General features: G+C 44.1%; 2 protein-coding genes across 2 annotated transcripts; one reads left to right on the top strand and one right to left on the bottom strand.

The window, feature by feature from the left end:
- Positions 1-35,143: 35,143 nt before the first annotated feature.
- On the bottom strand, positions 35,144-38,437 carry LOC123398100 (26S proteasome non-ATPase regulatory subunit 9). The gene is made up of 5 exons (XM_045092603.1): positions 38,232-38,437; positions 38,046-38,106; positions 37,283-37,390; positions 36,195-36,504; positions 35,144-35,473 (listed from the first exon to the last, which is right to left on the bottom strand). Exons 1-5 carry the CDS (start codon positions 38,370-38,372, stop codon positions 35,452-35,454), a joined length of 642 nt encoding a protein of 213 aa, XP_044948538.1. The 5' UTR covers positions 38,373-38,437; the 3' UTR covers positions 35,144-35,451.
- A 24,908-nt stretch (positions 38,438-63,345) lies between these two features.
- On the top strand, positions 63,346-65,361 carry LOC123398099 (ubiquitin-NEDD8-like protein RUB1). Its single transcript, XM_045092602.1, has 3 exons — positions 63,346-63,593; positions 64,608-64,867; positions 65,041-65,361. The coding sequence occupies exons 1-3, from the start codon at positions 63,501-63,503 to the stop codon at positions 65,147-65,149; spliced, it is 462 nt and encodes a 153-aa protein (XP_044948537.1). The 5' UTR covers positions 63,346-63,500; the 3' UTR covers positions 65,150-65,361.
- The last annotated feature ends 6,728 nt before the right edge of the window (positions 65,362-72,089 follow it).

Raw genomic sequence — 72,089 nt, 5'->3', positions numbered from 1 at the left:
AACTCCGCAAAAGGCAGACAATCCTCCCACTTCATGCCAAAAGAGATAACATAGGCTCTCAGCATATCCTCAAGAACTTGATTGACTCGCTCCACCTGACCACTAGTCTGAGGATGAAAGGTTGTGCTGAAGTGGATCTTCGTGCCCATCACGGACTGAAAAGAGTCCCAGAACTTGGAAGTGAAGATACTTCCGCGATCCGAAGAAATCATCATAGGCACGCCGTGCAAAGACACAATCCTGGAGGTGTACAATTCTGCAAGCTGAGCTGCCGAAATGGATTCCTTGACTAGAAGAAAATGAGCCACTTTACTCAACTTGTCGATGACGACGAACATGGCATCATTACCCTTCTTGGACTTCGGAAACTTGGTGACGAAATCCATCTCTTGAACTTCCACTCGGGAATGGGCAAAGGATGCAAAAGACCTGCTGGACATTGATGCTCTGCTTTCACCCTTCGACATACATCCCATTCATTTACGAACTGAGCAATCTCATGCTTCATACGAGTCCACCAGAAGGTCTGTTTCAAGTCCTGACACATCTTGAAGCTTCCTGGATGAATAGAGAGCAGAGAGTTATGAGCTTCTTCCATGATTACCTTTCTGAGATCACCTTTCGGGACGACAAGACGATCCTCGAAGAACAACGTGTCTCTGGCATCAACACTGAAGCACTTATACTTGGGAAGACTCTTTGCCACGCCAATCTTGACTTTCTTCACCATCGCATCAAGAAGTTGTGCTGCTCGGACCTGATCTTCCAAGGTAGGAGAGATCTGAAGGTTTGCAAGAAAACCCTGAGGTACAAACTGAAGGTTGAGCTTCCTGAAAGACTCACAAAGGCCAGGCTGGAGAGGTTGCAGAATGAGACTGTTGCAGTACGCCTTTCTGCTCAAGGCATCTGCCACGACATTAGCTTTGCCTGGCGTGTACTCAACACTCGGATTAAAATCTTGGAGCATTTCCACCCAACGTGTTTGCCTAAGATTCAGGTTAGGCAGAGTGAAGATGTACTTGAGACTCTTGTGATCGGTGAAAACTTCAACCTTTCGTTCCAACAAGATGTGTCTCCAAGTCATCAGAGCATGTACCATAGCTGCTAGCTCAAGATCATGCACAGGATAGTTCTTCTCCGCTGGCTTCAACTGCTTGGAGCTATAAGCAACCACCTTCTTCTCTTGCATCAGAACTGCACCAAGACCCTTGAGAGAAGCGTCGCAGAACACCTGGTAAGGCTTGGAATCATCCGGAGGAACCACGACTGGAGTGGAGGTGAGCTTCTCTTTGAGTGTGTCGAAGGCCAACTGACACTCTCGAGACCAAGCATACTTAACACCTTTCTGAAGAAGACTTGAGAGCGGCTTAGCAATCTTGGAGAAGTTCTCAACGAACCTTCTGCAATAGCCTGCAAGCCCGAGAAAGCTTCGAAGCTGCTTCACATTCCGCGGAGGCTCCCATTCAACAATGGCCTGAACCTTGGACGGATCAACTTTGATGCCGTCGGCAGAGATAATGTGCCCAAGATAGACGACTTATTTCAGCCAGAACTCACACTTGGAAAACTTGGCATACAATTTGTACTCCCTCGGCTTATCAAGCACCAATCTGAGATGTTCTTCATGTTCTTCCTCAGTTTCAGAAAAGACCAGAATGTCATCGAGATAGAGCAAGACAAAGTCATTCTTGAACGGAGATAATATGTAGTTCATCAATCGACAGAATGTTGGAGGAGCATTTCCCAGACCAAAAGACATGACCGTATATTCATACGAGCCAAAACTAGTCCTGAAGGCAGTCTTCAGAATATCTTCTTCGCGAATGCGAATTTGATGATAGCCCATTCTGAGATCGAGCTTCGAGAAGACCTTAGCACCTTTCAACTGTTCAAACAACTCAGTTATGTTCAGAAGTGGATATTTGTTCCTGATTGTCTTCTTGTTCAATGGACGGTAATCGACACACAACCGGTCCGTGCCATCCTTCTTCTTGACAAATAGAACTCCACAGCCCCACGGAGACGAGCTCGGTCTGATCAAACCCAAACGCTCCTGCTCATCGAGTTGCCTCTTAAGTTCCTTCAACTCTTTTGGACCCAATTTGTACGGTCGTTTGCACACCAGCTCGGTACCTCGCTCAAGCTCAATCACAAATTCAACTTCTCGGTGCGGAGGCATGCCTGGGAGCTCTTCTGGAAACACATCTTCATATTCGCAGACCACTGGGACTTGCGAAATAGGATTAATCTCACCCTTTTCATTCAAAGAAAACAGAAGGATTGTATCATCGCGCGCCGCGAATATAATCACGTCCTCCGAAGAGTGGGTATGTTTCACTTCTTTAGCTTCACAATCAATCGATGCCTTGTTCATGGCCGGCCAATCCATACCAAGGATCAAGTCAATGTCGGAATTGCCCAAGACATACGGAGAAGCCAAAAAAGAATAACTTCCTATCTTGACATTGACATCAGGAACTCTAGAATTTGACCTCATTTGAGCACCCGGAGAAACAACACCCAAAGGTCTATGCAAACTTGTCGAGGGAAAATCATGCTTGATGAAAAATGACTTTGACATAAAGCAATGCGAAGCACCAGAATCGAACAAGACTTTAGCAGGAAAATCATTGACTAAAAGGTTACCCATGATCACATCAGAGGAGTTGTCTGCTTCAGCTGCGTTTACCATGTTGACTCGAGCTGATCTGGGGTTGAACTTAACAAGAGCATTACTTGGAGGTTTGCCTAGAGGAGGAGGCGGCAGACGGAGCTGAGAAGTGCACTTGTTGGCATAATGACCCTTCTGCCCACACTTGTGACAAGTAACCTCTACTGGCTGCCGGTACTGAGTCTGAGGAGGCCCCTGCTTCTGATGTTGGAATCTCTGCTGAAAGACAGGGTTGGGTGGGTGGGAAGAACCACGGCCACCAGAATGCTTGAGCTGCTGCGAGTGCCGAGGAGGAGACACCCAAAACTTCTGTTGCTTCTGAACCACCTGAGTAGAGGAAGAGCTGGAATCTCTGAAGCGCTTCTTAGAATTCTCCACCCTGAGCAAGGCTGCCTCTGCTCTGAGAGCTAAGTTGTAGAACTTGTCGAACTCCTCAGGATCGTGCAAAGCAAGAGATAACTGCAAATCTTCTTTCAAGCCACCTTGGAACTGATAAATCTTGCTCTTTTGATCAGGGATATCCTGCAAGGCGTAACGGGCTAGCTCGTGGAACTCAACATTGTACTTGTACACGGAATTACCACCCTACTTCAAGCGCCTGAACTTCTCACACATTTCCTCCACGAAGCTGGAAGGAATGTAGTGGGATTTGAAGTGACGGCAGAACTCATCCCAAGTGATCACTCTAGCGCCTCTGGAATCCTTCAACTGTTGCCACCAGATAGATGCTTGCCCCTTCAACTGGAATGTTGCAAATTTGACGAAATCCTCAGGACGAACATTGTTACACTCGAAATGCTTGTTCATATCACGGATCCAATCCTTGGCATCAAACGGTTGGTCACAGGAAGTGAAAGTCTTTGGCTGATTCGACAGGAAATGACTGAGATTAGCAAACTGATTGCCACCATGTTGTAAATTGCCTTGCTGCTGATTAGCCCTCTCTTGCAACAACTGTAGCAACATCTGAGTGTTTGCATTAGTAGCAGCCATCACCGCTTGCCAGGCCTCTGTAGGAGGAGGCGGCGGCGGAGGATTCTTCGGAGGAGGAGGTGGTGGCGGCACATCCTCACGCCCTGGGTTCTGATGAGTTGGTGGAGTCATCCTGAAGAAGAACAACACATTAGTCCATAGAATAAATGAAGATATAGCTGAATCAAAATGATAGGAATATCTGAACAGGAATATAGCAATTGCACTCGAACAAAATAGTAAGAATGCTTCCTCAAAGAGAGGGTCGACCAAATTCTGATTAAGACCACTTCAAACAAGTATGAGCTAGAACTGCTTGGAACAAACATATGATCGAGATTTCATCCGATATCTTCGTGGATAAGATCGCACGGGCTCGAATTTACAGTAGCCATCCTGTGCAAGGTAGTGCACACGACATACGAAGTATCCCCGAGTCGTAGCGAGCTACAAGGACTCTTTAAGACACAACGAGAACCGTTGTAAGACGACCGTGAACAAACACACCCACTGAACATCGAATCCCAACCTCCATCATGCATCTGTAGGAAGATAGTCCTATAAGATACTACTTGATATACCACCTATGAATTCCCGAAATAACTGGTGATGCAATCTGGTACACGGATACAAGGAGTAATATCACACAACTCCTATACTAACCCATCACCTGTATCACATCCGTCAACACACAACCAGAATCTCGGAGCTTCATCTACAACACACCCTCGTGATCACAACGATACCAAGTACGGCAGTACTCCCAAACAATATGCACCAGTACTGGGGACATCGGGATTATCTCGCCACTACTAGTATTGAAGCAATAACGAACATCCTTCGTTCTTAGATACTCAGAAATCTGAATGATGGCGATGTGCGCAAGAATCCCCTGGAGCTCAACTCCTCGGAAGAAATCGAGGCAGGCAGGAGGCACCAAGACAGAACTCCGTCACATCGAAATCATATAGATTTCACAAATACCGGCGTGATCCTAAAAAAATTGAGCGAGAAAAGGAGTAGAATTAAGATTTCCTAAGTCAGGAACCTCACCAGAGCATGGAAGAGGAGAAAAAAGAATCCTACTCTCCGATATAACTAAGACTCAAAACATTTTGCTAGACTCGACTCGACCAAGTACGATCACACAAAGGCTCCTATGGTCGTAAGGCTCTGATTACCAACTTATAACGACTAAGATGCGGTCCTTTCCGATTTGGGGAACGAGGCCCCGAATTGGAAAGAAGCGCATCTAAGCGTTTCGCAAACATGGTAACATAGCACATACATATAAATAGAGGAATGATAATAAGGGATTTAACTTTCATCTCATGAATATATCAGAGTTACATCACGCATCCAAAAAAGGTAGTTCCGCTACGGACTACAAAACATGAGAAATGACTATGCTACCCTGCATGCTTGCCCACGATCACGACCATGCCTCAATCTTCTGGATAGTTCACATAGAGGCGGTCATTCTCCTCATCGTACTGCCACGCTAGTTGCGTGCCGTCGGGATCACCTGCCTCGGGGGTAACTGAACCTGTTGGTGTTGTGAAGGAATGTGTGAGCCACGGGGACTCAGCAATATATGACCTCGGTGCCAGAACTAGTCAAGTTATTAGGTTGGAAGATGGAGTGTTTAGGTTGCAGCATCCTAAGCTTTATATGGTGGCTAACTCACGTAGAACATGTATTGAAGGTGGTCTATTCTAGCGGTCGATAATAGATGATCACTAAGTGATCCTGAACACCTACCTATGTCAATCATAACCCCACCGTGTTCCCGATCGAAGAGAGATCTTCGAAGGGGACAGTCACGGTTACTCACACAGTTGGCAATTTTATTAGCTTATGTTTAGGTTATCTATTACTAGATGTTAACAAATATTCCAAGTTGCCACATAACCGCGGGCACGGCTTTCCGAAAGATTAAACCCTGCAGGGGTGCTCCAACTAGTCCATCACAAACGTACACGGGCCGCAAAGTAATCCTCTATCACGAATCTCGTGATCTCGTCGGATTCCTTAGAGGAAAACCTCAACTCTGGGGAGAACCAAAGCTTCACCGGGATTCCTATACGCAAGATATATCGCTAAGGTACGACAAGACTAGCAGGACCTCCCGACGTGTCGACGACCATGATAAGAGCCGTGTATCTCAGTCGCAGGACACGCCGGATAAGCGAAGCGTACACTAGCCAGAGAAATCTCCCGAGTTGCCCCGGGATTGCCCCGCACGGTGCTCTAGTTTGGACCAACACTCATGAGGAGCACTGGCCCGGGTTGTTCATTAAATTCCTCGGGGAGGCCATTCCCTATGTAGATTATTATCAAGTGATTAGGAGATTAAAACCAAGGTTGGGTCCTGCCGAACAAGTCTTAACACTACGCGATTTATCGAGGGGGTCCCCATAACAACCCCTAACGTGTTAGGAGCGATCAATATGGAATGAAACACCGGTAGCCGGTAACTAGGGCGGCAATAACATAACAAAACACCCGGCAAAAGGCTAGGCCTTTCGTTATTTACCAAGTATATAGGTGCATTAATTAAATAACAGATTTAACATAATGATATCAACTCATGTTATCACATGAGACAAGCACCTGCAACTAGCAACGCTAACATTAGAAGCTTAGCAAAGCCTACTTAGCCATTCAAGATTTGCTAGGAAGGGATAAGTGTTTGGGTTTCATGGCAATTCAGGAGGCAATTATTTCAGTGGTAAGCAGCGAGCATAAGATGGAAGAAACGTAATCTAGCATAACAAGTCTAGAGATGGAATCAAGGTCATATCATCTTGCCTGTGATATCCTCAGCTTAGAACTGCTCTTGTTCGTCCTGTACGTACTCTCCCGAATCCACGTACTCGTTCTCCGATCCCGGTGCTACCCAACATAAAAATAGCATCCAATGAACAACAGCACCTCAAGATGCAACAAGCACATGATGCATGAGATGAATATGAGCATGCACCTCTATGCTACTCACTAACACAAGCATGAGAAGTAAATACATGTTCCTGGACAGGAATGCACTCTAAGTTATCTAGACATGCATGAGAATGACATGATAAGATGCGTCTCGTGAAAATGATGCAAAAGCATATAAAGAACATTACAAACGGAGCTACGGGTCAACAGGAAACAACGAAACAAGATATGAAGTGCTACGTGTCAAATTCATCACAACACACTCCAATGGCACAACTTTGGTATTTCCAGGTTGCCAAGACATAAAACAAACCAACATGGATGGGATGGTGCAAAGAATATCACCACACCATTAACTATGCACTCACAAACATCAAAATACCAAAACTACACAATCTGCCATAAACAGCATCATAGCACTTTGTGAGCTACATGCAAAGCACCTATAGCCACCCAAACATGCCAAATAAGATATGTGGCAGTAGCTATCCAAGAGTACTACAAGCACAAGAAAAAATATCACACAAAAGAGTTACACACAGAAAGTTACACAGCTGCAAACTTGCCCAAAAATATCAGATTTCAGGGGACATTGTGAAAATTCCAGATTCTCACTATCTGTTTATGCTCTGAAGCATTTTGACAGCAGACAAAACAATATCTAAAGGACTCCAAATGGAATGAAAATTTACAGGGATCTAGACAAACACATAAGATTCAACTTTCCAGTTGAAAGCTAAGGCTGAATCACAACACATTGACCTGCACAAGCTCATCATCAGGAGAAGAAAATATAAACACATTCTCAGACTTAGTGAAAATCTCAGATTTTCACTAATCTGGAATTTCAGCCACATGCCTACTTTGATTGGGCACAACTTGCACATATGGATTCCTAAGCATGAAATGAAACCAACATGTGGTAGAGGGGGTCACCCTTAACTACCACAACCAAGAATCAAACCCTTGTGCACACCACAACTCATGAGACCAAGCTCCAAACATAGAACAAATCTGAAATATGTCATTTCCAGGAAGTGTTCCAATGGAAAAACTGATCTGACCAATGGATTCCTGGGATGATTCTACCCCAAAAACATATATAAAACATATGCACTTGTATAGAACAAATTAGCACAAACTAGAAAAGAAAAACTACATAGAATCATATGTAGTGAATAGTGCATCATCACATGTGCAAATCACTAGAACAACTCCTGCACAAGCACTTGCACATGACGACAACATCAATGGTGCACATGAGGGGTTGACCTCATGCCCATGTGCCTTGGCACACCATCACACCATCACATGAGACAAGCACAACATAAATAAAACACCTACACATGGAATCTAGCAACCCTATATATACATGCACCCAATCTTTTAGATGCACTCCTACATATGATAACTCTACAATGCACTCCTAGTACAAACACCACACACTCACACACACACATCAACTACCTACACCACATATAAACAAGGTGTGTGGGGAGGGGGAAACCCATCCACACACACACTCACTTGTGCACCAAAGGCACAAGCACAACAACACCACAACAACTACCCATGCCTACACTTGCATGAAAGGGCTAGGGCACACCCTCAAGCTAGATCACTAGCACACTTAGAACCTAGAACACAAATGCACAAGCACATCTTCTACACATGCAAATAAATCTACAAGCACAAGCACAACAACACAAGCTGTTTAAGGGCAAGAAAAATGCCACAAAATTATCCTAGTAGCTACAGCTAATATACACACATGCTTATGCAAACAAGAAGTAAAACAAAAGAAAGAACAAACAAAAAATAAAATATATGGGTGAGGGTTCGAACCCTGCACCTCTAGATGTAACAAACTGCAACACACCACTCTGCTAGGCACCCAGTGTTTGACAGAACAGGGCATCTAAACAGATAAAATTGTTCTGTTGTGCTACTACTGCCCGAAAAACAACCAAAAAAAGGGGGGCATCCCCTGGGACTCGAACCCACGAGCTCACGGGAACACACACAGGTACACACCACTGCGCTATGATACGGGAGTCTGACAGAGCAGGGATCTAAAACAAGGTAAAATAGCACAAGCACCTCGTGCTCTACTCGGCACGCAGAGTCGCCGGCGACAGGGAGGACGCCGGGGCTGATCTGCTACTGCTGCTGCCCACGAGGGGGAACCACTACCCTACCGCTGCTACCACGATGGGGAGGAAGCCCCTGCTCTGCTTCAACACCTACCGAACACACCACCAAACAGACACACACACATGCACGCAAGATCTCTTCTCTCGGGACAGAGAAGCTCTGGCGACCTCTACTCCGATCCAAGCAAGGAGGAAGGAGGGAGGAGAGGTTCCTCACCTAGGGAAGGAAGAGGGGACGCCGATATTCTTGGAGGAGACGCTGGAGGGGAAGAAGACGCGCCGAAGGGGTTAAGCTGTCGGCCAACGTAGAACCGAGGAAGAAGAAGGAGAACACCGGGGCCGAGCTGTGGACGTCAAGCTGGTCGTCGGTGAGGTCGCTCCCCGGCCTCACCAAGGACGGGAATGGGGCGCGGGCACCTCTCCCGTGCTCCTGGACATGACGGCGGCGGCGGACGCCGACGGGAGTGGGGTAGACGTCGGCGATGACCTTCTCTCCCTCTCTACACCTAGCTACAGAGACTCACCTTTGGGGCAGAAATACAGATGGGGAATGGAATGGCGGCGGCGGATGGGAGAGAGGGGAACCCTAGGGAAGAGGGGCATGGACGCCCATGCTTATATGGGGGGACATCGACGTTTGTGCCTCACGGCGGCTCGCGCGCTCTCTGTGCAAGCTGGCGGAAAGGAGGCAAAGGGGTAAAACGGCGTGAGGAGGGAGGCGGTCGTGGAAGCTGGGCTTAGCGCGGGGAGAAGGTAACTGGGCCGCAAGGGGGGAGGAAGCCCACCTGCGGCACCACATAAAATAAAAATAAAACTCTGGGGCCTTTCTATTAACAGGAAAAGCCAGAGAAGAAAAATAAAGCACAGTAGAAACTATTGTGGATAAAAACAAAACAAAAATACCCCTGGACATGATAAATCATGACCTATTTGAATAAAATGCAAAAATAATATTTGGGGCAACTAAATATTTACAAAACAGATTTATTGGAGTCTGTTTTGTGAATATTTGCACCTTTAAAACACACATCCAAATCAGCAAATTCACATCTCCACATACATCTCAAAACAACCTAAACCATGGGCATTTTTAAATGAGGAAAGGAACAAGTGGAAAAAAAAGAGCTAGAGACAAATGAGAGAGAGAGGGAAAAGATGGTTTTGAAACCTATGCAACTCACAAGGTTGTTCCTACTATCACATGCATTCTCCACACATCCATCATCACACCAACACAAACATGAAATCACAAGGCACAAACACAAGTCATGGATGCATGCAAAGGGAAAACAACACAAGGACGTGGACATCACACGAAATCATACATGCATAGATAGCTCTCATCTCATGACAAGTTGGACCCACATGAAGAAGGTTCCAAAAATGGAAGGTTACACACTTGGGGCATTACAGCGGTCCTACATGATCAAGGCATCTATGTAATTTTCTTCCTATTGCTATGCTTAGTTTGTTGGGATCCGATGGATTATGATATGATGTTCAGATTGTTATGAGTTATCTATTTGATTATCCTTTTATATTATGTTCCTTAGTGATTCATGAATGTTCTCCGTTGCTATTTATTGGTTTGGCCGAGTAGTAGATTGTAAGTCCAAGAGGGAGCGTTATGCATGATTGTGGGTTCATGCCCCTCAATGTCTAGCTTGAGAGACAGAAACATGTGACTCGGGGATGTGTTGTTGCCACCAGGGAGAAAACAACGGTGCTTGTGACCATGGTGTTGGGGAACGTCGCATGGGAAACAAAAATTTTCCTACGCGCACGAAGACCTATCATGGTGATGTCCATCTACGAGAGGGGATGAGTGATCTACGTACCCTTGTAGATCGTACAGCAGAAGCGTTAGTGAACGCGGTTGATGTAGTGGAACGTCCTCACGTCCCTCGATCCGCCCCGCGAACAATCCGGCGATCAGTCCCACGATCTAGTACCGAACGGACGGCACCTCCGCGTTCAGCACACGTACAGCTCGACGATGATCTCGGCCTTCTTGATCCAGCAAGAGAGACGGAGAGGTAGAAGAGTTCTCCGGCAGCGTGACGGCGCTCCGGAGGTTGGTGATGACCTTGTCTCAGCAGGGCTCCGCCCGAGCTCCGTAGAAACGCGATCTAGAGGAAAAACCGTGGAGGTATGTGGTCGGACTGCCGTGGAAAAGTCGTCTCAAATCAGCCCTAAAACCTCCGTATATATAGGTGGGAGGGAGGGGGCCTTGCCTTGGGGCTCAAGGAGCCCCAAGGGGGTCGGCCGAGTCCAAGGGGGAGGACTCTCCCCCCCAAACCGAGTTGGACTAGGTTTGGTGGGAGGGAGTCCCCCTTCCTTCCCACCTCCTCCTTTTTTTTCTTTCTCTCTTGATTTTCTTCTCCTTGGCGCATAGGGCACTTGTGGGCTGTCCCACCAGCCCACTAAGGGCTGGTGTGTCTCCCCCAAGGCCTATGGGCTTCCCCGGGGTGGGTTGCCCCCCCCCCCCGGTGAACTCCCGAAACCCATTCGTCATTCCCGGTAACTCCGAAAACCTTTCGGTAATCAAATGAGGTCATCCTATATATCAATCTTCGTTTCCGGACCATTCCGGAAACCCTCGTGACGTCCGTGATCTCATCCGGGACTCCGAACAACATTCGGTAACCAACCATATAACTCAAATACGCATAAAACAACGTCGAACCTTAAGTGTGCAGACCCTGCGGGTTCGAGAACTATGTAGACATGACCCGAGAGACTCCTCGGTCAATATCCAATAGCGGGACCTGGATGCCCATATTGGATCCTACATATTCTACGAAGATCTTATCGTTTGAACCTCAGTGCCAAGGATTCGTATAATCCCGTGGTGCCCAATACTGTGTCATCTCAACGGAAATACGTGGTGCCCTATTTAAAGTGAGTGCGGTTGTCTCTAATGCATAACCCATAAACGATAGTGGTAATTCGATAAGAGACATCATAGTATGCACCATACCAAATAGTGCGTGGCTATGGCGTTCAGACACATCATCACACTATGATGTTCCAGGTGGCATGAACTGCGAAACAATTTCCACATTGTCTTAACTGCGTACCAAAACTCGTAACTCAGATATTCATTTCCATGATCATATCGTAGACGGTTTATCCTCTTGTTACGACGAACTTCACTCTGAAACGGAATTGAACTTTTTCAACATTTCAGACTTGTGATTCATTAAGTAAATACTCCTGTATCTACTCAAATCGTCAGTGAAGTAAGAACATAATGATATCCACTACGTGCCTCAGCACCCACTGGACTGCATACATCAAAATGTATCACTTCCAACAAGTTACTATCTTATTTCATCTCAATGAAAACAAGGCCTTGCTCATGTGGTATGATTTGCATGTCACTAGTGATTCGAAATCAGGTGAGTACAAAGATCCATCAGCATGGAGCCTCTTCATGCAATTTATACTAACATGACTCAAGTGGCAGTGCCACAAGTAAGTGGTACTATCATCATTAACTCGTATCTTTTGGCACCAATATCATGAACATGTGTAACACTACGATCGAGATTCAATAAACCATTGAAGGTGAATATTCAGGAAAATAGAGTAACCATTATTCTCCTTAAATGAATAATCGTATTGCAATAAACACGATCCAATCATGTTCATGCTTAACGCAAGCACCAAATAACAATTATTTAGGTTTAACACCAATCCCGATGGTAGAGGGAGCGTGCGACGTTTGATCATATCAACCTTGGAAACACTTCCAACACGTATCGTCACCTCGCCTTTAGCTAGTCTCTGTTTATGCCGTAGCTTTCATTTCGTGTTACTAATCACTTAGCAACCGAACCGGTATCCAATACCCTCATGCTACTAGGAGTACTAGTAAAGTACACATCAACATCATGTATATCAAATACACTTCTTTCGACTTTTGCCAGCCTTCTTATCTACCAAGTATCTAGAGTTGCTCCGCCTCAGTGACTGTTCCCCTCATTACAGAAGCACATAGTCTCGGGTTTGGGTTTAATCTTGGGTCTCTTCATTAGTGTAGCAACTGTTTTGCCATTTCACGAAGTATCCCTTCTAGCCCTTGCCTTTCTTGAAACTTAGTGGTTTTACAAACCATCAACTATTGACGCTCCTTCTTGATTTCCACTTTCGCAGTGTCAAACATCGTGAATCGCTCAAGGATCATTGTATCTATCCTTGATATGTTATAGTTCATCACGAAGCTCTCACAGCTTGGTGGCAGTGACTTTGGAGAACCATCACTATCTCATCTGGAAGATTAACTCCCACTTGATTCAAGTGATTGTCGTACTCAGACAATCTGAGCACACGCTCAACGATTGAGCTTTTCTCCTTTACTTTGTGGACAAAGAACCTTGTTGGAGGTCTCGTACCTCTTAACAAGGGCACAAGCATGAAATCACAATTTCATCTCTTTAGAACATCACTTATGTTCCGTGACGTTTTACAACGTTTTCGGCGCCTTGCTTCTAAGCCATTAAGTATTTTGCACTGAACTATCGTGTAGTCATCAGAAACGTGTATGTCGGATGTTCATAGCATCCACAGACGATGCTCCAGGTGCAGCACACCGAGTGGTGCATTAAGGACATAAGCCTTCTGCGTAGCAACGAGGACAATCCTCGGTTTTACAGACTCAGTCTGCAAAATTTGCTACTATCAATTTTCAACTAAATTTTCTCTAGGAACATATAAAAACAGTAGAGCTATAGCGCAAGCTACATCATAATTCGCAAAGACCATTAGACTATGTTCATGACAATTAGTTCAATTAATCATATTACTTAAGAACTCCCACTCAAAAAGTACATCTCTCTAGTCATTTGAGTGGTACATGATCCAAATCCGCTATCTCAAGTCCGATCATCACGTGAGTCGAGAATAGTTTCAGTGGTAAGCATCTCTATGCTAATCATATCAACTATACGATTCATGCTCGACCTTTCGGTCTCATGTGTTCCGAGGCCATGTCTGCAGATGCTAGGCTCGTCAAGCTTAACCCGAGTGTTCCGCGTGCGCAACTGTTTTGCACCCGTTGTATGTGAACGTTGAGTCTATCACACCCGATCATCACGTGGTGTCTCGAAACGATGAACTGTAGCAACGGTGCACAGTCGGGGAGAACACAATTTCGTCTTGAAATTTTAGTGAGAGATCACCTCATAATGCTACCGTCATTCTAAGCAAAATAAGGTGCATAATAGGATTAACATCACATGCAATTCATAAGTGACATGATATGGCCATCATCACGTGCTTCTTGATCTCCATCACCAAAGCACCGGCACGATCTTCTTGTCACCGGCGCCACACCATGATCATCCATCAACGTGTTGCCATCGGGGTTGTCGTGCTACTCATGCTATTACTACCAAAGCTACATCTTAGCAAAATAGTAAACGCATCTGCAAGCACAAACGTTAGTATAAAGACAACCCTATGGCTCCTGCCGGTTGCCGTACCATCGACGTGCAAGTCGATATTTCTATTACAACATGATCATCTCATACATCCAATATATCACATCACATCGTTGGCCATATCACATCACAAGCATACCCTGCAAAAACAAGTTAGACGTCCTCTAATTTTGTTGTTGCATGTTTTACGTGGTGACCAAGGGCATCTAGTAGGATCGCATCTTACTTACGCAAACACCACAACGGAGATATATGAGTTGCTATTTAACCTCATCCAAGGACCTCCTCGGTCAAATCCGATTCAACTAAAGTTGGAGAAACCGTCACTTGCCAGTCATCTTTGAGCAAAGGGGGTTACTCGTAACGATGAAACCAGTCTCTCGTAAGCGTACGAGTAATGTCGGTCCAAGCCGCTTCAATCCAACAATACCGCGGAACCAAGAAAAGACTAAGGAGGGCAGCAAAACGCACATCACCGCCCACAAAACCTTTTGTGTTCTACTCGAGAAGACATTTACGCATGAACCTAGCTCATGATGCCACTGTTGGGGAACGTCGCATGGGAAACAAAAAATTTCCTACGCGCACGAAGACCTATCATGGTGATGTCCATCTACGAGAGGGGATGAGTGATCTACGTACCCTTGTAGATCGTACAGCAGAAGCGTTAGTGAACGCGGTTGATGTAGTGGAACGTCCTCACGTTCCTCGATCCGCCCCGTGAACAATCCGGCGATCAGTCCCACGATCTAGTACCGAACGGACGGCACCTCCGCGTTCAGCACACGTACAGCTCGACGATGATCTCGGCCTTCTTGATCCAGCAAGAGAGACGGAGAGGTAGAAGAGTTCTCCGGTAGCGTGACGGCGCTCCGGAGGTTGGTGATGACCTTGTCTCAGCAGGGCTCCGCCCGAGCTCCGCAGAAACGCGATCTAGAGGAAAAACCGTGGAGGTATGTGGTCGGGCTGCCGTGGAAAAGTCGTCTCAAATCAGCCCTAAAACCTCCGTATATATAGGTGGGAGGGAGGGGGCCTTGCCTTGGGGCTCAAGGAGCCCCAAGGGGGTCGGCCGAGTCCAAGGGGGAGGACTCTCCCCCCCAAACCGAGTTGGACTAGGTTTGGTGGGAGGGAGTCCCCCTTCCTTCCCACCTCCTCCTTTTTTTTCTTTCTCTCTTGATTTTCTTCTCCTTGGCGCATAGGGCACTTGTGGGCTGTCCTACCAGCCCACTAAGGGCTGGTGTGTCTCCCCCAAGGCCTATGGGCTTCCCCGGGGTGGGTTGCCCCCCCCCCCCCCGGTGAACTCCCGGAACCCATTCGTCATTCCCGGTACATTCCCGGTAACTCCGAAAACCTTCCGGTAATCAAATGAGGTCATCCTATATATCAATCTTCGTTTCCGGACCATTCCGGAAACCCTCGTGATGTCCGTGATCTCATCCGGGACTCCGAACAACATTCGGTAACCAACCATATAACTCAAATACGCATAAAACAACGTCGAACCTTAAGTGTGCAGACCCTGCGGGTTCGAGAACTATGTAGACATGACCCGAGAGACTCCTCGGTCAATATCCAATAGCGGGACCTGGATGCCCATATTGGATCCTACATATTCTACAAAGATCTTATCGTTTGAACCTCAGTGCCAAGGATTCGTATAATCCCGTATGTCATTCCCTTTGTCCTTCGGTATGTTACTTGCCCGAGATTCGATCGTCAGTATCCGCATACCTATTTGAATCTCGTTTACCGGCAAGTCTCTTTACTCGTTCCGTAATACAAGATCCCGCAACACTCAGTTACATTACTTGCAAGGCTTGTGTGTGATGTTGTATTACCGAGTGGGCCCCGAGATACCTCTCCGTCACACGGAGTGACAAATCCCAGTCTTGATCCATACTAACTCAACTAACACCTTCGGAGATACCTGTAGAGCATCTTTATAGTCACCCAGTTACGTTGCGACGTTTGATACACACAAAGCATTCCTCCGGTGTCAGTGAGTTATATGATCTCATGGTCATAGGAATAAATACTTGACACGCAGAAAACAGTAGCAACAAAATGACACGATCAACATGCTACGTCTATTAGTTTGGGTCTAGTCCATCACATGATTCTCCTAATGATGTGATCCCGTTATCAAGTGACAACACTTGCCTATGGCCAGGAAACCTTGACCATCTTTGATCAACGAGCTAGTCAACTAGAGGCTTACTAGGGACAGTGTTTTGTCTATGTATCCACACAAGTATTGTGTTTCCAATCAATACAATTATAGCATGGATAATAAACGATTATCATGAACTAAGAAATATAATAATAACTAATTTATTATTGCCTCTAGGGCATATTTCCAACACATGGTTGCAAGGATTGTTTACCTTACGCATAGTTCATTAATGCAGTTGTCCGTTGCTTTGAGTTTACACTTCGGGTGGGGCTCGCAACTTAATACCGGCGAGATGTTCTGGATAGATATCTCAAGGTGGATGATTAGTAAGTAGATGTTGATGAATAAACGGTCTACTTGTCTTGGTGTACTGCCCATTACTATTGAACCTCTAACTATCAAGTAGCATAATTAGCATTGCGGTGCGTTCATAATTCTGTCAATTGCCCAACTGTAATTTGTTTACCCAAGCATTGTTGTTTATCATCTTTTGGGAGAGAGACATCACTAGTGAACATCATGTGACTACAATCTATATCACCACCATTGTTTACACCTCCATCATTTACTGCTTTCATTTACTTTTCCATTGCAACCACTATTACTATTCCCGCTTGTGTTTTGATCCTTTGCAAACTACAAGGCTGGAGAGATTGACAACCTCTCTGTACTCGTTGGGAGCAAAGTTATTTGTGTGTGTGCTGGTCCACGTCTTCTGCTAGCGCCGGGGTGGGAGACACCTACTTGTTGATCCTAGGAGTCCTCCTGGTTCGATAAACCTTACAGTCTCCGAGTAAGGGAAAACTTGTTGCTGATTACATCTCAACCTTCCACTTGGGGTAACCAACGAGGAGCGAGAAGTATATACATCATCTCGTCATCAAGCAAAGTTTTCTGGCGCCGTTGCCGGGGAATCGAGTCTTCAAGATAGGGGAGTTGGACGCTATCCTTTACCTTTGCATTTAGTCTTGTTAGTTTGCTTTCTAGTTTTTGCTTTAGCATCTTATACCAAAAAAAATAGTTGCTTTGTTCTTGCTTGTTGCTATGGGTTCCGGTGAGAACACCAAGTTGTGTAACTTCACTAGTCACAACAACAATGATGATACCTTCTCTTCTATTGCTCTAGTTACCATTAAGGCTCTTTATAAAAATAAACCTTGTGACTATACTAGTCATTATGGAGAATAATGCCCTTGGCATGGTTGCCCCGGGAAGCCACAAGATCTTTGGTTTGAAGTTGCTCCTAAACGTCCCCAAACTTGGGAAGACGTCCAAACTCTTATAATAGAGAGCAAATCAAACATAGAGTATGACACTACAATTCTACTTAATAGCAATAATATTGATTTTGACAATTGTAGTCTTTCTGAAGTAATCATTTTTTTGCAAAGAATGGCGAAAGACCTCCACACTAGTACACTCAATATTGCATTCACCGATCATATTACCAATGCTCTTATCAAAGCTAGGGAGGAGAAGCTCAAGCTAGAGACTTCTATTCCTAGAAAACTAGAAGATGGTTGGGATCCTATGGTCAAAATTAAATTGAATAATATCTCTTGCTTTGCATTATGTGATGTTGTAGCTAGTGCCTCCGTTATGCCCAAAAGAATGTATGATATGCTTGATTTGAAACCTTGTGATCAATGTTCTTTTGGTGTTCGTCTTGTTTATTCTTCCACAAAGGAACCTTTAGGGAGAATTGATGATGTGCTTATTATTGTCAATGATAATCATGTGCCCGTTGATTTTCTTATTATGGGCATTGAGTGTGATCCCTCATGTCCAATTATTTTGGGACATCCTTTTCTCCACACCGTTGGTGCTATCATTGACATGAAAGAGGGGATCATTAAATTCCAATTTCCTCTTAAAAAGGGAATGGAACACTTTCATCTAAATAAGATTAAGTTACCTTTTGAGTCTTTTACTCGGGCAAGTTATTCTTTTGGAGTTGATAATACTTGATCGTCTTGCATCATGCCTAGCTCAAAGGCATAAAAGAAAGCGCTTGCTGGGAGGCAATCCAATTTGTTTTTACTTTCTGTTTTAGTGGACTTGATGCTTTCTAATACTGTAGCAACATCATTGTATCTTTATTTTTAAGCTTTGTGCCAAGTTATAGCCTCCGATTGCAAGAAAGTTCAAAAAATGTGACATGTTGTCCAAAAACAGATTATGTCTGCTTGATGAAATTTTTTGCCAAAAATCACCAGATCATCTTTTTGATCTGAATTGTTTTACAGCATGATCTATATAATTGCCTTTCTAGCATATGTTCTGAGTTTTTTTATTTGAGTTGCAGAAGTGCCCCGAATAAATTATTTACTACCTGATGTTCTGTTTTTCACAGATTCTGCCATGTTTTGCGTTTTCATTGTTTTGCAAATCCTAAGCTTACTTTTTATTTGCAAAAACCTTTTGGAAATCATGAGAAATAGTAGCAATTCATGAAAATCTTTATTTCCAGTAGGTAATAAATTATTTTATTAAGGGTACTAACCACTCTAATCATCTTATGATGAGTTTCGTATGAAGGGAGTTTTCAAGTATGCGATGGGAGATGCTGAAAGAAGATACAGGAGTGTCAAGTGCTCAATCTTGGGGATACCCCCATGCACCCCAAGAAATATTCAAGGAGACTCAAGCGTCTAAGCTTGGGGATGCCCCCGTGCATCCCCTTCTTTATCAACAATCATCAGTTCGCCCATCTCCATGCTATATTTTTATCACTTCATATGTTATGTGCTATGCTTGGAGCGTCCCGCTATTTACTTTTTAGTTTTTTTTAGTTTTCCTTGCTGTTCATAATAATTCGGAACCTAGCCTACCTTGTTTGGGAGAGAAACACGCTCCATTCCACTCTAGAACACAACATAGCTTTTCATGCTTATCTTTTTTGTGTGTTCTTTATCTTTCCATAGCTACTGTCATGCTTAGCTCCTAGTTTCATGCTTATCTTTTTAAGAGCTTTTATTTAGGTTGCTTTTGGAGTTTTCATGCTTATCTTGTTTAGAGAGTTGGCTTGTTGCACTGAGTTGTGTGTCTTGCATGAGTAGGTAATTAAGATTGCTATTTAAGTATAGTAGTAACTTGCAATAGTTTTGAGGTATTGATTTGAGTAATATTTGTACTATTGGTGCCAAGAGCTTGAGCCTATTAGTGATAGGTGTCGTATATTGGGAAATTTGTGTGTTTTTCAAAAACTAAAAATTAGTTGAGAACTCTAGCTACTAAATTGATCGCTAACCTCCAGAGGGGTTGGAATATATAGAGTACCCTCACGTTACCATGAGTCAAGGATGCGCAAGGATAACCAAACCCTCAAACACTCCTCCTCGGGGTACTTGTCTCTTTGTGAATTTCCTAACTAGATAGAGAGTTACCAATAATAAGTGTATGAGTTCTTTGGACTAATGTGAGTATTCGATTGTTGGCACTTCCACCATCCATATTTTGCTAGCCTCTTAGGTACCGTGCATTGCCCCTTTCTCATCCCGAGAGTTGGTGCAAACTTCACCGGTGCATCCAAACCCATGACATGATATGCTCTGTCATACATAAGCCTCATTATATCTTTCCCCAAAACAGCCACCATACCTACCTATTAAGGCATTTCCATAGCCTTTCTGATATACATTGTCATGCAACATCCACCATTTCATGACTTGATCTTCATGTCATACATGTTTTTGCTTGATCGAGGAGCCGCATGATAGTTGGGCCTTGCCCATATTATTGCTACATGACGCGCTAGTATCATTGCATATCCTGCTACACTCGCACAGGCATACATTTGCATACATCATGATAGTTTTCACTTGTCTTTATGTTGAGTACTTCTTATAAAGTTTGATGATCTTATTTTTATTCATGTAAAACATAGAGTGTTGCCCTTAAGTGAGGGAAAGATCCCAAAGAGGACAAATTAAAAGATCCCAAAGAACACAAATGAGAGATAAATAGAAAGAGCCAAAGAGGCAACAAAAAAATAAAAAATAAAAAGGGGAAAAAGAGAGAAGGGGGCAACACTACTATTCCTTTTGAAAGATCCACACTCGTACTCCATTGCTATATTTGTACTACATAGAGATTATCATTCATGCATAACTATGTGGGGACCCTTACACTATAGAACTTGGTTTGCATATTCCAATGATGAGCGTCCTCAAATGAGCTATAGGTCTTAATGAGAAAACAAGTTGGACGCATGCTATTACAACAAAAGACCTTCCAACGGCGCCAGAAACAAGCGTGCTGATGGGAGACTATTCTTGTCTTGATATTCCTCAGCAACGGCACCAGGAATCCTTCTGCTACGGCTACGCCTTTAGGGACTTCCTAGGAAAATATGCAAAGGATTCCCCCATGGCCTTGGACCTTGTGTTGGTGTTCCCTCGAAGCGGAAAGGTTGATGTAGCACAGCGGTGGTAAGTATTTCCCTCAGTTTTGAGAACCAAGGTATCGATCTAGTGAAGGAATATCACAAGTACCTGCACAAACACAAAGAACTTGCTCCCAACGCTATGAAGGGGTTGACAATCCCTTATAGATTGTTTGCCAAGTGAGAACTGAAAGCAACAAAGAAACAAAGCAAAGTAAAAAATGAAAGTGGAAACGATAGGTGTGAATAGACCCGGGGCCCGTAGTGTTCACTAGTGGCTTCTCTCATGAAAGCAAGTAGACGGTGGGTGAACGAATTACTGTCGAGCAATTGATAGAACCGCGCAAAGTCGTGACGTTATCTATGGCAATGATTATATCTATAGGCATCATGTCCAAAACAAGTAGATCGATACTTTCTGCATCTACTACTATTACTCCACACGTCGACCGCTATCCAGCATGCATCTAGTGTATTAAGTTCATCAGAACAGAGTAACGCCTTAAGCAAGATGACATGATGTAGATGGAAAATCTCATATCTACGATAAAAGCCCATCTTGTTACCCTTGATGGCAACAACACGATGCGTGCCTTGCTGCCCTTTCTGTCACTTGGAAAGGTCACCACACGGTATGAACCCAAAACCAAGCACTTCTCCCATTGCAAGAATCATAGATCTAGTTGGACAAACAAAACCCAAGACTCGAAGAGACTTACAAGGATATCAAATCATGCATATAAGAAATCAGCAAAGACTCAAATAAATATCATAGATAATCTGATCACAAATCCAAAATTCATCGGATCTCGACAAACACACCGCCAAAGAGGATTACATCGGATAGATCTCCATGAAGATCATGGAGAACTTTGTATTGAAGATACAAGAGAGAGAAGAAGCCATCTAGCTACTAACTACGGACCCGTAGGTCTGAAGTGAACTACTCACGAGTCATTGGAGGGGCGATGATGTTGATGAAGAAGCCCTCCAACTCCAAAATCCCCTCCCGCGGGACACCGGGAAGGGTCTCCAGATGAGATCTCGCGGAAACGGAAGCTTGCGGCGGCGGAAAGTGTTTTCGTGGACGCCCTGATTTTTTCTGGATTTTTAGGGAATTTATAGGCCAAAGACCTAGGGCAGGGGAGCGCCAGTGGGGCCACAAGCTTGGTTGCCGCAGCCTCCCCCCTGGTCGCGGCAACATGGCTTGTGGGCCCCCTGTGGGCCCACTTACTTGGCCCTCAAGCCTCCTGATCTTCTTCCGTTCTGGAAAAATTCATTTCGGGGATTTTATTCCGTTTGGACTCCGTTCCAAAATCAGATTTGAAAAGAGTAAAAAACATAGAAATAACAGGAACTGGCACTTGGCACTGAGTTAATAAGTTAGTCCCAAAAAAGATATAAAAGGTAAACAAAACATCCAAAGTTGACAAGATAACAGCGTGAAACCATAAAAAATTATAGATACGTTTGAGACGTATCAAGCATCCCCAAGCTTAACTCCTGCTCGTCCTCGAGTAGGGAAGTGATAAAGAATGAATTTTTGATGCTTTCATGCTACCTAGCATAGATGTCCTTTGTGACTCCTCTTATGTGATGTGAATGTTCAGATCCATTAGATTCAAAATAATAGTTTGCTATTGACGTAGAGACAATAATAATTCAAGCAAACTAGCAAGGTAATCATGAACTTTCAAAATAACAAGGCCAAAAGAAAGCTATCCCTACAAAATCATATAGTCTAGCTATGCTCTATCATCATTGCACAACGAATTTAAATCATGCACAACCCCGGTATTGGCCAAGTAATTGTTTTCACACCTTTACTTTCTCCAACTTTTTCAACTCTCATGCAATACATGAGCGTGAGCCATGGTTTTAGCACTATAAGTGGTGTGCAGTGTGGTGGAGATTGCAAGACAACCAAGAAGAAGATGGTCACATTAAATAGGCATATCAATGAGCTGTGGAGATGCTCATCAATATATATCAATGTGAATGAGTAGGGATTGCCATACAAATGATGCACTAGAGCTAAGAGTATGTGAAAGCTCTTAAAGAAAACTAGTGGGTGTGCATCCAACTTGCTTGCTCACGAAGACCTAAGGCAAATTTGAGGAAGCCTATCATTGGAATATACAAGCCAAGTTATATAATGAAAATTTCCCACTAGCTATATGGTGGTGACAAAACGAGAGACTCTCAATCATGAAGATCATGGTGCTTAATATGCACAAGTGTGGAAAGGTGGTAGCATTGTCCATTCTCTCTTTTTCTCTCATTTTTTTGGATGGGCTCTTTGGCCTCTTCTTTTTTTGGTGGGCATCTTTGGCCTCTTTTATTTCCTCACATGGGACAATGCTACATCAATGATGATCATCACACTTACAACTCAAAACTTAGAGCAACAATGACTCTATATGAAATGCCTTCGGTAGTGTACCGTGACAATGATCTAGCATGGCATGGACATTAATGGAAACATCATGCAATGGCAACGTAGACATGGTGGCACATGTCATGGTGGTAGTTGCATGGCAATATATCTCGGAATGACTTTGAAAAAGCCATAGTAGGTAGGTATGGTGGCTGTTTTGAGGGGGGCTAATGGTGGGTTTTGTGCACCGGCGAAAGTTGCACGGCACTAAAGAAGATAGTGATGGTGGAAGGTGAAAGTGCATCTAAACCATGGACTCAACATTAGTCATGAAGAACTCATATACTTGTTGCAAAAGTTTTATTAGTAATCGAAACAAAGCATTCAACGCGTACTCCTAGGGGAAGGGTTGGTAGGTATAAACCATCGCGTGATCCCGACCGCCACACAAAGGATGAGAATCAATAGACTAATCATGCTCACACTTCATCACATAGCGGTTCACCATACGTGCATGCTACGGGAATTACTAACTTCAACACAAGTATTTCTAGATCCACAACACCTTACTAATATAACTTCAATATTACCATAACAACAACTCAAAACTAGTTGAGATGAATCAAACTTCTCTAACTATTCAATGCACATGAAGGTGGAAGTTTTCGTATCCCTTTGGATAACTACCCCTTTTTGAGAGTACTTTCATAGAATAGATCAACTACCAAGCCACGCACCGCCGTACTCTAAAAGATATAAGTGAAGCACATGGAGCAAAAGCAACTAGCTCAAAAGATATAAGTGAAGCACATGTGAGCTGGATTGTCTACCAAAGGATATAAGTGAAGCTCGACAAAATCACGGTGAGTGCATGTCTCTCTCTCTAGGTGTGCAGCAAGGATGATTGTGACACAACAAAAATAAAAGACTCCTACGGTACAAGACGCTCCAAGCAAAACACATAACATGTGGTGAATAAAAATATAGCCCAAGTAACGTTACCGATGGATTGAAGACGAAAGAGGGGATGCCTACCCGGGGCATCCCCAAGCTCAGGCTTTTACGGCATCCTTGAATCATCTTGGGGTGCCTTGGGCATCCCCAAGCTTGAGCTCTTGCCACTCTTTATCTTTTTGTCCATAAGAACTTCACCCAAAACTTGAAAACTTCACAACACGAAACTTAAACAGAAACTCGTGATAACATTAGTATAAGAAAGCAAACCACCACTTCCTTAGGTACTGTAGTAAACTTGAATTCTACTTATGTTGATGTTGGGTTACTGTATTTTCAATCTTCCATGGCTAATACCCCCCGATACTATCCATAGTTTCATCAAAATAAGCAACCAACACAACAAAAACAGAATCTATTAACAGCAGACCAGTCTGTAGCAATCTGTATACTTCGTATACTTCTGGTACTTCAAAAATTCTGAAAACTTACGACGGTATGAAGAATTTGCATAGCAATCAGCAGCAAAAAGAATCAACTCAAAAGATCTTACAGAAAAAAAATGTAAATTCTTTCGTGAGCAGAAAGTTTCTGTCTTTTCCAGCATGACCAAACGATCATCCCCGGACTAATCATAACGGTTTTGCTTGGCACAAACGCAAAAAGAAACACAAAAAACACAATCATAACAGAATTATGATGGTGTGGATGCAACAAAACAGAAAGAAAAAGATAAATTCATTGGGTTGCCTCCAAACAAGCGCTATTGTTTAACGCCCTTAGCTAGGCATTGATAATTCAATGATGCTCACATAAAAGATAACAGTCGGACACGAAGAGAGCATCATGAAACATGTGAAAATCACATCTAAGTCTAACATACTTCCTATGCATAGGCATTTTATAGGAAAACAAATTGGCAAGACAACCAATAGTTACCAAATGCAAGGAAGAAGAAAGAGACAATAGCAATCTCAACATAACGAGAGGTAATTGGGTAACATGAAAGTTTCTACCACAATATTTTCCTCTCATAGCAATTACATGTGGGATCATATTCGAATTCAACAATGTAGCTATCGCATAGGTTATTCTTTTCATGATCCACATGCATGCAAAGTTGACGCTCTTCAAAAATAGTGGGATTATCATCAAATAAAGTCATGAATTCTCCAATCCCACTTTCAATATTGTTGCAAATATCATAATCATCATGAGGCTTAAACAATTTTTCAAGATCATAAGAAAAATTGTCACGCCAATCACGATCATTGCAACAAGTAGTGGACATAGCAAAACTAGCATCCCCAAGCTTAGGGTTTTGCATATTTTTAGCATGATTGTCACTAATAGGATTTATAGTGAAACCATTGCAATCATGCTTTTCATTCAAGGAGCCCTCGTGAATCACTTCATAAGTTTTTTCATCACGATTTTCAGATTCACGCATCTCAAGCAAAACTCCATAAAGATAGTCAAGTGCACTCAATTCACTAGCAATTGGTTCCACATAAGTGGATCTCTTAAAGAGATTAGCAAGTGGATGAGGATCCATATCACTAGATTTTCAGCAAGCGAAGATGCAAGCATATTGAAGGCACATGGCAACACAAGAAAACAGAAAGCAAGCGAAATAAAAGGGCGAACGAAAAAGGCAAATGAAAAAGGCAAACGAAAAAGGCAAATGAAAACGGCAAATGTGAAGTGGGGGAGAGGAAAACGAGAGGCAACTGGCAAAAAAGGTAAATGCAAGAGATGAGTTTGTGACACCTACTTGGATAGATCTCCTCGTTCCCCGGCAACGGCGCCAAAAATAGTTCTGCTACTGCAACAAAAGACCTTCCAACGGCGCCAGAAACAAGCGTGTTGACGGGAGACTATTCTTGTCTTGATACTCCTCAGAAACGGCACCAGGAATCCTTCTGCTACGGCTACGCCTTTAGGGACTTCCTAGGAAAATATGTAAAGGATTCCCCCGTGGCCTTGGAGCCTTGCGTTGGTGTTCCCTCGAAGCGGAAAGGGTGATGTAGCACAGCGGTGGTAAGTATTTCCCTCAGTTTTGAGAACCAAGGTATCGATCTAGTGAAGGAATATCACAAGTACCTGCAAAACACAAAGAACTTGCTCCCAACGCTATGAAGGGGTTGTCAATCCCTTATAGATTGTTTGCCAAGTGAGAACTGAAAGCAACAAAGAAACAAAGCAAAGTAAAAAAACGAAAGTGGAAACAATAGGTGTGAATAGACCTGAGGGCCGTAGTGTTCACTAGTGGCTTCTCTCATGAAAGCAAGTAGACGGTGGGTGAACGAATTACTGTCGAGCAATTGATAGAAATGCGCAAAGTCGTGACGTTACCTATGGCAATGATTATATATATAGGCATCAGGTCCAAAACAAGTAGACCGATACTTTCTGCATCTACTACTATTACTCCACACGTCGACCGCTATCCAGCATGCATCTAGTGTATTAAGTTCATGAGAACATAATAACGCCTTAAGCAAGATGACATGATGTAGATGGACAATCTCATATCTACGATAAAAGCCCATCTTGTTACCCTTGATGGCAACAACATGATGCGTGCCTTGCTGCCCTTTCTGTCACTTGGAAAGGTCACCACACGGTATGAACCCAAAACCAAGCACTTCTCCCATTGCAAGAATCATAGATCTAGTTGGCCAAACAAAACCCAAGACTCGGAGAGACTTACAAGGATATCAAATCATGCATATAAGAAATTAGCAAAGACTCAAATAAATATCATAGATAATCTGATCACAAATCCACAATTCATCGGATCTCGACAAACACACCGCCAAAGAGGATTACATCGGATAGATCTCCATGAAGATCATGGAGAACTTTGTATTGAAGATCCAAGAGAGAGAAGAAGCCATCTAGATACTAACTACGGACCCGTAGGTCTGAAGTGAACTACTCACAAGTCATTGGAGGGGCGATGATGTTGATGAAGAAGCCCTCCAACTCCAAAATCCCCTCCGGCAAGGCACCGAGAAGGGTCCCCATATGAGATCTCGCAGAAACGGAAGCTTGCGGCGGCGAAAAAGTGTTTTCGTGGACGCCCTAATTTTTTCTGGATTTTTAGGGAATTTATAGGCCAAAGACCTAGGGCAGGGGAGCGCCAGGGGGGCCACAAGCTTGGTTGTCGCCCCCCTGGTCGCGGCAACATGGCTTGTGGGCCCACTTGCTTGGCCCTCAAGCCTCCCGATCTTCTTCTGTTCTGGAAAAATTCATTTCCGGGGATTTTATTCCGTTTGGACTCCGTTCCAAAATCAGATCTGAAAAGAGTCAAAAACACAGAAAAAACAGGAACTGGCACTTGGCACTAAGTTAATAAGTTAGTCCCAAAAAAGATATAAAAGGTAAACAAAACATCCAAAGTTGACAAGATAGCAACGTGAAACCATCAAAAATTATAGATACGTTTGAGACGTATCAATGCACCCCCACTACTTCCATTGTACAACTTGCTTTAGCTCATCTGTGCATCTGTTACATGGCAATGCCTACTCCTCACATCATATCTATCATTTGACTTTCTCTCACCTATGGTTGTCCTCATTGATGTGAGACTCTCACACCCTTTTTGTCTTCCTTCCCCGTCATTATTCTATTTTCCATCCTAAGTGCCAACAGATTTTGCTTACGCTCATCCATTGCATGAGTGCTCAAAGTCGAAAGGGAGAGGATCATTTTGACTTGTGCGTGACTAGTGGTCTGGGGATGAGTCAAAATAAGATTTCGAAGGAGACCAAGTGTGAGGTTTAGTAGATTGAGTTATCAATTAAAAATATATTTTATGATCTCAACCCATCTCCCACTTCTTGCATGCAAACAACATTTGGAGACATTCGAGTCACGGACAGCGAGAGCTCTTGCACCTCTATGTTCCTACTTTGCTAATTTCAATACTAGAAATAGACTCTTGCTTGTTATTATCTTGACTTGAATTGCATTTCTTACTTGCTTTGCTTTGAATTTCTTATATGTGTGTTAGCATGTCATCACAGAAATTATTGTGTTATCATTTATCTACTCGAGGACGAGCAGAAATTAAGCTTGGGGATGTTGATACGTCCCAAACGTATCTATAATTTCTGCTTGTTCCATGATCTTTTGGGTGACATTGTTATTTTACACATATTTGGACTAACCTACTAACTGAGTGCACCCACTCCAGTTTATGTCTGCTGATGTCTATTTTGGAGGGGCTCTTACCCAATTTTTTGAATCCCGAAAAATCCCGAGAAAAATATATAAAAATCAGCGTACCGGAAGCTTCCAGATCACCGAAAATGGGCCGGATGAGGGCCAGGCGACCTCCTGGCGCGGCCTACCCCCTGGTCGCGCCCACAGGCCGCCTGGGTGGGTCCCACCTCCTCCGGTGCCCTCCTTCGGCCTATATTTACCTCTCCAAGAGGAAACCCTTCCAGAAGATCCAGAATTGCGAATTTCTCCATTGTTCCGCCGCCAAAGCGCTTCCAAGATCGGGGGCGTCAGGAGACCCCTTCCCGGCACCCTGCCGGAGGGAGGATTGACCTCCGGGAGCTTCTCCACCACCATGGACGCTTCCCGGACCTGCCGTGATTTGTCCTCCTTGGAACATGAGTCCATGACCAGTAGCTATGTGATGTCTTCTCTCCAATCTTGTGCTTCAATGGTTGGTCCTTGTGAGCTGCCCTACATGATCAAGGCATCTATGTAATTCTCTTGCTATTGCTATGCTCGGTTTGTTGGGATCCGATAGATTATGAGATTATGTTCAGATTGTTATGAGTTATATATTTGATTATCCTTTTATATTAAGTTCCTGAGTGATTCATGCATGTTCGCTATTGCTATTTATTGGTTTGGCCGAGTAGTAGATTGTAACTCCAAGAGGGAGCGTTATGCATGATTATGGGTTCATGCCCCTCGATGTCTAGCTTGAGTGACAGAAACATGAGACTAGGGGATGTGTTGCTGCCACCAGGGAGAAAACAACGGTGCTTGTGACCATGGTTGCAAGGATTGTTTACCTTACGCATAGTTCATTAATGCAGTTGTCTGTTGCTTTGAATTTACACTTTGGGTGGGGCTCGCAACTAAATACCGGCGAGATGTTCTGGATAGATATCTGAAGGTGGATGATTAGTAAGTAGATGTTGATGAATAAACGGTCTACTTGTCTTGGGGTACTGCCCATTACTATTGAACCTCTAACTATCAAGTAGAATAATTAGCATTGCGGTGCGTTCATAATTCTGTCAATTTCCCAGCTATGGTTTGTTTACCCAAGCATAGTTGTTTATCGTCTTTTGGGAGAGAGACATTGATACGTCTCTGTCGTATCTACTTTTCCAAACTCTTTTGCCCTTGTTTTGGACTCTAATTTGCATGTTTTGAATGGAACTAACCCAGACTAACGTTGTTTTCAGCAGAATTGCCATGGTGTTGTTTTTGCGCGGAAATAAAAGTTCTTGGAATGACCTGGAAATTTACGAGGATTTTTTGTGGAATATATAAAAAATACTAGCGCAAGAATCAACCGGAGGGGTGGAGCGAGGATCCCACAAGCCCACTAGGCGCGGGCCCCCCTGGCCGCGCCCAGCAGGCTTGTGGGGCCCTCAGAGCTCCACCGCCTCCAATTCCAGCTCTATTTAGTCCCTTTCGTCCAAAAAAATAAAGGAGGAGAGTTTATCGCGTTTTACGATACGGAGGCACCGCCGCCACCTGTTCTTCCTCTAGAGGGAAGATCTAGAGTCTGTTCTGGGCTCCAGAGAGGGGAGATCGTCGCCATCATCATCACCAACCTTCCTTCATCGCCAATTCCATGATGCTCTTCACCGTTCGTGAGTAATCTCATCGTAGGCTTGCTGGACGGTGATGGGTTGGATGAGATCTATCATGTAATTGAGTTAGTTTTGATGGGGATTGATCCCTAGTATCCACTATGTTCTGAGATTGATGTTGCTACTACTTTGCCATGCTTAATGCTTGTCACTAGGGCCCGAGTGCCATGATTTCAGATCTGAACCTATTATGTTCTCGTCAATATATGTCTGTTCTTGATCCTACCTTGAAGTTGTAGTCACCTGCTATGTGTTATGACCTGGCAACCCCGGAGTGACAATAGCCGGAACCACTCCCGGAGATGACCATAGTATGAGGAGTTCATGTATTCACTAAGTGCTAATGCGTTGTTCCGGTTCTCTATTAAAAGGAGAACCTTAATATCCCGTAGTTTCCATTAGGACCCCGCTGCCACGGGAGGGATGGACAATAGATGTCATGCAAGTTCTTTTCCCTAAGCACGTATGACTACATACGGAATACATGCCTACATTACATTGACGAACTGGAGCTAGTTATATATATCCCATGTTATAATTGTTGCATGATGAATGTTATCCGACATAATTATCCATCACCGATCCAATGCCTACGAGTCTTTTCCTACTGGTCCTTGCTACGTTACTTTGCCGCTACTGCTGTCACTGTTGTTGTTGTTACTTTGTCGCTACTGCTGTCACTGCTGCTACTGTTACTCTGTCGCTACTGCTGTCACTGCTGCTACTATTACCGCTGCTACTATTGCTATCACACTACTTTGCTACTGATACTTTGCTGCAGATACTAAGTCTTTCAGGTGTGGTTGAATTGATAACTCAACTGCTAATACTTGAGAATATTATTTGGCTTCCCCTTGTGTCGAATCAACAAATTTGGGTTGAATACTCTACCCTCGAAAATTGTTGCGATCCCCTATACTTGTGGGTTATCAGACATCACTAGTGAACATCATGTGACTCCGGTCCATATCACCACTATTGTATACACCTCCATCATTTACTGCTTTCATTTACTTTTCCGTTGCAATCACTATTACTATTCCCGCTTGTGTTTTGATCCTTTGCAAACTACAAGGCCGAAGAGATTGACAACCCCTTTGTACTCATTGGGAGCAAAGTTATTTGTGTGTGTGCAGGTCCACGTCTTCTGCTAGCGCTAGTGTGGGAGACACTGTTGGGGAACGTTGCATGGGAAACAAAAAATTACCTACACACACGAAAACCTATCATAGTGATGTTCATCTACGAGAGGGTGATCAGATCCACATACCCTTGTAGATCGCTAAGCATGAAGCGTTAAGAAACGTGGTTGATGTAGTGGAACAACTCCGTGATTCAAATCACCGTCGTCCCACGATCCGTCCCGATCTAGCACCGAACGAACGACACCTCCGCGTTCAGCACACGTACAGCTCGATGACGATCTTCGCCTTGTTGATCGAGCAAGAGAGACGGGGAAGTAGATGAGTTCTCCGGCAGCGTGACGGCACGCCAGTGATGGCGATGGTCTATTCCTGTAGGGCTCCGCCCGAGCTCCGCAGAAAACCACTCTAGAGGAAGAACTACGAAGTAGAGGTTTAGGGTTGCACATGCCAAAGTTGTGTCTCAAAAACCCTAAAACCTCTACTATATATAGGAGGAGGGGAGGGGCTAGCCTTGGGGCTCAGGAGAGCCCCTAGGGCGTCGGCCGAGTGGAGGAGGAGGGACTCCCACTCCAATTCGGTTTGGGAAGGAGGAGTCCCTTCCTTCCTTCCCACCTCCCTCTTTTTTTTCTCCTTTGATTTTTCCTTTAGTCGACATAGCCCTATTGGGCTGGACCTACCAGCCCACCAAGGGCTGTCGCGCAACCCATTGGCTATTAGGTTCTCTCCCGGGTGGGTGGCCCCCTCCCGATAAAAACCCTGAACCCATTCGTCACTCCCGGTACATTGTCGGCAATGCCCGAATTCTTTCTAGAGGCCAAATGACACAATCCTATATATCAATCTTCGTTGACGTCCATGATATCATGCGGGACTCTAAACAAACCTTCGGTCACCAACACCTATAACTCAACTATATCGAAACATCACCGAACCTTAAGTGTGCACACCCTGCGGGTTCGAGAACTATGTAGACATGACCTGAGACACTCCCCGGTCAATATCCAACAACGGGGCCTGGATGTCCATATTGGATCCTACCTATTCTACGAAGATCTTATCGGTTGAACCTCTATGCCAAGGATTCATATAATCCTGTATACCATTCCCTTTGTCCTTCGGTATGTTACTTGCCCGAGATTTGATCGTGGGTATCCCTATACCTATTTCAATCTCGTTACCGGCAAGTCTCTTTACTCGTTCCGTAATACAAGATCCCGTGACTAACACTTTAGTCACATTGCTTGCAAGGCTTATATGTGATGTTGTATTATCGAATGGGCCCCGAGATACCTCTCCGTCACACGGAGTGACAAATCCCAGTCTTGATCCATGCTAACTCAACGGACACCTTCGGAGATACCTGTAGAGCACCTTTATAGTCACCCAGTAACGTTGCGATGTTTGATATACACAAGGTATTCCTCCGGTGTCAGTGAGTTACATGATCTCATGGTCATAGGAATGAATACTTGACATGCAGAAAACAATAGCAACAAAATGACACGATCACATGCCACGTTTATAATTTGGGTCTTGTCCATCACATCATTCTCCCAATGATGTGATCCAGTCATCAAGTGACAACACTTGCATATGGTCAGAAAACCTTAACCATCCTTGATCAACTGGCTAGTCAACTAGAGGCTTACTAGGAACATTGTTTTGTCTATATATCCACACATGCATCTATGTTGTCATTCAATACAATTATAGCATGGATGATAAACGATTATCTTGAAACAGGAAATATAATAATAACTATTTTATCATTGCCTCTAGGGCATATTTCCAACAGTCTCCCACTTGCACTAGAGTCAATAAGCTAGTCTTACATCGCTATGCAATTTACATTCGAATGAATCTAACACCCATACAGTTCTTGTGTTGATCATGCTTCGCTCGTGGAAGATGTTTAGTCAGCGGATCTGCAATATTCAGATCTGTGTGCACTTTGCAAATATTTACGTCCTCTCCTTCGACATAGTCGCGGATGAGGTTGAAGCGTCGTTCGATGTGTCTGGTCTTCTTGTAAAACCTTGGTTCCTTGGCTAGAGCAATGGCACCAGCGTTGTCACAGAACAGAGTTATTGGACTTAGTGCACTCGGCACAACTCCAAGATCCGTCATGAACTGCTTCATCCAGACACCCTACTTAGTCGCCTCCGAGGCAGCCAAGTACTCGCTTCACATGTAGAATCTGCTACGACGCTTTGCTTGGAACTGCACCAGCTTAACGCACCCCCATTGAGAATAAATACGTATCCAGTTTGAGACTTAGAGTCATCCGGATCAGTGCCAAAGCTTGCATCGACGTAACCCTTAGGCTGCTAAGGATATGATTGCGTTTTAATCTTGAGTTAGGGGTGCTCCATGCAAAAGTCTAGGACTTTGTTGTAATCTTTCTTTTTCTTTGGGTCTTGATGTAAAGTGTGCTTTCAATCTTATCTATTGAAAGTCGGGTCCTTGGGGACCCTACCTCTGTTCAAAAAAAATGTGGTTCAATGTTGGCTTCTAATAAGATAGAAGAAGCGACGAACCGTGTGTGTCGTTTCATCTTACAACATCTCCAACAGACTGTATGTTCAACCGTTGGTATAAGTATCCGTCAGCAACCAACAACACATCATACATACTCTTTAATGGAGCGTATGTTAATCGTATGTAAAACAATCAAGCGAGTCCACTAAACATTGAAGAAATGACTATGCTTGCCTCGGAACATGTGTCTAAACCGTTGCTTCAAGTTCATATGATTTTATTCTCTCTCTTCTTTTATTACATGTCATTTCTTTTATTACGTGTCATATGTCATCAAACTGTCTATGTACTCGCTTTTATTACGTTTATTACATGTCATATGTCATTTCTTTTATTACGTGTCATCAATTACGTTTAGTACATGTCATTTCTTTTATTACGTGTCATATGTCATCAAACTGTCCATGTCATCAAAAGAGTAACGATTTTACCAACAATGATTATATGTCCTAGGGAATTTAATTTAGTTAGGTACCTCGTAGCCATCAAACATTTTACATGCCAAGGGGCCCCACATCATGGAGTCGCATTTTATAGGAACAGTGTTCCCTTTTATGCTGCCGTCCAGCATTTTTGTATCACGACAATATCTTTGCTGGGTCATGCTACCTCCCAAGGCCCTAATCATGAGCAGGGGTTGTTCCATACCTCTTTGAGTGGGGGCCCGACGGCCTCCCAAAAATCTGCAAAGGGAACACGCTTACGACGAGACGACCATCACCCACTGATCAGAGCGGCCAAATCGGAACACTTTTATGGCATATATATCCACCTATATTAAAGAAACGTCCATGACACATGTTTGTCCTACGTTAACCTGCAGCGCTCCTGGTTTTGGACATCATGTGGCTAAGCACAGAAGTTTTAGTGGGACTAATCGGTGGTGCGTGTGTTAGGATGGTTGTTTAGGTGAGGCTAATCAGGGCAGCGCAGGCATAGATTAGCCTCATTGGAGGATATGATTAAAGTAACATCGTAGACTTTGTCCACTCGGTGTTTGGTTGTGAGCGTAACGAACTCTCCGTGTTTAGTATCGTCAGAGAATCAAGTAGGCTAGCTCTTGCCATCGGTCGGTTCGCCAGTCCTGTAGTGGGCGTCTTAATTAATCCTCACATTTGTTTATAAATAGCAGGTCTGTGCATCATCATATCTTCAAATAGCATGCTCTTCTTTTAGATAAAATTATTATTAGAATGCTCATAAGAGAACCAAAGGTATTTTCGTACGCAGTTTCTGGCAACCGGCTGCTGATTTAGGCCTACTATAATTAACAATGCAATAGACCATAGTCTGAAGCCGGGCTAAAGCGTATTAGGTGGATGCTTAATATTCATATGCGGGGTAGAACAATTCTGGAACGATGCATTCTCACTAGTCGCCACGCGTATATAAGTGGAAAGTAACCGACGTGCTGTTGTTCTTGGTGAGCAGTCTGCGTTTTGTAAGACCCAAGTCACCAAGACCAGATAGGACCTTTCCACAACTGCACACAGACCAAATGACAGTAGTTGTTTTTTTTCTCTGCGTCCACACGATCGATCCAACTTCTTTTTGACTTCAGATTCTCTACATCGTCATTACAAAATGTGACAAGACATATTTCTTTTTTGGGGGGTTTACATCATGAAAACGCGAGAAAGTAATGTACCAAATAAGGCTTGCAAACAAGGCACCTACAGGTTCCACAACTGGCATTGTACTTTAACCACAGCTACAGGTAAATAAGTAACATGCGTTCAGGTAATCAGTTTACTTAGATTTGACTGAAACATAGAGTGGCAAGAGCTGTCTGCACAAGTGCAGACGCGAAAGCACACCATTCTTCAATTGAATATAGACCGGCCTTCATAAGATTCGGAAATGACACCTGTGAGAACAAGAAACCAAGTTACAGTTAAGACATCAATCAACAAACTATTAACGGATATGATAAGCTTGTCGACTAGAGATGACATGGTTTACATGTAATCTGCGGTTGGCATTAGACGAGAAAAAGATACTGCAGGAATATTAACAGAACTAACAAAGAGCATACATCTTGAGTCCATTCCCATGTCATGTGCCTCACAAGCAAGCACTTCATATGCTGCTTCTGGTTATACACAGTCGATTCCTATTAGCAGGTAGGGTTGCCGAAGAGGTGGCAAGGGGTGCCTAATCAGCATCACGCTTGAGGGCAAATTGCTGACTAGGAGGGACATCACTACAAATTGGGGTTGTGTTTGTTACCAAGGTAGGACATGCAATTCTCTGCAATTTACTGTAAAAGCTGTTTTCAACATAATATGAGACTAGAAAAAAGAACACAAAATCGCCATCATGTGTTTGTTCAACAAGTCTTGATGTCCCTCTCCAATAAAAGTGTCCATTTCACAGTTGAGTTAGTGTTGGATCACATTTAATTCATGTAAATTTGGTAACATTTAAGAGCCAAGGTATATGCTTTTGTTAGTTATATTTGTAACAAGGGGAGTAGCTACAGGGATCTGCTGTGACAACAAAAGGCACCCTATATATTTAAATCTGATGCTTTCTGATAGGCTAAAAACATAATAGAACAATTGATACAGAAGTTTAGTAAAACATACCCCATGAGTCCTCTTCCATGCCACTTTCTTGGCGTAATTGTCAAGTTCATTGGTGATCCCTGACGAATGATGAGTAGAGATACTTGATTATCCTCATTGGAAAGGGCTTCAGAAACAAGCCTTTCTTGCAATCTGCCCCCAGTCTCTACACTCCCAAACTTCACTATCTCATCCCCAAGCAGCAAGCCATCCAAAGCAGCAGGAGAACCATCTGCAATGTCATCAATCATGGCAAAAGGAAGTCTGGTAACCAGATCCTCTTCCATGGGATCATTTCGGGACAATCCACCATGCGATGGAGCTGATATACCTGCATGCAATCAAATATGATGGAGATCAGCAACTCTAATTTCCTTACCATATAACTTGACTCATGCTCAAGAACTGCCTTTGTTTCAAGGTAACTGAATGTTTAACACGCCAATGTGCAAATAATGCTATGTCATTGATTGCTTCAGTTTCTGTTCGTGCCATAAAAAATCGTTCCAAAATGCTAAACCATTTTGTAACTGAGGGTACTTCAAGTGTCAGTGTTAGTGCACACATGTAAATTACAAAGAGTTGGTCAGGCTATAAAGATCCTTCCAAGAAGATGCTGCCATAAAACAAAGCCATGGCACACAGTAGACCAGGAACTCGAGAGACCAAGACAAACTTTGAATATGTCCAATCCCACAGATTTAATTACTCCATCTTGAAACATAGGTCAACTTGGGATGCATGTAGTCAAGCCTTTTGAAACTTTGACTAATATTTAGCTAGTATATTAAGAAGTATATAGGTTTGCTAAACAAAATAATTTCATTTGATTTGTCTTGTAGAGTACTTCCATAATACACGAGTTCCATTACAAAGCTAGTATATTATGATACAAATTAGTTACGATCTTGCATTGGAGTTCTAATAGTTTTTTTAAAAAGGGCTTGTATTTGTGGACAGGAGTGCAATATATATGGAAAATAAGATATATTTATTGTCATGTGCTCCTTATAGACATCTCAGAAGATACAACTGGCCAAGATCTATAACTTTGGATGCACATTTCCCATCATGACAAGTTAATGCGAGCATCTGTGTACAGTACTTACCAGAACTTCTCGGGATTGATTGCTCATTTCTTGTTAATTTTGTAGAGTGTAAAACTTCCAGATTCTTCTCAATTTTGTTTGTAACATCCTTGTGGTCATTCCTCAGCTCTGCAATGTACATTATGCAGTGTAAGTATCATTTATACTTTACAGCATGCTGAGAAGACTTAGAATATACAAGCGATGATGATGTGCAACAATATATTTTTGTCAGTCAGCCTAAGCCCACAGGTCAAATCTGTAAATTTACTCAGCAATGAAGAAGTAGAGATGATCCTGAACTTTTACAAAAATGTCAGATTATACTACACTTTAAGCTCATGAGTTCAGCAACCCCAACAGTGTAAATGTCAAATGTAAACAGAGTGTACATATATCACTATACTTCAGCCATAATCTGCTATATATGTTCAAAATCATAATACTGTCAGTTCACTACTGATGCCAAATGGGCATGCACTTGATATCCAATATGCTGAACACTCGACAGGTATAACTCATAACAGGGCCACCTCCCAACATCCAGAACTCATCTCCCTCTTGCAGGAGAAGCAATTCAACTACAAATCTCGCATCCCCATTACTGGCCACGAATGTCAGCAGAAATCGAATTCATAACCTCGAACCATGAATGGAGCACCATAAGGTGCACGGCATACATCAGAACAAGCACACAACAACGGATCCCGAATCGCGTTGGCAGTACACGTAGCCATACAGTGGAAACAAGACGAGTAGGACGAGAATTCGAGTGAGAGCATACCACCGAGCTTGCGGCGCTGGGCAAGGGCGGCGGGGATGTCGATGTCCGCCCTGGGGAAACCCTAAGCCGGACCAAAACAGCCGCGATTAGCAAACTATAAACCGCCCAAGGAAGAGGAAGGGGCGGAGGACGACGCCTCGGGCTCAGGCCGCTAGGGTTTTGGGCGTGTGCGGGGGACGACGGTACCTCGGCGTCGACGAGGGAGCCCGTGATGCCTGCCCCGCCCGGCGCGGAGAGGGCAGCGATGATGGCGTCCATCTCCGCCTCCAGCGCCGACCGCCGGTCCATCAGCCTCATCGTCTCCGCCTTCACGTTCGGCGCCACCATGATCTCTCCCTCTCTCTCTCTCTCTCTCTCTCTCCGCTGCTCTTCTCTGCGGCGGCCGGGGGAAGAGGGCGGGGGACTGATCTGCGTGCGGGTCGGAAGCCTCTACTCGCGTGTCGCGTCCAGTCGAAGCGTTCGCACCGTTCGATCTAAAACCGACGGTCGCGATCGGACGGCGCCCGAGACCGGGCCAAGTAATTCTGGTTCGGTTCAGACGGCGCAAGCGGTCTTCTTCCTTCCTCTAGAACCCTCTGCCGTGCGGCGCGGTTCCTCTTCCGTTCAGAAAGACGAGAGCGATTTTGGATCCGGGACCTCCACTTCCCGCCGCGCTCCCGCCTTCTCCGGCCGAATCCCGGAGCTCCGTTCGTCGGTAAGCCCCGCCGGCCCTCTCCCGCGCCCATTCCGAGATGCGCTAGTCTGTCCCTCGACCGGTGCTGAGCCGTAGTGCTCTTCTTTTGTTTTTGTTAATTAAAGAATTCAAGATGTGATCTCAGCCTTGCTCGCGCTTTTATACCGTTGGGCGATTTGAGTGGCCAGGACTAGGGACATTCCATCGGCTCCGCATCCGCGATTCTTCTACGCGTTTTACTGCTTCCTGCTGTCAGGTGGTGGTATTAGTTTTTAGCCTGAATTGCCGTTAATTTCTTGGGGAAATGAATGAATAGTATGATTTTTGTGCGCCGCGGGGTAGGGAATTTCTAGTATAATAGGTTGGGTCTAGGAATTTTGGGCGCAGTCCCCTTGCCGGATTTCTACATAGCCGAGAGCGTGTGTATCTGGATTTACCATGCGCAAATCGCATGAAGCCGAAGTTCGTGACGTGAGAGTACTGAGGTTTCTTGGCATTGTCAAGTAGTCAAGTTCAGAGGCTTAATTCGTAGCCCCTGATTGCCAGCTTTCGCCTCTCCAACTCAGGGTGATGCACACTCTTGGTATTGTTCGTATACAGAAGTTTGTGATGGTAGAGTATTGAGGCTTCTTGACATTGTCAAGTAGTCAGGTTCAGAGGCATATATTTATCTACAAATGCTTGAAGCACACGCTGAATTCGTAACCCTGTCGGATGATGCTCATTGCCAGCTTTCGCGTCTCCAACTGGAGGGTGATGCACAATAGCGCAAGCGAAGCTGTGCATTTAACTTGCTGCCTGAGCTAGGCTGCCTAAACATTCGCTGTAGATCCCTAAAATTTGAAGATATTTAAAGTTATACGGTTTAAATGTAGAAGGCCGCCCTCTTTTATAAAAGGGTAGTCTCTGCAAATCATGGAACACAAGGATCTGTTGTTTCCCTTGATTTTTGTTGTCATTAACTGTGACTCGGTAAGGTCCATTTGTGTTGATCATAACTAGTTTGCTACCTAAACATCCGGAATGGTGTTGACAACACTGTTAAGGTAGATAGCCAATTTTGATTGGATAGGGTACGTATTTCGCCATTGGCCCTTTTTTCTCCTGCAACTATTGTAGCTGTGTTGTTCTTCTGAGACTCCTGTTATTACCACAAGGAGCTAGTACATTGCTATTCTGTTCTATTGTCTGAGTACTGTATACGCTGCAAGTGGTCATACAAAATTGTACTGGATTACAATACTTAGCTTTAAAATCGGTTGAATTCTGAACTTATTGAAATTGGTAGTCCCTCGAGGCACTACATAATCTGATAGCGATACTTCGTTGTCTTCGCCGGTTAATGAAAATCGTGTTGTCTTCTCAAAATTAAACTACCAAATTTAGTGTTCGAAAATATCCATGGTTGAGATTCCATGATGCTGTTGATTTCCATTGTCTGAATACTGTGTACGCTGAACATGATCATACAAAAGTTCACTAGCAGGTGGTACTACTTACCTTTCGAATTGGGTAGTTCTGAACATGTTGAAACAAGTAATCCCAGCACGTAATTTCAAAATCCAGGTAACGAAAGCTGTTTATCCTCTAAATAAAAATACTATCGGCTTTAGTGTTCTAAAGCCTCTGTGATTCGTATTCCTGTTAATCAAGCTGTTGGTCTTCCTGCCCCGTTTTGTTTTGACACTGGTCTCGTACGGTTGCAATTTTATTCCAGAGATGGGGAACAGTGCATCTCCGACAGCCGTCGCCCCGGTTGCAGAAGAGAAAACCGGGCAAGCTCCAGCACCTGACACGAAGCCGAAGAAGAAGATATGCTGCGCCTGCCCTGACACAAAGAGGCTGAGGGACGAGTGCATCGTGCAGAATGGCGAGGACGCGTGCGGGAAGTGGATCGAAGCCCATCGCCAATGCTTGAGAGCCGAAGGGTTCAACGTCTGATACGTTCATAGCGGCTCTAAACTTGCTCCCATCTCTGTTCTGAACGACGAACAATGTCGGTTAACAATTTCATCGCTGGACATTCCAGTTTGCGGGGACGGATGTTCCCCCCCCCCCCCCCCCCCCCCCCCCTGATAGGCATTCCGCGCCATAGATGATATATGGAATTTTGTTACAAATGGTATTACTGTGTTGGGCTTTCTCCAAATGGTGTTATTTTTTGGAGACATTCTTGTTTCTTCATGTGCGCTGGTTGGACTGGATTTTTCACTGAATTGTCGTACTACTAGCACACAGAACTACTGCTTGAAGATGTTACGTAATTCTGCTGCCCCTTTTGGCTGAGGGAAGCAGCACCGCACGGCTTGCTACTCACGGTGTTGTGGAATATGTGCTCGTATATCGTGTGGACGGGTGCCGTTGGGTTCTGCACGCCGTGAGCTTTTTATTTCTGGCGACCGGGGCTGCGTGGTATGTAAGCAGATCGCCGATGCTGAACTTCGAGTAGACGCGAACTGATTCGCTTGTGCGCCCCTGGGTTATGTGTGCACGGGCATGCAGCTCCCTCCGATCAGTAACTTTTTTCCCAAAAGAGTTGTAGGAAAGAACTGTAATTTTTGTGAACCAACTTGGGGCCTATTTGATTTGCAAAAGTTTGAAAACGCAGAAGTAAAAAAATATAAAATGTTTTTCAGAAATATTTTTGATATATACATAATCAATCATGACAGCATAAGGAATAGAGATAAAAATACAACCAAATATGTGACCACCTAACGGTAACTACAAAGCCGAAGACGTGCCACCATTATCGCCTCTCCCTCATTGGAACGGGGCAAACCATGCATGCTAGTACTCTGCTAAGATCCCATATAACCAGTGTTGGAAATATGTCCTAGAGACAATAATAAAATAGTTATTATTATATTTCCTTGTTCAAGATAATCGTTTATTATCCATGTTAAAATTGTATTGATGGAAAACTCAAATAAATGTATGAATACATAGACAACACACTGTCCCTATTAAACCTCTAACGGACTACCTCGTTGATCGAAGATGGTCAAGGTTTCCTGACCATAGACATGAGTTGTCATTTGATAACGGGATCACATCATTATGAGAATGATGTGATGGACAAGACTCAAACTATAAACCATTACTGGAAAACAGTTTTTTGCCATCTGCCTAATCTTTGCCGTCTGCTAGCTGATGGCAAAGAGTGTATTTGCCGTCAGCTTCCACAAAACAGACGGCAAAGCACTGGCTGATGGCATAGAGTGTTTTTGCCATCAGTCACATCTTTGCCGTCAGCTAGCGGACGGCAAAGAGTCTCACAGCAGACGGCAAACATGTAGATGGGCCCACCTGATCGCGGGGTGGTTAGGTCAAATTGGAGTCCCTTCTTTGTCGTCTGCTAGCGGACAGCAAAGAGTCCGGAGGCAGACGGCAAAGAGTCTAGACTCTTTGCCGTCCTCCGGCAGACGGCAAAGCGCTAACTCCGTTAACGGCTCTTTCCCCCCACCCCGCCCCTCTCTCTCACCCACACTGTGTAACGGCTCACCCCGCCCCTCTCTCTCTCCCAATCCCCGACGCCCACCGGCCGCCGCCACCACCGTCGCGACACCGCCCATGTCGCCCATGTCGCCCCCGCCGCCGCCCCTGTCGCCACCGTCGCGCCACCACCACCGTCCCGCCGCTGCCCCACCTCGCCCCCACTGCCGCTGCCCCAACACCGTCGCGCCGCCGCCCCTGGCACCCCCGGCACCGCCCCGCCACCCCCAACACCCCCGGCCCCGCCACAGCCGTCCCTCCCGGTGAGCCCCCACACCCCCACCCCCCCCCCCGCACCCGCATTATTTTTTGGAATTAGATTATAACTACCGACATGATTTTTTATTGTTGTTGTAGTAGTTGTTCTTGTTAGTAGTTTTAGTGGTAGTAGTTTTAGTAGTTGTTCTTGTTAGTAGTTTTAGTAGTTGTTCTTGTTAGTAGTTTTAGTAGTTTTTCTTGTTAGTAGTTTTAGTAGTTGTTCTTGTTAGTAGTTTTAGTGGTAGATTTAGTTAGTTGGTAGATTTAGTAGGTAGTTTAGTGGTAGATTTTGTTTTGTTAATTAGTGGTAGCTTGTTAAATTAGTTAGGTTAGTTAGTTAGCTTGGTTAGTTAGGTGGAGGAGGAGAAGAGGAGAAGAGGAGGAGGAGGAGGACGAGAAGAGGAGAAGAAGAAGAGGAGGAGGAGGAGGAGGACGAGAAGAAAAAGAAGAAGAAGAAGAAGAAGAAGAAGAAGAAGAAGAAGAAGAAGAAGAAGAAGAAGAAGAAGAAGAAGAAGAAGAAGAAGAAGAAGAAGAAGAAGAAGAAGAAGAAGAGAAGAAGAAGAAATAAGGAGAAGAAGAAGAAGAAGAAGAAGAAGAAGAAGAAGAAGAAGAAGAAAAAAATAAGAAGGAGAAGAAGTAAAGAAGAAGAGAAGAAGAAGAGAATAAGAGAATAAGAAAAAAAAATAAGAAGGAGAAGTTAGTTAGCTAGATTCTTTTTTAGTTACTTAGTGGTAGATTCTGTTTTTGTTATTTTTTTTGTTGTTTAGTGCTATCTAGGTTTAGCGATAGGTTTAGTTAGCTTGGTTAGTTAGGTTAGTTAGTTAGTTAGCTTAATAGAAAGAATAGGAAGAAGAAGAAGAGGAGGAGGAGGAGAAGAGGAGAAGAGGAGGAGGAGAAGAAGAAGAAGAAGAAGAAGAAGAGGAGGAGGAGGAGGAGGAGGAGAAGACAAGAAAAGAAGAAGAAAAGAAGAAGAGAAGAAGAGAAGAAGAGAAGAAGAATACCTTCTCCTCCTTCTCCACCTTCTTCTCCTCCTCCTCATTCTCCTTCTTCTTGATTTCTTCTTCTTCTCCTCCTCCTCCTCTTTCTTCTCCTCTATCTTATTCTCCTTACCTTATTTTTCCCAACAATGAGATAATTAGCCCATTTAGCTACAAAATGGCATAAAAACCTTGGTTAGCTCATGAATATTATATTCTTAACTTGTTTTCCTCTAAAATGACATAATTAGAATATTTGTGTTGATCGGTTGGATCTACATGTGATAGTTGTCTCGTCGCTGTGAGGTCTGCTGTGTGAAGACCTCCCCGTGCGTTGTACGAGCTCCGCCCCTGCATTCGTGGGTCAATACAAATTTCATCTCCTCCCCGCCCCTTCATTTACTGTGGCTCGGTTTCCGGATGGAACTTTCTAGATTTAGGTAATTAAATTAATTTATCAGTATGCGTGACCAGTATGCGTCTCCCGTTCGAAAGGGAGACATCTATAAATATGCATGTCTTTGCATATTTATAACCACCATCCTTTCGAATTGTCCAACATTATCCATGGCTCGAGTATGTGTAGATTGGGTTCGTTTTCCCGTCTTTGCATATTTATAACCGCCATCATTCCACTCAATCCCCCCGGTCAGATTATGCAAAGAAAGAACATATTTCTGACGTTGATAATTCCAGGACCCAATTATCCGGGGAAGAATATGAATGTGTACCTGCAGCCGCTTAAGGAGGAATTGGAAGACGCTTGGGATAATGGGGTCAGGACATACGATGCCGCTAGAAAACAAAACTTCAAAATGCATGTGTGGTACATGTACTCTATGCATGACTTGCTGGCGTATGCACTATTCTCTGGATGGTGTGTGCATGGAAGGTTCCCGTGCCCCCAATGCAAGGCAGCTCTTCAGTTTCATTGGTTGTAGGAGGGTCGGAAGTATTCTTGCTTTGACTTGCATAGACAGTTCCTCGATCCTGACCATCAGTTCAGAAAAGACAAGAAGAACTTTACCAAAGGTAAAGTTGTCAAAAACTTGGCACCACCTGCGTTGACAGGCCAACAGATCCTGGATCATTTAAACGCCCTCGAGCCTGATCCAGAGCACTATGTCAACACAATATCGACATGATGCACACTGAAAAAAGAATATCGAAGAGGCTATTTTTGGTACATTGTTCGAAATAGATGGGAAGACAAAGGATAATACTAAGGCTAGAGTCGATCAAGAGACACTATGTCATAGACCGTTACAAAACATGCGAGAAGGCAAAGGAAAGCAGAAGTGGTCGAAGCCAAAGGCCTGGTTCAATCTTGGAAGGCCAGCTATGAGGGAAATTATCTTGTGGGTCAAAATGCACTTGATGTTCCCCGATGGGTATGCAGCGAATCTAAAGAGGGGAGCGAGTCTTGAAAAATTAAAAATCTTAGGTCTCAAGAGTCATGATTGGCACATATGGCTAGAGCGGGTAATGCCGATGATGTTACGTGGCTTTATTCCTGAGGATGAATGGTTAGTACTGGCGGAGCTGAGCTATTTCTTCCGTGTTCTTTGTGCGAAAGAATTGTCGCCTGGCGTGATAGAAGACATGGAGGAGTTTGCACCGGAGTTGTTGTGCAAGTTAGAGAAGATCTTTCCACCGGGCTTCTTTAATCCAATGCAGCATTTGATTTTACATCTATCGACCGAGGCAAGATTGGGTGGGCCCGTGCAAGATCGTTGGTGCTATGCAACTGAGAGGATGCAGAAGACCGTTCGAGCTAAATGTAAAAATAAGCGTAGAATTGAAGCATCGATGGCTGAGGCATTCATTACTGAGGAGGTGGCAAACTTTGTGACAGCATACTACGAAGCCAAAAATCATCATTTGCATAATCCGAAGCCTCGGCACAATGATGCAGACCCTAAAAAAGGTGGGTCCAACCTCAGCCTATTCGAAGGGAAGCTCGCACCAGCCGGTGCTTCGAAACCAGTAACGTTGGATGTCGAAGAATGGCGGAACATTTCGTTGTATATCTTCAACAACCTAACAGAAGTGCGGCCGTACATCGAGTGAGTTCTCGGCACATTTTCCCGTAACTTATAATTCATTTGAACTGCTCTTATTCCCGGATATTTCAAACAGCCGTTACGTCACCAAATTCTCGGATGGAGCGGTGATCGAAAATGATTCCGTCGAAGTGTATGAGCTTCTGTCAAAGACAGGAGGCGGCTATCCCGGTTTCATCTCTTGGTTCAAACAAACGGTAATTATCAATAATGGACCATTTCATTTCTTGGTCTAACTTGCGGCTAATGCAACAATCGTTTCGTATTAAACTTGTAGGCTAATTCAGAGTCTATGGACGCCGAATTGAGACAAGTCGCTAATGGTTTTGACTATAAGGTCCGTTCATTTGAGAAATACAACATCAACGGGTATCTCTTTCGTACCTTTGGCAAAGAGCTATCTATGCCCGACCGGAAATCTACAAATTGTGGTGTCTCTGCTATCGGCGAAGGTGTTATCGAGTATTATGGAAGAGTTGAAGCAATTTATGAACTTCAATTCTATGGTGAAAACCCACCGAACGTCGTAGTCTTCAAATGTTATTGGTTCCAGTCGGAGGAGACTAGAAGGACTCATGAACATATAGGACTAGTCGAAATCAATCCAAACACCCATTTAGATGTTCCCGATGTCTATATTACGGCTCAACAGGCGACCCAAGTTTTCTATCTACCGTGGGCATGCCAAACGGATAAGAATCTGGAAGGTTGGTATGTTGTTTATGAAGTGCCGCCACCTGTCAGACCACCTCTTCCAAATGAACAGGATTATGAACCTCACATTAACCCAGACACATATGATGGAGAATTCTTCCAAGAAACACATCTTTCCAAGAAACGTTTCAAGAACCGCCGTGCTTCACCCAAGAACATGGAAGTAGACAGCGACAATGAATCCGACTCCACCCCTGAGCCGGAACCAGAAGACCTGGAACTCGTAGAGGTTACTAATGCGGATGACCTGTCAATGCTTCAACGATTAAAGAAAGGCCTTTCACAACTTCACGCCGTTGAACCCGACGAGCACGTCATTCATGAAGACATGCGTGATAGTGATGATGATGATGATGCATTTATTGATGATGATTATTAGTTTGTAAGATTCACAACTTAAATTATATATATTAATCTTTCTTCTCCTCTTTCATATTCTCCTTGCCTTAATTTCCCCAACAATGACATAATTAGCCAATTTAGCTCCAAAAAGACATTATAAGCTCAAAATGGCATAAGAACCTTGGTTAGCTCATTAATATTATATACTTAGCTTGTTTTCCTCTATAATGACATAATTAGCCCATTTAGCTCCAAAAAGACATAGTTAGCTAATTTAGCTCCAAGAAGAGGAGAAGAGGATAAATGAAAAGGAAGAACAAAAAGAAGAAGAGAAAGAGAAGAGAAGGAGAAGGAGAACAAGGAGGAGGAGAAGAAGGAGAAGGAGGAGGAGAAGGAGAAGAAGGCCAAGGACCTTCTAGTCCTTCTCCTCCTCCTCCTCCTTCTCCTCCTTCTTCTTTATTTCTTCTTCTTCTCCTCCTCCTCCTCTTTCTTCTCTTTCATATTCTCCTTGCCTTAATTTCCCCAACAATGACATAATTAGCCCATTTAGCTCCAAAATGCCATAATAACCTCAAAATGGCATAAGAACCTTGGTTAGCTCATTAATATTATATACTTAGCTTGTTTTCCTCTAAAATGGGATAATTAGCCCATTTAGCTCCAAAAGGACATAGTTAGCTAATTTAGCTCCAAGAAGAGGAGAAGAAATAGGAAAAGTGAAAAGAAAAAAGAAGAAGAAGAAGAGAAGAAGGAGAAGGAGGAGGAGGAGGGGAAGGCCAAGGACCTTCTAGTCCTTCTCCTCCTCCTCCTCCTTCTTATTTATTTCTTCTTCTCCTCCTCCTCCTCCTCTTTCTTCTCCTCTTTCATATTCTCCTTGCCTTAATTTCCCCAACAATGACATAATTAGCCAATTTAGCTCCAAAAAGACATTATAAGCTCAAAATGGCATAAGAACCTTGCTTAGCTCATTAATATTATATACTTAGCTTGTCTTCCTCTAGAATGACATAATTAGCCCATTTAGCTCCAAAAAGACATAGTTAGCTAATTTAGCTCCAAGAAGAGGAGAAGAGGAGAAATGAAAAGGAAGAACAAAAAGAAGAAGAGAAAGAGAAGAGAAGGAGAAGGAGAAGAAGGAGGAGGAGAAGAAGAAGAGAAGAAGGAGAAGGAGGAGAAGGAACCCTCCTTATTCTCCTTCTTCTCCTCTTCTTCTTCAATTTAGCTTATTTTCCCCAACAAAGACATACTTAGCCAATTATCATCCAAAATGACATAATTAGTTTAGTTAGGTAAAAACATCATAAGAACCTTGGTTAGCTCAATAAAATGACTAATTAAGCTCCTAAAAGACATAATAAGCTCAAAATGGCATAAGAACCTTGGTTAGCTCATTAATATTATATACTTAGCTTGTTTTCCTCTAGAATGACATAATTAGCCCATTTAGCTGCAAAAAGACATAGTTAGCTAATTTAGCTCCAAGAAGAGGAGAAGAGGAGAAGAGGAGAAATGAAAAGAAGTAAGAAGAAGAAGAAGAGGAAGAAGAAGAGAAGAAGAAGAGAAGGAGAAGGAGAAGGAGAAGAAGAAGGAGGAGGAGGAGAAGAAGAGAAGAAGAAGGAGAAGGAGCCCTCCTTCTTCTCTTTCTTATTCTCTCCTCCTTCTCCTCCTCCTTCTTCTTCTCTTCTTCTTTTTTCTTCTTCTCCTCCTCCTTCGCCTTCTCCTTCCCCTCCTCCTCCTCCTCCTCCTCCTTCTTGTTTTTATTCTCCTTGTTCTCTTCTTGCTTCTTCTCTTTCTTCTTCAATTTAGCTTATTTGTCATATATATGTTGTTGTTCTTCTTCTTGTGACTTTCTTATTCCCATTTTGCAGATTGGATGTACTACATGCATGGAAGCTGGCATTGGAGTGCTTTAGTTCCTGTTTTTATTTGAGTTGATGAACAATGTGGAACTATATGTATATGTATATATGGATGAACAATATATGTGCAACTATATGTATGTATATATGGATGAAACTTTGTATGTGTTGGTTCTTTTAATATATGGGATGTACGTTGATGAACAAATGGCATTGATGAGCTTTATATGTATATCATATATGTGTTGTGACCTAGTTATCATATATGTCCTATGAATTATATATATATATATATGTGTGCTGTGAAATAGAAAAAATAAACAAAAATGTGACAATATAGGCTCTTTGCCGTCTGCCAGCTGATGGCAAAGGCCTTTGCCATCAGCTGACCGACGGCAAAGGTGCCACGTGGCGCCCAACTGTGCAACCTGACCAGCAGCAGCTGGCCATATAGTATATTTGTCGTCTGCTTCCAGGGGGGCAGACGGCAAAGAAGAGGGCACAGAGGAGGGGGGAGGAGGAGATGGAGGCTGACGGCAAAGAAGTGTTGGAATTATGCCCTAGAGGCAATAATAAATATAGTTATTATTATAATTCCTGTATCAAGATAATCGTTTATTATCCATGCTATAATTGTATTGAATGAAGACTTACATACATGTGTGGATGCATAGACAAAACACTGTCCCTAGCAAGCCTCTAGTTGGCTAGCCAGTTGATCAAAGATAGTCAGGGTCTTCTGATTATGTACAAGGTGTTGTTGCTTGATAACTGGATCACGTCATTAGGACAATCACGTGATGGACTAGACCCAAACTAATAGACGTAGCATGTTGATCGTGTCATTTTGTTGCTATTGTTTTCTGCGTGTCAAGTATTTGTTCCTATGACCATGAGATCATATAACTCACTGACACCGGAGGAATGCTTTGTGTGTATCAAATGTCGCAACGTAACTGGGTGACTATAAAGATGCTCTACACGTATATCCGAAGGTGTTCGTTGAGTTAGTATGGATCGAGACTGGGATTTGTCACTCCGTGTGACGGAGAGGTATCTCGGGGCCCACTCGGTAATACAACATCACACACAAGCCTTGCAAGCAATGTGACTTAGTGTAAGTTGCGGGATCTTGTATTACGGAACGAGTAAAGAGACTTGCCGGTAAACGAGATTGAAATAGGTATGCGGATACTGACGATCGAATCTCGGGCAAGTAACATACCGAAGGACAAAGGGAATGACATACGGGATTATATGAATCCTTGGCACTGACGTTCAAATGATAAGATCTTCGTAGAATATGTGGGATCCAATATGGGCATCCAGGTCCCGCTATTGGATATTGACCGAGGAGTCACTCGGGTCATGTCTGCATAGTTCTCGAACTCGCAGGGTCTGCACACTTAAGGTTCGACGTTATTTTATGCGTATTTGAGTTGTATGGTTGGTTACCGAATGTTGTTCGGAGTCCCGGATGAGATCACGGACGTCACGAGGGTTTCCGGAATGGTCCGGAAACGAAGATTGATATATAGGATGACCTCATTTGATTACCGGAAGGTTTTCGGAGTTACCGGGAATGACGAATGGGTTCCGGGTGTTCACCGGGGGGGGGGGCAACCCACCCCGGGGAAGCCCATAGGCCTTGGGGGTGGCGCACCAGCCCTTGGTGGGCTGGTGGGACAGCCCAAGAAGGCCCTATGCACCAAAGGATAAGAAATCAAAGAGAAAAAAAGGGGGAGGTGGGAAAGGAGAGAAGGACTCCGCCTTCCAAACCTAGTTGGATTCGGTTTGGAAGGGGAGGACTTCCCCCCTTGGCTCGGCCGACCCCCTTGGGGCTCCTTGAGCCTCAAGGCAAGGCCCCCCTCTCCCACCTATATATACAGAGGTTTTAGGGCTGATTTGAGACAACTTTGCCATGGCAGCCCGACCACATACCTCCACGGTTTTTCCTCTAAATCGCGTTTCTGCGGAGCTCGGGCTGAGCCCTGCCGAGATCAGTTCACCACCAACCTCCGGAGCGCCGTCACGCTGCCGGAGAACTCATCTACCTCTCCGTCTCTCTTGCTGGATCAAGAAGGCCGAGATCATCGTCGAGCTGTACGTGTGCTGAACGCGGAGGTGCCATCCGTTCGGCACTAGATCGTGGGACGGATCACGGGACGGTTCGCGGGGCGGATCGAGGGACTGAGTGTTGGAATTATGCCCTAGAGGCAATAATAAATATAGTTATTATTATAATTCCTGTATCAAGATAATAGTTTATTATCCATGCTATAATTGTATTGAATGAAGACTCATTTACATGTGTGGATACATAGACAAAACACCGTCCCTAGCATGCCTCTAGTTGGCTAGCCAGTTGATCGATGATAGTCAGTGTCTTCTGATTATGAAAAAGGTGTTGTTGCTTGATAACTGGATCACGTCATTGGTAGAATCACGTGATGGACTAGACCCAAACTAATAGACGTAGCATGTTGATCGTGTCATTTTGTTGCTACTGTTTTCTGCGTGTCAAGTATTTATTCCTATGACCATGAGATCATATAACTCACTGACACCGGAGGAATGCTTTGTGTGTCTCAAACGTCGCAACGTAACTGGGTGTCTATAAAGATGCTCTACAGGTATCTCCGAAGGTGTTAGTTGAGTTAGTATGGATCAAGACTGGGATTTGTCACTCCGTATGACGGAGAGGTATCTCGGGGCCCACTCGGTAATACAACATCACACACAAGCCTTGCAAGCAATGTAACTTAGTGTAAGTTGCGGGATCTTGTATTACGGAACGAGTAAAGAGACTTGCCGGTAAACGAGATTGAAATAGGTATGCGGATACTGACGATCGAATCTCGGGCAAGTAACATACCGAAGGACAAAGGGAATGACATACGGGATTATACGAATCCTTGGCACTGAGGTTCAAATGATAAGATCTTCGTAGAATATGTAGGATCCAATATGGGCATCCAGGTCCCGCTATTGGATATTGACCGAGGAGTCTCTCTGGTCATGTCTACATAGTTCTCGAACCCGCAGGGTCTGCACACTTAAGGTTCGATGTTGTTTTATGCGTATTTGAGTTATATGGTTGGTTACTGAATGTTGTTCGGAGTCCCGGATGAGATCACGGACGTCACGAGGGTTTCCGGAATGGTCCGGAAACGAAGATTGATATATAGGATGACCTCATTTGATTACCGGAAGGTTTTCGGAGTTACCGGGAATGTACCGGGAATGACGAATGGGTTCCGGGAGTTCACCGGGGGGGGCAACCCACCCCGGGGAAGCCCATAGGCCTTGGGGGAGACACACCAGCCCTTAGTGGTCTGGTGGGACAGCCCACAAGTTCCCTATGCGCCAAGGAGAAGAAAATCAAGAGAGAAAGAAAAAAAAGGAGGAGGTGGGAAGGAAGGGGGACTCCCTCCCACCAAACCTAGTCCAACTCGGTTTGGGGGGGAGAGTCCTCCCCCTTGGACTCGGCCGACCCCTTGGGGCTCCTTGACCCCCAAGGCAAGGCCCCCTCCCTCCCACCTATATATACGGAGGTTTTAGGGTTGATTTGAGACGACTTTTCCACGGCAGCCCGACCACATACCTCCACGGTTTTTCCTCTAGATCGCGTTTCTGCGGAGCTCGGGTGGAGCCCTGCTGAGACAAGGTCATCACCAACCTCCGGAGCGCCGTCACGCTGCCGGAGAACTCTTCTACCTCTCCGTCTCTCTTGCTGGATCAAGAAGGCCGAGATCATCGTCAAGCTGTACGTGTGCTGAACGCGGAGGTGCCGTCCGTTCGGTACTAGATCGTGGGACTGATCGCGGGATTGTTCGCGGGGCGGATCGAGGGACGTGAGGACGTTCCACTACATCAACCGCGTTCTCTAACGCTTCTGCTGTACGGTCTACAAGGGTACGTAGATCACTCATCCCCTCTTGTAGATGGACATCACCATGATAGGTCTTCGTGCGCGTAGGAAAATTTTTGTTTCCCATGCGACGTTCCCCAATAGTGAGGACGTTCCACTACATCAACCACGTTCACTAACGCTTCTGCTGTGCGATCTACAAGGGTACGTAGATCGGAAATCCCCTCTCGTAGATGGTCATCACCATGATAGGTCTTCGTGCGCGTAGGAAATTTTTTGTTTCCCATGCGACGTTCCCCAAAAGTGGCATCATGAGGTAGGTTCATGCGTAGATGTCTTCTCGAGTAGAACACAAAATTTTTTGTGGGCAGTGATGTGCGTTTTGCTGCCCTCCTTAGTCTTTTCTTAATTCCGCGGTATTGTTGGATTGAAGCGGCTTGGACCGACATTACTCGTACGCTTACGAGAGACTGGTTTCATCGCTACGAGTAACCCCGTTGCTCAAAGATGACTCGCAAGTGTCGGTTTCTCCAACTTTAGTTCAATCGGATTTGACCGAGAAGGTCCTTGTATAAGGTTAAATAGCAATTCATATATCTCCGTTGTGGTGTTTGCGTAAGTAAGATGCGATCCTACTAGATACCCATGGTCACCACGTAAAACATGCAACAACAAAATTAGAGGACGTCTAACTTGTTTTTGCAGGGTATGCTTGTGATGTGATATGGCCAATGATGTGATGTGATATATTGGATGTATGAGATGATCATGTTGTAATAGATAATATCGACTTGCATGTCGATGGTACGGCAACCGGCAGGAGCCATAGGGTTGTCTTTAAACTAACGTTTGTGCTTGCAGATGCGTTTACTATTTTGCTAGGATGTAGCTTTAGTAGTAATAGCATGAGTAGCACGACAACCCCGATGGCGACACGTCGATGGAGATCATGGTGTGGCGCCGGTGACAAGAAGATCGTGCCGGTGCTTTGGTGATGGAGATCAAGGAGCACGTGATGATGGCCATATCATGTCACTTATGAATTGCATGTGATGTTAATCCTTTTATGCACCTTATTTTGCTTAGAACGACGGTAGCATTATGAGGTGATCTCTCACTAAAATTTCAAGACGAAATTGTGTTCTCCCCGACTGTGCACCGTTGCTACAGTTCGTCGTTTCGAGAAACCACATGATGATCGGGTGTGATAGACTCAACGTTCACATACAACGGGTGCAAAACAGTTGCACATGCGGAACACTCGGGTTAAGCTTGACGAGCCTAGCATGTGCAGACATGGCCTCGGAACACATGAGACCGAAAGGTCGATCATGAATCATATAGATGATATGATTAGCATAGGGATGCTTACCACTGAAACTATACTCAACTCACGTGATGATCGGACTTGAGCTAGTGTAAGTGGGTCATGAACCACTCAAATGACTAGAGAGATGTACTTTTTGGGTGGGAGTTTAGCAAGTAATTTGATTAAGTTAAACTCTAATTATCTTGAACATAGTCTAAGTCCACTTTGAATATATTTGTGTTGTAGATCATGGCTCACGCGACAGTCACCCTGAATTTTAATACGTTCCTAGAGAAAGCTAAGTTGAAAGATGATGGAAGCAACTTTGTAGACTGGGCTCGTAATCTTAAGTTAATCCTACAAGCTGGGAAGAAGGATTATGTCCTTAAATGCTGCGCTAGGAGATGAACCACCCGCCACGGCTGACCAGGATGTTAAGAACGCTTGGTTAACATGTAAGGAGGACTACTCAGTAGTTCAATGTGCAGTCTTGTATGGCTTAGAACCGGGACTTCAACGTCGCTTTGAGCATCATGGAGCATATGAGATGTTCCAGGAGTTGAAGTTCATCTTTCAGAAGAACGCCCGGATCGAGAGGTATGAGACCTCTGATAAATTCTATGCTTGCAAGATGGAGGAGAATTCGTCTGTCAGTGAACATGTGCTCAAAATGTCTGGGTACTCAAACCGTCTAGCTGAGCTGGGGATTGAACTCCCGCAAGAGGCTATCACTGACAGAATCCTTCAATCATTGCCACCAAGCTATAAGGGCTTTGTGTTTAACTACAACATGCAAGGGATGAACAAGTCACCCGGCGAGTTGTTTGCGATGCTGAAAGTTGCAGAGTCTGAACTCCGTAAAGAGCATCAAGTGTTGATGGTGAATAAGACCACTAGTTTCAAGAGAAACGGCAAAGTCAAGAAGGGTAATTCAAAGAAGAGCGGCAAGCCTGTTGCCAATCCGACGAAGAAACCCAAAACTGGACCTAAGCCTGAAACAGAGTGCTACTATTGCAAGGGTATGGGTCACTGGAAGCGCAACTGCCCCAAGTATCTGGCTGATAAGAAGGCGGCCAAAGAAAAATCAGGTATATTTGATATACATGTTATTGATGTGTACTTAACCGGCTCTCGTAGTAGTGCCTGGGTATTCGATACCGGTTCTGTTGCTCATATTTGCAACTCGAAACAGGAACTGCGGAATAGGCGAAGGCTGGCGAAAGATGAAGTGACGATGCGCGTAGGAAATGGTTCCAAGGTTGATGCAATCGCCGTCGGCACAGTTTCACTTCAGTTACCATCAGGATTAGTTATGAACTTGAATAATTGTTATTTAGTGCCTGCGTTGAGCATGAACATTATATCTGGATCTTGTTTATTGCGAGACGGTTACTCTTTTAAGTCAGAGAATAATGGTTGTTCTATTTCTATGAGTAACATCTTTTATGGCCATGCACCCAATGTGAGAGGATTGTTCATATTGAATCTTGATAGTGATACACATATACATAACATTGAGACCAAAAGAGTTAGAGTTAACAATGATAGCGCCATATTTTTGTGGCACTGCCGCTTAGGTCATATTGGTGTATAGCGCATGAAGAAACTCCATGCCGATGGACTTTTGGAGTCACTTGACTTTGATTCACTTGACACGTGCGAACCATGCCTCATGGGAAAGATGACTAAAACTCCGTTCTCCGGAACAATGGAGCGTGCCAGTGACTTATTGGAAATCATACATACCGATGTGTGTGGTCCGATGAGCGTAGAGGCACGCGGAGGATATCGTTATTTTCTCACCTTCACTAACAATTTGAGTAGATATGGTTATGTCTACTTAATGAAGCACAAGTCTGAAACATTTGAAAAGTTCAAGCAATTTCAGAGTAAAGTTGAAAATCATTGTAACAAGAAGATCAAGTTCCTACGGTCTGATCGTGGGGGTGAATATCTGAGTTTCGAGTTTGGTGCTCACTTAAGACAATGTGGAATTGTTTCACAGTTAACACCGCCTGGAACACCACAGCGTAATGGTGTGTCCGAACGTCGTAATTGTACTTTATTAGAGATGGTGCGATCTATGATGTCTCTTACCGATTTGCCGTTATCGTTTTGGGGTTATGCATTAGACACACCTGCATTCACTTTAAATAGGGCACCATCAAAATCCGTTGAGACGACACCATACGAACTGTGGTATGGCAAAAGGCCAAAGTTGTCGTTTCTTAAAGTTTGGGGATGTGATGCTTATGTCAAAAAGCTTCAGCCTGAAAAGCTGGAACCCAAAGCGGAAAAGTGCATCTTCATAGGTCACCCAAAAGAGACAGTTGGGTACACCTTCTATCTCAAATCCGAGGGCAAAGTGTTTGTTGCTAAAAATGGAGCTTTTCTCGAGAAGGAGTTTCTCTCGAGAGAATTGAGTGGGAGGAAGATAGAACTTGATGAGGTTGTCGAACCTCTCATCCCTCTAGATGGTGGCGCAGGGCAAGGGGAAACCTCTGTCGTTGCGACGCCAGTTGAGGAGGAAGTTAATGATGATGATCATGAAACTCCGGTTCAAGTTCCTGTCGAACCACGCAGGTCGACGAGACCACGTGCTGCTCCGGAGTGGTACGGTAATCCCGTTTTGTCAATCATGTTGTTAGACAACAATGAACCTGCAAATTATGAAGAAGCAATGGTGGTCCCAGATTCCAACAAATGGCTAGAGGCCATGAAGTCCGAGATAGGATCCATGTATGAACCCAAAGTGTGGACTTTGGAAGTACTACCTGAGGGCCGCAAGGCTATTCAGAACAAATGGATCTTTAAGAAGAAGACGGACGCTGACGGCAATGTGACCGTTTATAAAGCTCGACTTGTGGCAAAGGGTTTTTCACAAGTTCAAGGAGTTGACTACGATGAGACATTCTCACCCGTAGCAATGCTTAAGTCCGTCAGAATCATGTTAGCAATAGCTGCATTTTTCGATTATGAAATCTGGCAGATGGATGTCAAAACGGCGTTCCTTAACAGTTTCCTTAAGGAAGAGTTGTATATGATACAACCCGAAGGTTTTGTCGATCCTAAGAATGCTGACAAGGTGTGCAAGCTCCAGCGATCCATTTATGGACTGGTGCAAGCATCTCAGAGTTGGAACAAACGCTTTGATGAGGTGATCAAAGCATTTGGGTTTATACAAGTGGTTGGAGAATCTTGTATTTACAAGAAAGTGAGTGGGAGCTCTATGGCGTTTATAATATTATATGTGGATGACATATTGCTGATTGGAAACAATGTAGAGTTTTTGGAGAGCATAAAGGATTACTTGAATAAAAGTTTCTCTATGAAGGACCTAGGAGAAGCTGCTTACATTCTAGGCATTAAGATCTACAGGGATAGATCAAAACGCCTGATAGGACTTTCACAAAGCACATACCTTGATAAAGTTTTAAAGAGGTTCAAAATGGAATAGTCCAATAAAGGGTTCTTGCCAGTTTTACAAGGTACGGGATTGAGTAAGACTCAGTGCCCAACAACTGATAAGGATAGAGAGCATATGAGCACCGTCCCCTATGCTTCAGCCATAGTTTCTATCATGTATGCAATGTTGTGCACTAGACCGGACGTTAGCCTGGCCATAAGTATGGCAGGTAGGTTCCAGAGTAATCCAGGAGTGGATCACTGGACGGCGGTCAAGAATATCCTGAAGTACATGAAAAGGACTAAGGATATGTTTCTCGTGTATGGAGGTGACGAAGAGCTCGCCGTAAAGGGTTACGTCGATGCAAGCTTTGACATAGATCCGGACGACTCTAAGTCGCAGAACGGATACGTATTTATTCTTAAAGGGGGTGCGGTAAGCTGGTGCAGTTCCAAGCAAAGCGTCGTAGCAGATTCTACATGTGAAGCGGAGTACATGGCTGCCTCGGAGGCGGCTAAGGAGAGTGTCTGGATGAAGCAGTTCATGACGGATCTTGGAGTGGTGCCAAGCGCACTGATTCCAATAACCTTGTTCTGTGACAACACGGGTGCCATTGCCTTAGCAAAGGAACCATGGTTTCACAAGAAGACCAGACACATCAAACGACGCTTCAACCTCATCCGCGACTACGTCGAAGGGGAGGACGTAAATATATGCAAAGTGCACACGGATCTGAATATAGCAGACCCGCTGACTAAACCTCTTCCACGGGCAAAGCATGATCAACACCAGATATGTATGGGTGTTAGATTTATTACAATGTAATTCGCATGATGATGTGAGGGCTAGATTATTGACTCTAGTGCAAGTGGGAGACTGTTGGAATTATGCCCTAGAGGCAATAATAAATATAGTTATTATTATAATTCCTGTATCAAGATAATCGTTTATTATCCATGCTATAATTGTATTGAATGAAGACTTACATACATGTGTGGATACATAGACAAAACACTGTCCCTAGCAAGCCTCTAGTTGGCTAGCCAGTTGATCAAAGATAGTCAGGGTCTTCTGATTATGTACAAGGTGTTGTTGCTTGATAACTGGATCACGTCATTAGGAGAATCACGTGATGGACTAGACCCAAACTAACAGACGTAGCATGTTGATCGTGTCATTTTGTTGCTACTGTTTTCTGCGTGTCAAGTATTTGTTCCTATGACCATGAGATCATATAACATTGACACCGGAGGAATGCTTTGTGTGTATCAAACGTCGCAACGTAACTGGGTGACTATAAAGATGCTCTACAGGTATATCCGAAGGTGTTCGTTGAGTTAGTATGGATCAAGACTGGGATTTGTCACTCCGTGTGACGGAGAGGTATCTCGGGGCCCACTCGGTAATACAACACCACACACAAGCCTTGCAAGCAATGTGACTTAGTGTAAGTTGCGGGATCTTGTATTACGGAACGAGTAAAGAGACTTGCCGGTAAACGAGATTGAAATAGGTATGCGAATACTGACGATCGAATCTCGGGCAAGTAACATACCGAAGGACAAAGGGAATGACATACGGGATTATATGAATCCTTGGCACTGAGGTTCAAACGATAAGATCTTCATAGAATATGTGGGATCCAATATGGGCATCCAGGTCCCGCTATTGGATATTGACCGAGGAGTCACTCGGGTCATGTCTGCATAGTTCTCGAACCCGCAGGGTCTGCACACTTAAGGTTCGACGTTGTTTTATGCGTATTTGAGTTATATGGTTGGTTACCGAATGTTGTTCGGAGTCCGGGATGAGATCACGGACGTCACGAGGGTTTCCGGAATGGTCCGGAAACGAAGATTGATATATAGGATGACCTCATTTGATTACCGGAAGGTTTTCGGAGTTTTGGGGAATGTACCGGGAATGACGAATGGGCTCCGGGTGTTCACCGGGGGGGGGGGCAACCCACCCCGGGGAAGCCCATAGGCCTTTGGGGTGGCGCACCAGCCCTTGGTGGGCTGGTGGGACAGCCCAAGAAGGACCTATGCGCCGGATAAGAAATCAAAGAGAAAAAAGTGGAGGTGGGAAAGGAGAGAAGGACTCCACCTTCCAAACCTAGTTGGATTCGGTTTGGAAGGGGAGGACTTCCCCCCTTGGCTCGGCCGACCCCCTTGGGGCTCCTTGAGCTCAAGGCAAGGCTATATATACAGAGGTTTTAGGGCTGATTTGAGACAACTTTGCCATGGTAGCCCGACCACATACCTCCACGGTTTTTCCTCTAGATCGTGTTTCTGCGGAGCTCGGGCGGAGCCCTGCCGAGATCAGATCACCACCAACCTCCGGAGCGCCGTCATGCTGCCGGAGAACTCATCTACCTCTCCATCTCTCTTGCTGGATCAAGAAGGCCGAGATCATCGTCGAGCTGTACGTGTGCTGAACGCGGAGGTGCCGTCCGTTCGGCACTAGATCGTGGGACGGATCGCAGGACGGTTCGCGGGGCGGATCGAGGGACGTGAGGACGTTCCACTACATCAACCGCGTTCACTAACGCTTCTGCTGTGCGATCTACAAGGGTACGTAGATCGGAAATCCCCTCTCGTAGATGGTCATCACCATGATAGGTCTTCGTGCGCGTAGGAAATTTTTTGTTTCCCATGCGACGTTCCCCAATAAGAAGAGGGGGAGGAAGACGACACAGAAGAGGGGGGAGGAAAACAACAAAGAAGGGGGGAGGCAGACGGCACAAAGGAGGGGGGAGGAGGGGGAGGCAGACGGCAAAGAAGAGGGGGGAGGCAAACGACACAAAAGAGGGGGAGGCAGACGACAAAGCCTCCGTTAGCCCCTAACGGAGGCAACGCCTGCCGGCTGCCATCTGGACATATTTGCCGACTGCTCTCATGGAAAGCTGACGGCAAAGCTCTTTGTCGTCCGCTTCGGTGAGGCAGACGGCAAAGAAGCTACAATGTCGTCGTAGGCTGACGCAGAAATTTTGCCGACAGTGAGATTCTTTGTCGTCTGTGATATACTCTTTGCCGTGTGTGATGGCAGACGGCAAAGAAGCTAATTCCTGTAGTGAACGTAGCATATGATCATGTCAGTTTACTGCTACTGTTTTCTGCATGTCAAGTATTTGTTCCTATGACCATGAGATCATGCAACTCCCGGACACCGAAGGAATGCCTTGTGTGTATCAAATGTCACAACGTAACTGGGTGACTATAAAGGTACTCTACAGGTATCTTCGAGGGTGTCTGTTGGGTTGGCGTGAATCGAGACTGGGATTTGTCACTCCGTATGACGGAGAGGTATCTCTGGGCCCACTCGATAATACAACATCACAATGAGCTTGCAAGCAATGTGACTAAGGAGTTGGTCATGGGATTTTGTATTGTAGAACGAGTAAAGAGACTTGCCGTTAACGAGATTGAGCTAGGTATAGAGATACCGACGATCGAGTCTCGGGCAAGTAACATACCGATGGACAAAGGGAATAACATACAGGATTGATTGAATCCTTGACATTGAGGTTCGATCGATGAAAGATCTTCGTAGAATATGTAGGAACCAATATGGGCATCCAGGTCCCGCTATTGGTTTTTGACCGGGGAGTGTCTCGGTCATGTGTGCATAGTTCTCGAACTCGTAGGGTCTACACACTTAAGGTTCGATGACGATATAAGCATAATTGAGTCATTGTGTTGGTGACCGAAGGTTGTTCAGAGTCCCGGATGAGATCCCGGACGTGACGAGGAACTCCGGAATAGCCCGGAGGTGAAGATTGATATATAGGATGAAGGTCATCGGAGTCCGGAAGTGTTCTGAGGTGTACCGAGGGATTCACGGAGTGTGGAAAGGGGTTTCGGGAGGCCCCGACAATCGTTGGGGGCCTCATGGGCCAAGGCGAGGGGGCACCGCAGCCCACCAGGGGGCTGGGCGCAACCCTTCTCCCCAACCCACTTTGGCCGAAGGAGGGGGTGGGCTCCTCCTTGGGGCGCTACCAACCCGACTTGGGTGGCAAGGCACCCAAGTGGGAGGAGCCACCCAACCCTAGCCGCCGCCCCTCTCCTCCCTTGGCTGCCGGCCCTAAGGGGAAACCCTAGGGCGCCCTTCCCTCTCCCTTCCCCCTATATAGAGAGAGGTAGAGAGAGGGAATCCACACTAAAATCTTGTCGCGGCGCTATACCTCCTCTCCCTCGTAGTTCTCTCCTACAAATACCCCACAACGAAGCCCTGTTGAGTTGTCACCACCAACACCTCACCACGCCGTCGTGCTGCGGGAGGACTCGGGCTGCTACTTCACCATCGCTCGCTGGATCAAGGAGGTGAAGGCGTCATCAAGTTGTATATGTGTTAAACATGGAGGTGTCGTTCGTTCGGCACTTGATCGGGAGATCGCGGGACGGTTCGTGATTGGATCGCAAAGACGTACCACTACATCAACCGTGTTCTTGAATGCCTCCTCTTAGCGATCTACAAGGGTATGTAGATTTAATCTCTCCTCTCGTAGATGGCCATAACCATGGATAGATCGTGTTTGCACGTAGGAAAATGTTTGTTCCCCATGCAACATTTCCCAACAACCTACCCCCCAAATCAGCCATCATTGCTCGAGAAAGATCAACACCGACAGAATCTCATGAAATCATGGGGACACAACTTCATACGCCCTCTGATAACGCTAGACGTACCATTGGGACGAGGACCAAACCTGCAAGACATTATTCCTATTGAATGGCATCGCCGCAATCACACAACCTCAACCAAAACGCTAAACCTAACAAGAGCGAGAGCAGGGTCCCTCTGTCGATGGGGGGCCAAGGTCCTCTACACCTCCACTAATCAAAGGTTATTGGAGGCAGAGCGGACCGACAAAGACGCTGGTGGGAAGCGGATAAAAAACAATAATCTAGGTGTCTTTTCATGGGGAGCAAAACTAGGATGACATGTTCGCTTGAATCCTATAGAATTAGCAAACTACGTGAATTTGGACTAGATGGTGTTTGATGATATAGGAAAGACAACTAATTATGAAAAAAGAATGTTTGAGCAAATGGAAAATATCCTCCAAAATAGAACGCAAAGTAATCCTTTGAATTTTTTTTCCTAAGGATTATAATACTGCGAAACAACCATCATTATATATATAGAGAGAGAGAGATAAAAACAATTCTAAGAATACACATCCTACAAAATTTCTACTCCCTTCGTTCCATCTTGTAGGCTTGTTTTCTGAAAGCCAAATATGTATACGTTGGACAAAGCTTATAGGATAAATTATCGACATCTAAAATACAAAATAAATACTGAAATATAGAAGTATAATTCATTATAAACCTAACGATAATGATTTTTTTGTATTGTGAATATTGATATGTTATTCATTTATGCGTTTATTATTATTTTCCCTCTTTCCTCTTACACAAGAAAAGATCACAAGCTTTTCTCCTCCTATTGGTGCCGTCGCCGCTCCATCTCATCTCTGCTGACCTTTGACACATGAAGGTGTAGAGGACTTCGGTCCCTCGTCATCGGGAGGGACCCGTTTTCGTTCTTGTTAGGTTACGCGTCTTGGTTGGGGCTATGTGGCGGTGGCGATGTCCCTAATAGGAATAATGTCTCTCACGATTCTATCCCCATCTCAGGGCATTTGGAGTTGTGTATCCATCGGATCTCGCGAGGTTCGATCAGTCCTGGTCTTCGTTGGGTCTATTTGGATTTGATCTTTGTTCGTCTTCATTTGTGTGTTTACATATTTGATCCTTTTGATCTACGATTTTGTTTTCATCGGTGATGGTTGTTCTTCTGGTACGCTGGTCCTTTGGGGCCTTAACACGACGACTTTCAGACTGTCTATTACAATAAGTTTGCCCGACTTTGACGATGGCGGCATGCCTTCGGTTCGCTCCGGTGCTTGTATTCGTCATGGACCTTGATGTATTTTTTATTACTTCTAGTATTTTTTGTACTTCCATGGTTGAATAGATAGGAAGTTTCTAAAAAAAATGAATATTGATATTTTTTTTAACTCTTTTTTTTTTGCAATGTTGATATTTTTTAACTTGGTCAAACATATACATGCTTGACTTTCAAAAACAAAATACTAATTATACCGTGGAACAGAGAGCGAGTACGGAGTATATTTTTTTACAATATAGTATCAAAATACCCATTATACCGTGAGACAAAGGGAGTAGTATTTTTTTTAATTAAAAGGAGGGAGGTCGGTGTCGTGAGAGGAACCGGCGTCGGGTCGGGGCCCGACTGGAACACCCACCGGCCCACGGATTCCCAACGCTAGCGCCGCCACCCCTCCCTCAATAAATCCAGCCGGACCCGAGCCGCAGAGACACCAGACACCCACCCGAGGAGAAAAAGAAAGGATTTTTCGTTTCGTCTTCGCCTGCTTCCGCTCCCTGCTTCGTCGTCCTCACGCGACCAGCTTGACTCCCTCCCCCCCGCACGCGCGAGCAGCAGGGGAGGGCGAGAAGATGCAGATCTTCGTCAAGACCCTCACGGGGAAGACCATCACCCTCGAGGTCGAGAGCAGCGACACCATCGACAACGTCAAGGCCAAAATTCAGGTGCGCCGCCGCCGCCCCCTCCCGACCCTTTCTAGGTCTGCCCGCTGATTGGTTTGGTCCGAGTAAATCGTTGATGCGTGCTGCCCCTATCCCGTCCGGGGCCCATCCGCGCTGCTAGGTCTGCCCTGGTTTTCTAGATGGCGTGCTGTTTCTGCGCATGTTTGTTAGGATTTCAGCTTTGCGCTGCGTTTATTCGGGCATGTCCCCGGAGTTATGTTCGGGTTTCTTGGCAAGGATATTATCTGGTCAAGTTTGGATTGCTCGAACTAGGGCGATCATGCTGGGAAGTTTTAGCATTCTCTGTAGGCTTTCTTTTGTGGGGCTGCGCCTAAAGTTGTATCCAAGGGTTCACCCCTTTCTTCTGTGTCAAATAAAATTAAACAAATCCCTTTTGGTGTGCAAAATTAGAACAATTAAGGTAGTTCCTCCATTTGAACTTTAGACTCATGCAGTAGACGAGTTGTATACAAATTCTATCATTGTGCTGTATAGTGGGTATCTGATTCGGTAACAAATTACCAAAAGGAATACAATCCATGCTTTATTGCGACACATGGATATCTCACTTGATATCTTGTGCCAGTGCTGCTCCCTGTGATAGAGTGAGAATATATCCAAGAATGCCTTTATTTTGTTCCTTCAGAAACTGATGAGTTCACTGCCTTTATGCGTTTCATTCTTGTAGTGAAGGTACCTATGATCTGTTTCAAATCAGGCATCCATCAATTATGCTTTTCACTGTTGTAGTTGTTATAGTGAAGGTAGCTATCTTCTGTTTCAAATCACACGTCCATAAAATAATTCTTATGACAAGAATATCATTCTTCTCCAGTGAATACATTCTTGTCATGTCTATTACCGTTGTGACCAGAATCCAGAAAATAATCCTGTATTTCCAACTTCCTTTTCTTCACTTAACATTGTAAAGACAGCTACTGCATTGGTTAAGTTGGCAGGCTAGACTACCTCAAGGAGTGAAACTGAACTAAATCGCTATTTTGTTCACTGTCACAGGACAAGGAAGGGATTCCTCCGGACCAGCAGCGTTTGATATTTGCTGGCAAGCAGTTGGAGGATGGACGCACACTTGCTGACTACAACATTCAGAAGGAGTCGACTCTTCACTTGGTCCTCAGGCTCAGGGGTGGTACGATGATCAAAGTCAAGACTCTCACTGGGAAGGAGATTGAAATTGACATTGAGCCCACCGACACGATTGACAGGATCAAGGAGCGTGTTGAGGAGAAAGAAGGCATTCCCCCTGTGCAGCAAAGGTATACAGGGCCTGAATTTCTTTTGATCTTTCTACGCGCATTATATGTATATATGTTCTTGTCGAATGAACTCCTCTTCTATCCATCATATCTGTAACAATGGTGAGGGATACTTTGTGGTATCTTGTATTTGGATGGCCCAGACTAACGATGTAATTATTTTCTGCTTGCAGGCTGATTTATGCTGGCAAGCAGCTTGCAGATGACAAGACTGCCAAGGACTACAACATCGAAGGTGGCTCGGTCCTCCATCTTGTCCTTGCCCTGAGGGGTGGTTACTAGTTAAGCTGTAATGGAAACACTTGCGTCCTGAGAGAAGTGACCATTGGTGGCATGGAACCTGTGTTGCAAAGAGATAATAACAAACTAGCTTTGCTTAGTGGGAGGGGCTGTCTTCCATGTTATCTGCCCATATGATTTGACAAAACTACTTGCAAGTTTGTTTGCCTCTGTTATTAGCTCTGTTGCGTAGTAAGATCCATATATCATCTGAACTTTGGGTTGTGTTTCGTCACTCTTTCCTGAATTCAAGATTGCAAGTTTCATTTTTAGGTCTAAATGAAGAAAGGTTGATCGGAAAATAACAATGTTCATGTGACACTGGTTCTCGCTGAATCTTGAATACATTGTGATCTGAGATGGCTGAATCAGTGATGGTTTAAAAGCCACTTGGCTAACATCCACCTCAAATGAAAAATATACTCCTGCATTCATTGCAAGCCATGTTCTTTTTATCCTGTAATCTTATAGTATTCTGCTCTAGACGCCAGAACGTGTGTTTCAGAGAAGAACCAACCCTACTAGATTTTTCCTCTAGTTAAGATACACTGGTAACCATACAGAAAGCAGCATATTGACCTGCTTACACTCCCCCCCTCACATATTGTCTCTTCGTTGACCAGAACAAGAAGCAAACAAAAAAGAAGAGCATCAACTGATAACCTCTCTTTCCTGTACAAACCTAACCCAAAGCTTTCCTGTACAAACCTAACCCAAAGCTAAAACTAAAACGAAGAGGTCCGGGGAGAAAGGAGTAAGGCCTATGAAACAGAATACCTTCCTTTTTTTTTTGTTTTGCACAGAGTTGTATCACCACGATTTGATGTCGTTGAAACCATCCCACGAGACAAAATGCAAATAACATACTTCCTCCTTTCCTAAATACTATATGTCTGTTATAAAAAATAAATACTATATAGGTCTATTTAAAGACTTCACTACAAACTACATACAGAACAAAATGAATGAATCTACATTCTAAAATATGTTTATATATATATATATATGTATGTAGTCTGTAATTGATTTTTTTAAACTTATATTTACGGACATAGTGAGTATTATTTTTTGAGGGCTACCAACTTTGTAGAATTGTTGCATAAAGGACGGACAAGGGCCACAATTGGGCCATATGTGCTTTTCCAGACGGTCCGCAGACAAAGTTGTACATAACTCCGAAAATATTGCCCCGCAAGAAATAAGGATCGATTGTTCGAATTTCTCAAGACCTTGAAGAATGGACGCCCCCTTTATTACTATTTATGGAATCACTTTATAAGATGTAAACAGTAATGTTAAAATCTGACGTCAGATATTAAGCATGGCAAATCAAACTTTTTCATGATAATTTATGTTTGACACGGAGATGAGAAATTTAGTTTGCAAGCGCAATAATTTCCTGGCAAGAGAAAATTTGAACCGAGTCAAATTTGCCATCATCGGCAAGCATAAATTGCCATGAAGACTTTCAATTTCTCATGGTAAAAATCTGATGTCAGATTGATAGTCGAGTCCAATGTAAAAAAGGTAATTAGTCTCGTTTACCTTTCTTTGAGCCTTACTGTTCTCGTTGAAAAAAAATAGCAGATGCACTCCTCGGAAATCAAATTTGGCTCATGGGAGCATTTGCTTCTGCATGCGAAAAATAATTTTTGAAATGTCAAAAAAGTCCAACAATTTTTTATGTATTTATAGCCACATTCAAATGCTACCTGCAAATTTTTAGGCAAAAAGGTTATACATTTTGGACTGTATAAAAATAACAAATATAAACATCAAATTTTACCATCACCCTAAATTTATTTTTATATCGATGAAATACTACTGCTCTGTTTCGCATGAAAATTGGCAAGCATGCTTGCGGCAGTAACATGCACATCCAATAAAAATAATTTTTTTAGAAAATGTTTTACCACTTTTTTACGGTATTGTTCATCCGGAAACAAATGCTTCGAGGAGCGCACTCCTCGTCTACTCAGACCGGTCACTAGCCTGCCTGAGCCTAGCCCAACCCAACAACCAAGCCCACCCACCCATTGGCCCCACAAGTCGCGACTTCGAAGGGCGTAGGCGGAAAAACTCTGAAAACCGACCAGATCGCCACTCTCCTGCCCATCCCCCACCTCCACTGTCATGTCTTTCCCATCACAAGTGGATAAGTGTGAGGTGTTGATCCACATTGAAGATGTTGAGGCCCAATATCGAGAAGCATTTGTGCCAAACCTTCCTTGCAAATACGCATTGAATGAATATGTGATCCACCGAGTCCACCTCTTGAAGGCAAAAGTAGCATGGGGAGGGGTTATCTTGCAAGCCATGACGAGCACGTCCGTCGGATGTCCAAATCTTGTATTGGACCGCTAACCAAGCAAAGATTTTGCATTTGAGAATGTTGTACAATTGCGTTTTACGGGGTTTTATGGTTACCCGAATTGGAATGAGCGTAATCTTTCTGTGATGATATTCACAATCTGTATAATAAAGGTGACCATCCCGTGTAGTTTTGAAAGACTTTAATGAAATAGTATTGTCTTCGGAAAAAGAGGGAGGGAACGTGAGGCCTAATGTAATGATGAGAGAATTTCAAAATTGCCTAGGAGAATGCGGATTAGAAGATATGTGATATATAAGTTGATCCCGTCACTTGGAGAAGAGGTGATATCAGGGAGAGACTTGATCATGGTGTTTGTAATGTGAAGTGGGCGAATAAATTTCCCCGGGCTGCAATCATAAACTAAGAACACATTCATTCTGATCATCGACCTCTCGTTTGGATACTGAATACTACGAGGGAAACATGTTTAATCAACCTGTAAGACGAGTGAAACAATTTGAAACTCGTTGGCTGAAAGAAGAGACAGTAGTAGAAATTGTATGTACAAGGTGGGAAAAGGCAAAAATGTTGGGCAATGGACTGTCTATTGCCGAGAGTACAAGGACGCTGCATGCGGATTTGCATACATGAGACCGTGATGTACCCAGTGGGGCGAAAAGAAGAATTAAGAACTCAAAAAAGATATAGAAAAATTGCAAAGGGCCCTATGAATGCGAAAACTCAAGAGCGACGAAAGGATATCCTAGTACTTATTGAAAACCTTTTGGAACAAGAAGAAATATACTAGTTACAATGGGTCGTGCAAACTGACTATTACATGGTGATCGTAACGCATTTTTTCCATAATGCGGCAACGACTAGAAAGAAGAGAAACTAGATTAAAAAATTGATGGATGAGAAGGGTGTTTGGGTACAAGACACGTAGATGAAAAATCATATTTTGGGGTGTCTTTCAAATCTTTTGAACTCAGAAGTTGTACAACCAAATCCGGAGTTTATATCTCTTGTAAAAAGAAAGTGACTGGTGAAATGAATAATGATCTTCTAGCCCCTTATACATAAGCGGATGTGCGAAAGGCACTTTTTGATATTGGAGATTTAAAAGCACTAGGTTCGGATGGCCTGCATGATGTTTTCTATAAAAGGTTTTGGTCTATGTTAGGGGATGACCTGACTAAAGAGGTACTTCACGCGGTAAACACTTGCTCTATACTTGATGGTTGGAATGATACTGCAATAGTTATGATCCCAAAGGCTAATTCTTCAGAAAAGGTTACTCGGTTCAGACCTATAAGTCTGTGCAATGTGGTTTACAAAGTAATCTAAAAAATGATTGCAACACGTTGAAGATAATCCTTCTAGAAATTATCAGCACGACCCTGAGTGCGTTTGTGCCCGGACGTATGATTACTAACAATATTCTAGTGGCATATGAGTGTTTCCATACAATAAAGAAAAAACAAGAATGGTAAAGAGGGCCTATGCGCTATAAAATTGGACATGCACATAGCGTATGACCGAGTAGAGTGGCCTTTTCTGAAGGAGATTCTGCTCAAACTGGTATTCAAAGAGAACTGAGTAGATCTGATTATGCAATGTGTATCCTTTGTGGAATACCGGATTCGTTTTAATATGGACTAAACAAAGAGTTTTAAACCCGTTAGAGGATTGAGGCACGACGATCCTCTCTCTCCTTACCTATTTTTATTATGTACGAAGGGACCGACTGCTCTTTTAGCAAACGCAGAGGAGAATGGAAACATCTTTGGAATAAAGGTCAGTAAAGATGCACCCTCGGTTTCAAACCTTCTCTTCGTAGATGATTCCTAGATTCTTATGAAAACAAATGCTATGAATGTAGAGGCTTTGAAACCAGTCTTGAATTCTTACTATGCCTCATCGGGGCAAAGGGTAAGTGTTGAAAAGTCTAGTATTTTCTTTAACCCTAGTACAAAGGTGGAAGACAAGGTGTAAATTTGTACAATTCTCAATATTATGACTGAAGCACTCAATGATAAATATTTGGGTTTGCCTGCAACTGTGGGTATGGATAAAATCGATTGTTTCCAATTATTGATCAATCGAGTTATCATGAAAATTAGTGGATTGAAATAAAAATTGTTATCTGGTGACGGAAAGGAAATATTGCTCAAATCTGTTGTATAAGCTATCCCATCTCTATGCCATGTCCGTCTTTAAAATTCCTAAAGAAAATAGAAAGGAATCATTGACGCGATGTCATAATTTTGTTGGGGTGACGAGGACAACAAGAAGAGAATGCATTAGATGGCATGATGAAAGATGTGTGTACCAAAAAATCAAGGAGGTATGGTTTTTCGAGACATACATTGTTTCAATCTGGCGTTGTTAGCCAAACAGGCATGGCGCCTGATTGATAATCCCGAGTCCTTATGCGCGTCTATTGTAAGAGCTAAATATTTTGGGAAGGGGATTTAATGAATGCAAAATCAAGAAAGGGCTCCTCTTTCACTTGGCAAAGTATCATGGAGGGAGTAAACTCGCTAAAAAATGGTTATATCTGACGGGTTGGATATGGACAAAGTATTTGTTGGAAATATGCCCTAGAGGCAATAATAAATTTTTTATTATTATAATTCCTTGTTCATGATAATCATTTATTATCCATGCTATAATTTTGTTGATTAGAAACTCAAATACGTGTGTGGATACATAGACAAAACATTGTCCCTAGTAAGCCTCTAGTTGACTAGCTCGTTGATCAAAGATGGTTAAGGTTTCCTAGACATAGACAAGTGTTGTCACTTGATAACGAGATCACATTATTAGGAGAATGGTGTGATGGACAAGACCCAAACTATAAACGTAGCATATGATCGTGTCAGTTTATTGTTACTGTTTTCTGCATGTCAATGTATCTGTTCCTATGACCATGAGATCATGCAACTCCCAGACACCGGAGGAATACCTTGTGTGTATCAAACGTAGCAACGTAACTGGGTGACTATAAAGGTGCTCTACAGGTATCTCCGAAGGTGTCAGTTGGGTTGGCGTGAATCGAGACTGGGATTTGTCACTCCGTATGACGGAGAGGTATCTCGGGGCCCACTCGGTAATACAATATCACAATAAGACTTGCAAGCAATGTGACTAAGGAGTTAGCCATGAGATCTTGTATTACAGAATGAGTAAAGAGACTTGCCGATAACGAGATTGTACTAGGTATAGAGATACCGACGATCGAATCTCGGGCAAGTAACATACCAAAGGACAAAGGAAACAACATAAGAGATTAACTGAATCCTTGACATAGAGGTTCAACCGATAAAGATCTTCGTAGAATATGTAGGGGCCAATATGGGCATCCAGGTCCCGCTATTGGTTATTGACCGTAGAGGTGTCTCGGTCATGTCTGCATAGTTCTCGAACCCGCGGGGTCTGCACACTTAAGGTTCGGTGACATTTCGGTATAGTTGAGTTATAGGTGTTGGTAACCGAAAAAATTTCGGAGTCCCGGATGAGATACCAGATGTCAAGAGGAGCTCCGGAATGGTCCGGAGGTAAAGATTGATATATATGAAGTCCTGTTTTGGTCACCGGAAAAGTTTTAGGCTCATCGATAGTGTACCGGGAGTGCCGGGAGGGTACCGGGGACCATCGGGAGGGGTGTCACGCCCCAAGGGGCCTTATGGGCTATGGGAGGATAAAACCCAGCCCCTAGTGGGCTGACATAAGCTCCCACTAAGGCCCATGAGGTTTGAGAGGGGGAATATTCCAAGTGGGAGGAGTCCTACTTGGAGTAGGACTCCCCCACCTCCAATTTTGGCCAAACGTTGAGGGTTTGAGGCTCCCCTCCCTTCATCCTATATATACTAGAGGTATTGAGGGTTTTTGAGACACAAAAAAACAACCACGTGCTCCCTCTACTTCTCTCTAGGTCTATTTCTCCTCTAGTCTAGTTCGGCGGTGCTTAGGCGAAACCCTGTTGAACTAGTTCACCACCACCACCACGCCGCCGTGCTGAAGAACTCATCTACCTATCCACCCCTCTTCCTGGATCAAGAAAACGGGGATCATTATCGAGCTGTACGTGTGTTGAACGAGGAGGTACCGTTCGTTCGGCACTAGATCGGGATGGATCGTGATGGGATCGCGGGACGGGTCGTGATGAGATCGCGGGACGGGCTGCGATTTGGATCGCGAAGATGTTCCTCTACATCAACCACGTTATATACACTTCCGCTTAGTGATCTACAAGGGTATGTAGATTCACTCTCCCCTCTCGTAGATGATCATCACCATGGATAGGTATTACGTGTGCGTAGGAATTTTTTTGTTTCTCATGCGACGTTCCCCAACAGTGGCATCATGAGCTTGGTTCATGCGTAGATGATATCTCAAGTACAACACAAAAGAGTTTGTGGGCGTGGATGTTCAATTTGCTGCCCTCCTTAGTCTTTTCTTGATTTGGCGGTATTTTTGGATTGAAGCGGCCGAGACCAACTTTACTCGTACGCTTACGAGAGACCGGTTTCATTGACTGACATGCAACTTGCATAAAGATGACTGGCGGGTGTCTATTTTTTCAACTTTAGTTGAATCGGATTTGACCGAGGCTGTCCTTGCAGA

This window comes from Hordeum vulgare, chromosome 5H, assembly GCF_904849725.1.
Source record: "Hordeum vulgare subsp. vulgare chromosome 5H, MorexV3_pseudomolecules_assembly, whole genome shotgun sequence".
Lineage (NCBI taxonomy): Eukaryota > Viridiplantae > Streptophyta > Magnoliopsida > Poales > Poaceae > Hordeum > Hordeum vulgare.
The sequence above is the reverse complement of the archived record's forward strand: the minus strand, read 5'-3'. Positions and strand labels throughout refer to the sequence as shown.

Coding starts and splice junctions, on each gene's coding strand:
- LOC123398100 (XM_045092603.1), bottom strand. CDS start 38,372: ATGGTGGCGCCGAACGTGAAGGCGGAGACGATGAGGCTGATGGACCGG. Junction 37,391..38,045: donor CCAGCGCCGCAAGCTCGGTG/GTATGCTCTCAC, acceptor TGTACATTGCAG/AGCTGAGGAATGACCACAAG. Junction 36,505..37,282: donor ATCAATCCCGAGAAGTTCTG/GTAAGTACTGTA, acceptor GATTGCATGCAG/GTATATCAGCTCCATCGCAT.
- LOC123398099 (XM_045092602.1), top strand. CDS start 63,501: ATGCAGATCTTCGTCAAGACCCTCACGGGGAAGACCATCACCCTCGAG. Junction 63,594..64,607: donor ACGTCAAGGCCAAAATTCAG/GTGCGCCGCCGC, acceptor TCACTGTCACAG/GACAAGGAAGGGATTCCTCC. Junction 64,868..65,040: donor ATTCCCCCTGTGCAGCAAAG/GTATACAGGGCC, acceptor TTCTGCTTGCAG/GCTGATTTATGCTGGCAAGC.